Genomic DNA, 72,089 nt, shown 5'->3' with positions numbered 1-72,089 from the left:
GGGGTTTTAAAAGTAGAGTTTTAAAAGAAAATTTGAGAAAAATACTTAGAAGTTCAGAGCAAACATAGATCTGAAATAGATGATGAGAAAGGCTTTGAAAACCTACGATCTAAGAAGGAGAGTCAAGAGTCTGACTCGAATAGTCATGGCTGGCCGGAGAAAAAGTTGGAGACGACCGGAGAACAGTCATTAACTACAATCGAACAAGCCTAGACCAATCTCTTTCGAGATCTAGCCTCGAGACCATAATAATCGAGCACGTAGAAGCCATGGGAGGTGGATATAGGTCTCCGATGACTTTGGGAACCATAGATTTGGGGAGGTATTAGGGTTGTAGTTGATGGTAGGGTTTTAGAGGATTTGAGAGAGAGTTGAGAGAGAAGGGGATTCAGAGGCCGTGAAATTTGGAAATGAGGCTAGGGTTAGGGGTTGTTTGAATTAAAAAGTCAAGGATGGTTGTTGGTCGTTGATCTGAATGATCAACGGCCTGGATCAAAACAGATGAGTGGGCGGGTTATGAAGATGGGTTTGGGTCGGATTAAATCAGAATTGGGTCGGGGGTTCAAATGGTTTCAATTGAATTCAATTGGGGTAAGAATTGGGCTATTATCCAAATGAAATTGGCTAACATTTAAATAGCCAATTTTCCTTATTTAATTTACAAAAAATAATCAATTAATTTTTGAAAATAAATTAAAGGTACCAAAATTATTTATAGCACATAATTAACTGTTTAAAAATACCATACCTAATTTTTATGAATATAAACGTAGTTAATCTTAAAAGAGGCTAATGTTGTAATTATATACAATTTAACTTTAAAAATACTAAATGACTTTGTAAAAATATACAAAAATTATATTACCTATATTTTAGCATAAATATGAGAATCGAATAAATGAATCACCAAAATAATAATTTTGGGAGTAATTATTGGGTTTTTATGGATAAAATAGGGCAATAAATCGATTTAAAAATCTTTAAAAATTAAGGAAAAATAATAAAACATTTGGACATACTTATATATGCATACATATGCTATTTTGAAAGTATTTTGTATATTAAAATATACAAAAAAAAATTGGGTATCAATAGTTGCCCCTCTTTACCCGGGAAGGATGAAAGAGTTATCGAGTAAAGATATGATGGCTAATTTTGACCGAACAAAATGGTTCAAGGAGGTTTAGGCCGTGCCCTGGCTTCCGAGCTACCTACATATCCCTGGTCTTACAGGAATCAGGCCATATGTAGTTCTACATCCGTCGGCGGAGTATGTCGATGGAGACTTTTCAAGAACGGACGCAATATCTAGTGTCGGGTGTGTGGTAGGTTTGTGGAAATGTTTAGTTTTGATATGTCTATGGGAACTGGAGCGGAACCGCTCCTGTCGAGATGGCTTGCTTGCCAGCTTACCTGCGAATAAGCAATACAAGCATATATTGTGCATAAATTTAAACATGATGCAATTTCACGTCGGACCATGAGGATTGTCTTCGAACAATTAGAATGACGTCCTTAGACCATGATGTCCTGGGCCATGAACCGTGTAATAAAGTATTTGTGGGCCATGAAATAATGCTCTCGGGCTATGAGGATGATGCCTCCGAACCATGATCCCTTTGAATAATGATATGCAAAAGATTAAAAGGGGTCCTCAGGCCATGACATGGTGTTCTCGGGCTATGAAAATGGTGTCTCCGAACAATGACGCCTTTGGATAATTTGGTGATCTTTCAGCCATGCAAATGTAGAGCTGGCGATCTTTCAGCCATGCAAATGTAGAGGTGGCGATCTTTCAGCCATGCAAATGTAGAGGTGGCGATCTTTCAGCCCATGCAAATGAAGAGGTGGCGATCTTTCAGCCATGCAGAATGTAGAGGTGGCGATCTTTCAGCCATGCAAATGTAGAGGTGGCGATCTTTCAGCCATGCAGAATGAAGAGGTGGCGATCTTTCAGCAATGCAAATATAGAGGTGGTGATCTTTCAGCCATGCAAATGTAGTGCTGGCAATCTTTCAGCCATGCAAATGTAGAGGTGGCGATCTTTTAGCCATGCAAATGTAGAGGTGGCAATCTTTCAGCCATGCAAATGTAGAGGTGGCGATCTTTCAGCCAGGAAAATGTAGAGGTGGCGATCTTTCAGCCATGCAAATGTAGAGGTGGCGATCTTTCAGCCATGCAAAATGAAGAGGTGGCAATCTTTCAGCCATGCAAAATGAAGATAAGGAGGCGATCTTTCAGCCATGCAAATGTAGATGGAGATAGTGTTTAGTCTCGGAAGGTAGAATGGTAGCCTCATGCAATGCAGAAAATGCAGATGGAGACGGCGTTTAGTCTCGAAAGGCAGAATGGTAGCCTTATGCAAGAAATAAAGTAGCAAACAGTAACAGAGCTTTCTTAGCTGATAGTAGGTTGCGATATTGTGACTGGTGGGGACATTGTGCCACACGGAATATCATAGGTGTGCGTGGATAGAAAATGTTGGTAAGTGTAATAATTCTGAGAATTGTACTCCTGAATAGTGTTTGTCTCGTGAGTGTATAGCATGTCTGATGCTTCCGTAATCTAAATGCCTGCATCCAAAGAAAAACTGTGAGTTTTGTAAAGGGGGAGGTTAGTTCGTATCCTTGTTGGCTCTGCTTGATCTGCTCGGCTTTGATCTAGTGATAGTATGTATCATTGGGGTAGCTTTGCTAAATAGGGAAATTTCAGTACTAAACATGCATGATTTTGTATAAGTATATAATTAAGAAACAACTTTTAGATGAACTGACGACTGTGACGTCGTTCAAGACATTGCAACCTCCCTTGCTACGGAATTTTAAGGGTCCTCCTCAAAATTCTACCCTAGTTTAATGGGTTGATGTTTCTGATTGTTGCTTGCGATGATTGGCTTAAATCACTTCGGAATTTTGAGGGTCCTTCTCAAAATTCTGCCCCAGTTTCCAATTGCGGGGGGAAATGAAAATTTTATTGAATTGTGACGGAACCCATAGGGCTGCCTACGTATCCCCTCTTAAACGGGAATCAGGTCAGGCATAGTTCAATTTACATCATATAGCAAACCATAAAGATTACACATAGTAATGTTTGACTGCATCTGAGTTGATAGGCTTTGGCTAGACTTCTCCATCCATTTCTGCGGGTATGAGGGCTCCTCCTGTCAGAACCCAGTGAACCATGTATGGACCTTGCTAGTTGGGAGAAAACTTCCCCTTGGCCTCGTCTTGATGCAGAAAAAATTTCTTTAACACTAGCTGCCCCGGTGTGAATTGTCTTGGTTTGACTTTCTTATTGAAGGCTCTGGATATTCTGTTTTGATAGAGTTGACCATGGCAAACTGCATTCATTCTCTTTCCGTCTATAAGAGCTAGTTGTTCATAACGAATTTTTACCCATTCTGCGTCGTCGAGCCCGGCTTCTTGTATGATACTTAGAGAAGGGATTTCTACCTCAGCGGGAATGACAGCCTCTGTACTATAAACCAGCATATAGGGGGTTGCCCCGATTGATGTACGGACTGTGGTGCGATACCCTAATAGAGCAAATGATAACTTCTCATTCCACTGTTTGTGCTTCTCTATCATTTTCCTCTGAAATCAATGTCCGTTTGTTGTGTTGTCTCATTGCATGTCACAGTCATTGGTTTATCAAGATAAGTAATAGTAATGTTGTATAAGTAAAGTAATGAGAGAAAACGATAATGAGTGTTAATTTATAAGAAAAGTCAAAATGCTTTGATAAATTGCATAACTGTTTTGAACATTTGAAGATCTTATTGCGGGAATTGAAAGAATGCGAAAAGAAAATCATTTAGTAAATAAAACAGCGCATGATGCTTGTTTAGCCTTGCTACCCCGAGGCTCGCCGGGCTCTGGTTGTCCTGATGGTCCAGTTATTGTGGCGTGTCCCTCTACTCACAGTCTGAATGGAAGGGCCTTCCTCCCCCTCCTCCTCGAGAACAACACAACAGTCTATGTTATTGTCTTCTAGGAACAAGTTCTTCACTGCTGTCAGTGCTTCCTCTTCTTCTGACCCATAGATAACATCGGCCGGTTGGAAAGTCTGCTCTAAATGTGGTATTGGCTACTCTAGCGGATAGTAAGGATCGCGCCATGGTGGCGACCAATTGTTGAATTCTTCCCAAGTGTACTCGTATCCCAGACCAAAAGTGGTTCCGTATTTCTTGAGTTTTATGGGCTTAGCGATTCCTTGGAGATTCTTTCCGAGTCCTTTGCCAGGTTCGTACCCACCCCAATTCAGTATACTCTCGATCTTGTTATCCCACCATTTGTCTTTGTCAATAGCATTTACCTGTTTGATGTGATGGTAAGTCTCTCCACCTAGCTTCCTTCTTCCCTCGATTGACGGAATGGTCTGACGACTGTATATAGGGTTGCTACTATCCCCATGAATGATCATCTCCCGGTGATTCCATTCAAATTTTACCGCCTTATGTAGTGTTCATGCTACGATCCCAGCAGCATGAATCCATGGTTGTCCCAATAGCAGATTGTAAGATGTTGGCACGTCTATCACTTGGAAATCAACATCGAACAAAGTTGGCCCCATTTGTAAACACAGACTAATTTCCCCAATAGTGACCTCTAGAACCGTCGAAGACTTTCACATTGATGGCTTCGTCCTTTATTTCATGCAGTCCATTGCCCAACTTCTTGAGTGTTACCAGCGGACAAATGTTGAGACTAGAACCCCCGTCGATCAAGATCCTGGTGATAAAGTAGTCTTCGCATTGCACAGTGATGTGCAGTGCTTTGTTGTGTCCCAACCCTTCAGGCGGTAGCTCATCCTCATGAAAAGTAATTTTGTGACTTTCTAATACCTGTCCGACCATGTTGGCCATTTCCCTGCCAGTGATGTTGCTTGGCACGTACGCTTCACTTAGCACCCTCAATAGAGTGTTCTTGTGTGCCTCACAATTTTGTAGCAAAGGAAGGATGGAAATTTGCGCCAGTATTTTGTTCAACTGGTCGATGGCAGAGTATTCTTTGGCCTGTATCTTTCTCCAAAGATTGTCTAGACCTGTCTCAATGATGGGTGACTGGTTAGAGGCTTGCTTGCTTGACCCAGCTAGGTGTTCCGGGGTATAGACCCTACCAGTTCTCGTCATACCTTGTACGGCAATAGTTTCCTCGAACCTAACCTTGCCTTTCCTCCTTGCCTCGGCTATATAGTCCCACGATATAGCCTTTTGTATAGAATGGTGTCATGGTCGACATCGCCATTGGGATTGGCGTGGGTATCTTTACTTTAACCGGAGCGTGTACCTTGGGCGGTAAAACTGCAACTTTGAATGGTGTAGGTGCATTTGCTGGAGACACGAATTTGACCTCAATTGGCGCTAGTGTCTTTGTAGATGGTGTTGTTTCAAACTCAAGTAGCACGGACATATTTACCTCAGTGTCCCCAGAGGGCTGCATATGGACTACAATTGGATTAAGAGTAACTATTGGCATCTTTGGGTCATCACCCTTTGCGATTAACCCGATTGATCCCTCGGGATACCAATCAACCTCTATTTCAATCATGTAAACACCTCTACCCTTGTGGTCTGGAAGAGGATTATTGCGGACATTTGAAGTGGGTTCCTTCACCACAATAATCTTGTTGTCAATCAAAGCCTGGATCTTATCCTTCAAAGAACGACATTCGTCGATGGTGTGTCCTTTCATGTCGGAATGGTATGCATAGAATTTGTTTGGGTTAACCTACTGAGAGGGGTTCTCAGGGGTTGAAGTAGGGATGGGGGTACCATGACCAGCAGCTTTGAGTCTCTCATACAACTGGTCAATAGGTTCAGTAATGGCTGTGTATTGTTTAGAAGGTCTGCGGCCAAAATTTGGTCGAGGTCTAGGGAAGTTTTGGCGTGTGGGAGGTGATTGGTAGTGGGATGGTTGAGTATTGTAGGATTGGTAAACATGTGCGGGTTGGGAATATCTGGGTGAAGTAGACTAATATCTGGGAGGCGGAGGTGATTGATAAGTGGGTGGTGCAGTTTGGTAGGAGGGTGAGGGTGCTTGGTAGTTCGGAGTAAGCTGATATGTGAGTGGAGGAGTTGGGTAACTTTGGTATTTGAGTGGAGATTTGGTTCTCTGTGTAACCATTACGGCTCCTACGTCCCTTTTCTTGGACACACCACCAGACTGTAAGGCCTTATTGGTAGCTTGCAAGGCCTCGAAGTTCGTAACCATACCACTTTTGATGCCTTCTTTGATCCTTTCACCCAGCTTGATAATGTCAAAATATTTATGGCTCTCAATCAACATTATCCTTTCATAATACTACGGTCCTGAGCCTGGACAAAGAATTTATTCATATGTTCCTCCTCTAAGGCAGGTCTGACCTTAGCAGCTTCGTACCTCCAGCGAGTAGCATACTCACGAAATGTTTTTGTGGGATTCTTCTTTAGATTCTGAATGTATAACACATCCGGCGCATTCTCCGTGTTGAACCTGAACCTGTCTATAAAGTCAGACGCCATGCCTACCCAGCTTGACCATTTTTTTGGATCTTGGCTAAAGCATCTCCTTTCAGGCTCCTCATGAAAATTTTCATGCGGATTCTTTTGTCTTTCCCTACTCCAACTAGCTTGTCATAGTACGTTCTCAAATGGACCCTTGGATCGCCTGTACCATCAAACATCTCAAACTTCGGAGGTGTGTACCCCTCGGGCAGTTCAACATTGGGCTGTATGCAAAGATCTTCATAGTTCAGCCACTCAATCCCCTTGCTTCTTTCAACGCCTTAAATCCGACTAGTCAATTTCTTAAGTTCCTCAGCCAGGTTCCTGATGAGCGAGTCTTTATCATCAGACTCGGGTGTGTTTGAGATGGGTTGGGTGGAATGTGGCATAGTCTCCACATAGATGGGGGTGTTATGGTGGGTGTGGAAGTGGTCATTTGTGGAGTTTTGGGGTTCTGGGATGAGCAGCGGGGTGTTGTTTGAGGTATGGCAGGTGTTGCAGTGGTGGTGAGGAGCGGGATGGTTTTGTTGCTTTGGTGTGTTCTGTGGAGGTGTAGGGTTCTGAGCGTTTGGGAAATTGATATCTAGAGTGGTGAGGGAAAATGACAAATTTGCCAGATTCCGGACCTGATCAAGTTCTTCTTGAAATTTCAGCAGTTTTTGTTCAAGTTGGGATGCATTTTCCTTAGGGACTAGAGTACCATGACCATGAGTGACCTCTATCCGTTCAGTTGAGTTTTCCTTCCTGGCGTTGTTCAAATCTTCCATCTTCCCTTTGTTCTTGTTTTTGATAGGACTAAGAGGAGGACTGGGTGGAGGGCCCCTGGATCTTGTGGAATAAGATGATGTTTCCAGAGTACACGAACTAACCTTTGGGGAGGGGAATAATAAAAACAAAGATAAAAATAAAAACAAAAGGTAACCAAGTTAGTGAAGATTATAATAGGGTTGCAATATTTTAACACATAGTGCAAGAATGTAAATCGTGTCCTAATTTGGGGACCTCTTTATGCCCGAGGTGGGACTAGCGACAAATTGATTTGGAGAACTTAGAATGCTAAATGCCTCATTTTATTGATAAAAAGTAGACGAACCCCAAATCGACACTAAATAACAGGAAATAAAAGTCACTAATGGCCATTGGCCTTATTACATTTCATAAAAAGAAAAACTCCTATCTACTTGGTCCTAGAAGGACCTTCCCCAGATTCGACATCCTTGGCTCCGTCGAACAGCTTTCCTAACTCGCGAAGTCCCAGCAACAGGTAGGCTCTGGCTAGATGTCCGCCCTCGTTCCCTTCAGCATTTTGGCAGTCTTCGACCCTCTTGAGAAACTTTCTTTCCAATTCCACAAAGTCTCGCTCCAAGTATCCTAGTCACTTGTTGGCACTAACAGCCATGTCCTTCCATTCCTTAATTTATTTCTGGTTGGCTTCTTATATCTCACGGTGCTCGCTTTCGCACTCCAGGATCCTCTTGTGCAGTTGGTTGTATTTGACATGTGTCTCGGCCCTTTCATCTATGATCCTGTGGCCCCTAGCAAACCCTAGCTGGCCCAGACCATCGTGATTATCTTCCAACCAGCCTGAATAGTAGGGATCACAACCAACATGGTATCTGTCTGGCTTGATGGTATCTCTCCCCATGATGATCTTGCAGTGCCACATATGTTGAGCGTGGCACTTATAAGGATTATCATCAGCCTGGAAGTCAGCCCGGAAATGACTCATCTTGTCGACCCTAGGTATAAACTGCTTCCTACCAGCTTGCCTCATAATCGGGAGAGGGATCTAAGGGTATGTTTCTCTCATACCAATCAATATCAGAAATGGTGCATCCCTGGATCGGGCGATGAATTCCTCGGTCGGAAACCACTCGAACATCCATTATACCTGACCCTCGGTTAGATTATCAAGCAGCTCTACCCATCCCCTGGTGTCTTCCAGTTGAGCAAACACGTTGGGCATGTAATTCATTCACCTCGGATGATGGAAGGCTATATGATCATCCCAGTCCCTTCTCTAAATCTCTTGTCGATATTCACCCCTTTGGAGATGCTCCATGAGCCAGAGCTAAAGTAGCAAATTGTAGCCTTCGAAGTGTTTGGCTCCCTGTTGACACTTCTCTAGGGCTCGGTATATTTCTGTAATGATCATGGGCACAATGCTGAATGGTTGCCCGTCAATTCCTTCCATTAAGGTCTTAGTTACCATAGCCAGTCTGGTGTGGATTCTTACTTTCTTCACTGGAAACACAATCAATCCCAGGAAATAAAACATTAATACAAAGACCCTACAGTGAATATGCCCTAATGATGTGATGGTGAACTCATCAGGATAGGTACGGTAGGATTTGCTGTGACTGTACCTCTCATACAAATAGTCAAAAGGGGTATATGATTCTTTTAGACATGTCAGTTCTGGATTCTTCTTCAGACCCATCATTTTGAGGAAACCCCTGCCCTTGCGGTTCTCAGGCATTAACAAGCCCGGAGTTTCCCATGTTATATCGGCCAATCCTCTTATCTCTTCTAGCAAGGGTGTCATTACAATGTCCCCGAAGCGGAATACGGACCTCTCATAATCCCAGAACAGAGTAGCAGCTTCTATTATCTTGTTGTTGGGTTGGATTTCCCGGAGAGAAGGTAGGTTTCCCAAATATTTCCGAACAAGAGTTTGATCACTAGAGTGAATATCCTCCCACCAGCTTAGCAATTTTGGGTGGATGTTGGTACCATGCCAAATCTGGGGACTTCTTGCCTCATATTTCTGCAAGACAAATAAGGTTAGGCACTTACCCCCAAACTCGGCTATTTAATATCAACAATTGGCATAAAGCATTTAGTTCTCCAAATAAATGCACAGAACATGATGACATCCGTTTGGGTTTAGGGAAACCCAGTGGACTTTGGACAAGGCTATCTTAAAGAGTCATTATGCGGACAACATAACTGACTCGGCTAGGTTTGACCATGATACATGCACAGTTTAAACAGAGTAAGGTTTCCATGGGGTTTTAGACTAGTACCCTTGAGCGGACAACTCAAGGGTGAAAGGCACGGAACCGTCGACTACACCGTTGATCGACTGGTTTTACCGCAAATACGTCTTTTCTCGATTTAGGGGTGATAATATCGGAAGAGCGCAACCACTCATTATAAGCGTTGCTATGGGATTTGTTTGGCATGAGTGGAATATGATGTTGAGCATGATTATGCAATAATTAAAAACATGTTGTCACGTATTTTCACGTTTAAGAAAGTAGTAAATACAATAGTTTCATAATTTTAAAGCAGTAGTAAAGGAAAGAAACAAAAAGACAAGTCAGTTTTGCAATCGAAAAGGGGAATTGAATGCTTAAAGGAATTAAACAAGTAATTGCACATAAATTCACAATAATAGTCTGAAATAGTAAAAGCCTAAAAGTCCCCAGCAGAGTCGCCATGCTGTTGCGCCCCCTTTTTCTCACGAAATCGGGTTTATGACATTTGGAAGGACAACTCGTTCCTTTTGGGAACTGGGTTTTTACATTTGAAGAGTCGCCACCGAATGATTAAGGTGCATTAGGACACCAATAAAGATTCAATTCTAAGTTTGTTTGGGTAACTAGAGATTGGGTAAGGGCTTGAAATTATCCCAAGGGGAAGGTGTTAGGCACCCCTCAAGATCCACTAGTGTGGTTCCCGGCCAGATAGTTATTGTGAATTTGGGGTGCAATTAACATATAAGAAGATAAGGCTCAAATAAGAGGGGATTTCAATGCACAATAGTTTGAAAGTAAACAAAGTTTGAAAGAGTAATTAAAAGAGCTGATTTTAAATAAGGAGTTACAATGCTTCAAAAAAGAAGGGAGAAATAAATAAAGGGGGTCCTAGGTTTACAAAAAATATGGATCACATCAATGCAATACCCGGTAATCACTCCTCAAAAGAGGGGTTACACATGGCATTAGCGCACCGGTCATCATATCTATATCTACTCTTCCCACCCCATTAAGGTATTACAGCATGGATTGATCTCGATTACTATTGCATGCTATTACCCGTCCCATTCATATCAGTCCCTGAGGCACTTAGGACTACTATTCCTAAAGGGAGGGGATATTAGGCTGATTGGTTTTAAAGGATAAAAATCTAAGGCGACATACAAAAACAGATAATATGGCATATAAAGGGGAAGCATGTAAACAGACAAAAGGCTCATATATACCTCCTCAAAACAAAAGCACATAACTAGCATGACTTGCACATACTTTTTAGGTCTGATTTAAAGCACATAAATACGAGGAAAGTTAATTGTTGAGGCAGATTAGTTTATTACATAACTCAGATAAGAAGTCTTAATCAGGTCTGCCTGTTGGTTGTAACAATTAACAAAGGCGGATTCAATTTTACAGTTATTACTCTAAATCATGCCTAAGTGTTTAGACGGGGTCCTATAGGCATGATATCTACTTAATTCAGAAGGTGGTGAAACAGTGATAACTCAAAACGTACTGCTTGAAATCCTATAGGCATGCTTGCTAAACCTTGTTGAAACTAAGGGAACTATTAAACAGAGGTTCAGAATAGACGAATTTAAATTAGACTAGTTCCAAATTTTGCAGATGATGGTATCTACTATTACTGACTCTAATCCACATGGTCATGATATCTAACATAGAATGTGAATGGAACGACTCAAATTTATTTAAGAACCCCCATAGGCATGATTTCTATGCGTTACTGATTTCAGCATGCTACTAGGTTATAACCAATTGGGCCCTAAAAAACATGATATCTAAACGGTGACAGATGTGTAGAATTTTAGATAATCCGTATAGGCAGGTTATCTGGATGTGATGTTGAACAAGTAAGTCCTATAGACATGGTTTCTAAATGTAATGTGAATATGCAGAATTGGAGCAGTCCTATAGGCATGTTTTCTAAATACGATTTGAACAAGTAGAGAAGCAATCCTATAGGCATGTTTTCTACCCTTGAGCATGCATAATTTCCCAACCCTTTTTTTCACTAGCCAGCCCTAAATATTCATTACAAATTATTACAAACCAGGAATAATAAATTACATCAGAAAAAGTACAAAGAAAAGCTACAACCACAGGAAGCCTGATTCTTGACTTCCTCTCTGAGTTATGAGATAAACCAACTCAAAATACCATTGATCCAAAGCCTTTCTCAGCCTTGAGTGTGTCAGAGTTCCCTAAGGGCCTCAATAGGACTCCGGGCAGTGCTCACACCCAAGTTTCATAACCAGAATAGGGACAAGTGCAGTGTGGAAATGCCAGCCCTCATGTGTCCAAATTCAGAGGAAGCTCATGGGTCCCAAGGTAAGGCTCATATGAGGGGGAAGAACTTAAGTCTAAGAAGAGAGTGAAAAGTGCAAAAACAAAGTTCTAAGAACTGAGGGAATAAAGGAGAGGGAAAGGGTGAGGGGAGTCAGCCATTAACATTTCAAAGAATTGATAACTTCACACAAAGGGGCAGGGGATTGGGAATCCTTTGCAATGGGGCCTATATATTTAGGCATGGGTTAATTTTGGGCATGCACAGCAATAGGGAGTGTTGTCATGCTTGTAAATCAACCAGAACACACAACATATAAGGGTAACATGGAGGTTATGATCCTATGAGGATCGAGTTTGGGTCATGCTCAGCAATATTCAATATTGTCATGCCCCAAACTAACCACAAGTATTAATCAAATTGGGGTAGGGATTTGGGATTCATAATACATTGATTCAGAATAGGATAAAGGAAATTACAGCATGCTAAATAATGGTACTGAATTAAATACAAGCAGTAGGCAGACAAGAATGCAAAATTAGTAAGTAAGCATGTTGTTGTTGGTGCTGAAAAACTTAATTAGAACATACCAGTCAAAGAAGCAAAGTGCAGTAAAGAAAAGTAGCAGGACTTCAAAATATAGCCTTAACTTTCAGCCGGCTAAACAGGCAGTAGCACAAGTAATAGTAAAGCAAGAGAGAGTGTTTGAGTGTAAGTGTGAGTTCAGAACTAAAAGTGTTCGTGTTTTTAAAAGAGAAGAAGTAACGGGTATTTATAGTTTTTTGAAAATGAGTAAAAAAGAGGTAATAAGCTACAAACATGGAAACAACCATGATTCATAATCAATTATACAAGTGATTGCCCTTAATTAAGGGCTCACTTGCTTAACGGGCAGTGACAGGTTCGAAATAAGGAAAGCAATCAATTAAAAAGCAGGCTGAAAGTTTCCATAAAAGAAGTAGTAAAATAACAAGTAAGCAATTTGAGTCTAGGTACAGAGATACTCTAATTTTGGAAAGGATTCAGCAAGGCAAAACAGGAAAGAAATCAATTAACCTTAATAGGCGAGTGAAATCAGAATCTCACAAAAGAAAAGTTTAAACTTAGTCACGAGTTTGAAAATTAGTCAAAGAAGGAGACTCAGCTTATAAATAGGGTGCATAAACATTATACATGCGAGGCTAGGCATGTTGGCAAGAAGAAATAGAACACAACAGTAGCACAAAGATTCAGTAGATAGCAACATTCGAAGCATGACAATCCAGTAGGTCAAGTAGTGAAGATAACATGGAATATCAAAAGCATGCAAAGGTCTCACAGTAGCAGGTAAGGAAAACCCCTTTAGAAAATTAGGGTTTCGAGCATATTTGAGTTTTAGAAAAGATAGAAACCCAGCAATCAGAAGAATCACACAAAAGGAGCAAAAGATTTTGAAATAAAGAACTTCAAATCGAGTCATGCACTTAAACGAACAGTCTCAGACCCAAAACCCTGGGATTTTCAACAATATGAGAGTTTTTAAAAGAGAATAAGCAAACAAATCGGACAAAACTCAGGCAAACAAACATTCGTTTAGTAAATAGTTAAAAGAAATTGGGGGTTTTAACATGCAAACTCAGGTAGAAGAACGATATAAGCAAACATATCCAAACATGTCAAAGAATCAGAGAAACATTTTGAAATAACTTAACAGAAACCCCAATCGGAAAGATAAGGGGTTTTGAAAGTAGAGTTTTAAAAGAAAATTTGAGAAAAACACTTAGAAGTTCAGAGCAAACATTGATCTGAAACAGATCTAAAAGGAAATCGAAGGAACCTTAAAGGATAAGGTTTCAAAAGAACCCCAAATGATGAGAAAGGCTTTGAAAACCAACGATCTAAGCAGGAGAGTCAAGAGTCTGACTCGAATAGCCATGGTTGGCCGGAGAAAAAGTCGGAGACGACCGGAGAACAGTCATGAACTGCAATCGAACAAACCTGGACCAAGCTCTTTCGAGATCTAGCCTCAAGACCATAATAATCGAGCACGTAGAAGCCATGGGAGGTGAATATAGGTCTCCGATGACTTTGGGAACCATAGATTTGGGGAGGTGTTAGGGTTGTAGTTGATGGCAGCGGCTAGGGTTTGAGAGAATTTGAGAGAGAGTTGAGAGAAAAGGGGATTCAGAAGTGGCGGAATTTGGAAATGAGGCTAGGGTTAGGGGTCGTTTGAATTAAAAAAGGCAAGGATGGTTGTTGGTCGTTGATCTGAATGATCAACGGCCTGGATCAAAACGGGCGAGTGGGCGGGTTATGAAGATGGGTTTGGGTCAGATTAAATCGTAATTGGGTCGGGGGTTCAAATGGTTTCAATTAAGTTCAATTGGGGTCAAAATTGGGCCATAATCGAAATGAAATTGGGCTAACATTTAAATAGCCAATTTTCCCTATTTAATTTACAAAAAATAATAAATTAATTTTTGGAAATAAATTAAAGGTACAAAAATGATTTATGGCACATAATTAACTATTTAAAAATGTCAGACCTAATTTTTATGAATATAAACGTAATTAATCTTAAAAGAGGCTAATGTTGTAATTATATACAATTTAACTTTAAAAATACTAAATGACTTTGTAAAAATATACAAAAATTATATTACCTATATTTTAGCATAAATATGATAATCCAATAAATGAATCACCAAAATGATAAATTTGGGAGTAATTATTGTATTTTTATGGATAAAATAGGGCAATAAATCGATTTAAAAATTAAGGAAAAATACTAAACGTTTGGACATATTTATATATGCATACATATTCTATTTTGAAAGTATTTTGTATAATAAAATATACAGAAAAAAATTGGGTATCAACAATATAAATTATCCAACTATAAGTCGGGGTCGAATCCACATAGAGTTATACAGGGTGTTAGGAGTATATACTTGAAGAAAGCGAATAGATTAATTAAATTTGCACTTCCACAAAGAATTTTGATTTCTACTTCTACTATTACTCTAATAATTATAAGCTAAGGAAAATAAACTAGAAATGAACGATTGTTTTTGGTGTTTTCCAAATAAGTAAAAAACCTAGGGATGTGACCATAACCTAGGTGTTCGCCTAATGGGATAAAGACGTTAATACTTATTTTTTTGATTGGGGTATATTATAGCTATCAGCTCAACATTACCCACTCAATACCTCTCGGTCAAAGAGTGAATTTGCTCAATTTGGCTTTCTCAAGCCCAAATGGGTATCAAACAAAATGGTTGATATGAGCTCAAGTCGGGTTCTTACTATCTCTAGTTTGAACCCTTAATTGGGCTAATCGAACTCTCAATTAGCCTAATTCCTTGTTAGCCAAGTTATCCTAGATTAGGTCCATCTTTCTCAAGTAGAGACTAAGTCAAAAAGGCATGAATCCATGTTTGCTACCATTAATTCTAAAATTGAAGCATGAACTAAGTTAAATAATCAACACCAATCATAAACAAACATTAAATTAAATACCCATAAGATTTACACACTAGGGTTGGGTGACAACCCTAGTAAGAATTTAGCTGCTCATAATGGGAATTGAAGAAAATAAAGAAGAAAAGCTAATTATACTCATAATCAAAGATTAAAATGATAAAATATAATTTTTAAACACTAAAATAGTCACAAACTTCCTAAAATGGCAAAAGGTAACAGCTACAGCAGCTTTAAGCTTCGAAACTTGAACTAAAATTGTGAAACTGGTCTATTTGTAGTAGGCCAAAATTCGTTGACAAAAATGCCCCCCGAGAGTTTCTGCGATCGCACAATTCCGTGTGCGGTCCGCAGGTTTCTTCAATTGGAAGGGGATGGGATTGTGAAGCCACACATTTCTACGGCCGCACAATGTTTGTGCGGTCCAAACTTCAGCAAGGCATCAAGACTTGGTCTTCTGCACACTCTCTGAACTTGGAATTATTTGTTAGTGCACACCCTATTTTGGGGTTGCACAATTCATGTGTGGTCCGCACATTTGTCAAAATCCTGTTGGGTTTTTTAGCTTGGATTACGGCCGCAGATCAAATTCTGCGGTCCGCACTTTCTTCTATGGCCGCAAAAAACCTTCTGCGGACCTCACTTCTTTGCTTCTGCACCCTTTATTACATTGTGATTCGGAACACTCCTTTTTGAGTCGGATTTCATCATGGGAGATCAAACTTCCAACATTCCTGCAATTTGCATAATTTCATTAGTTTCGGGAACATAAATCAATACTTTCGAACTAAAACAAAAGCAAAAAGGTGATAATAAGTAGTCAAAATCCCCACTTATCAGGATGCTGCACTTATGTATGGTCGCATAAACTCTTCATCCCTCTTCTTCAAGTCTTCCCTCAGATCCCGCACATCACTTCCCTCACTAAGCCAACTTTGGAGATCCCGGTATTTACCGTGGTACTCCGTATATTTCCCTCTCAACTTCACAAAAATATATTTATGCCTTTTCTTCCTCCGGACGCTCTTGATTTCCATAACAACCATCTACAAATCAAAGGGAAAACGTTAGAACTTAAAACAAGCTAAGGCATTAGAAAAAGGTCGGACAATAATACTTACCTTGAGAGAAAGGCCGGGAATGCTCTTCGACAGAGCACTGTCATTTATCTCCTTGAGGGTCTTACCCTCAACATCGGAACAGAGAGGACCAAGGGCAGGGACTACCTCCTCGGTGTTCACAAGCAAATCATGATCCATTGGGATTGTGATGGTCCTCGAACCTCCCTTCAGCCTCACCTCGAGCTGGGTGAGCCCCTCATCAATCATTCTCAAGTCATCCAAGTCAATATCGGATCTCTACTAGTCACCATCCTCGGCAAAAGTCTTCCCCTACCACTAGTAGGCGAATAGACGTCAATGGCCGCTCGAGAAGTTGAAACCTCCTTTTGCCACGGAAGTGCGTGGCTGCCATCAACAGCCACCTCTGTGATCTCTCCCCTTCGGAATGTAAGGGAACACCTACACCAACTTCAACCCGTCTCGGGTCCTCGAGGCTCGGCTTAATATTATCATTAACAAAAATTATCGTCGTCTCACGGAACATAACACTTTCTTTCGCGTCGTAAACGGTCGAAGAAACTCCGCCATACATCTCCAAGGACCTCCATGTTTTAGGTTGAAGATCCTCGTCACTAGGAAAATGTTCGACGTCCTGTCAACAAGCAAAAATAAAGGAGGAGCGGAGGTCGCAATGGCCGGAATAGGGACAGAGGCAGAAGTAGCGGCAACTGGAATTATTACAAAGGCAAAAGTGGTAATAGTTGGGACAAGGGCGCAGATTGAAGGCGTAGTGGCCCACCTCTTCCGGAATGAGGGTATGGGAGCCATCGACCCCTCTAACCGAACCTAGAGAAACATTAAGAAGGAAGGGATTAGTATAAAGGACGGACATAGACCACAAAAATATAGCGTCGATGATAGGGAAGAGATTACCTGTCGAGGGGAGAGCCGGCCTAAATTTTTGGAAAACAAATCGACCACCACGTATCCCCTCCGTATAGGGAAGGATCTGTCTGACCCAGTCGGTAATATGTGCCACCAACTGGAGAGGTCATATAGTAGCTGCAAAAAAAAAAGAGCTGATTGACCAACCCACAGCAAAAAAAATGTTTAAAAAAACACAAACAACATGAGCACTTACGGGGTGTGGTTCTGGGCCTCAGGGAAGTCGGCGTCAACAGACACTACGACCTCGGTCCTAATGAAGAAATAATCAAGCCAGAAGTGCCGACTACCCTTGTCGTCCATCCTCACCACCAAGCATTTCCTCCCACGATGGTGAAGATTCAAAAATGTCCCTCGATAGAAATGGTGAGGCGAAAAGGGTGCACCAAGTGGCGTACCATGATCTCGACCTCGGCCATTCGACGAACTTTGCCAACATTCTGACCACCTTGAAGACGTAGGGGGCAAGATGCACGGGGCACATGATAATCGTAAAGGGCACAGAATCTGGGATGATGGACCCGCACTTCATCATCACCCGCAGGGGCCAACTCCACGTGAACAGGAAGGTCGAACTTAGCTTTAAATTCAACTAAACATTTGGCCGTCATTGTAGATCGAAACCTCTCAGTCACCACTTTCAGTGCCTAATGGAAATCGGGTTTGGCATCGGGGTACCGATGTATAATCTCCTCCACAGTAGGGAAGGTTTCCTCCTCAGCAACGACTGCAACATCTTCCTTTGATTAGGGAATATGACGTCCAAAGGGATAGAGTGATATTCCATATTGGCATCACATGAGAGGTTCGACATTGTTATAAAGGAAAATGAAGAAGTAGAGAAAACAACATAAAGGCGGTAAAATCTTACGAAGGAGGCAAAGAAATTTTGCTTGAGAAGTAGAAAGAGTGTAAAAACTTCAAACTCAACAAGTCCTCCCCTATTTATAAGGTTTGGGGCACTAGAATCGAAACGGCTGGTCATGATTAGCACAAAGATCGAAATGGCAGAACCAATCAAGGGTCACACGAGAATTAATGTAATGCATCGAGAATCAGCGTTCCAGCAAATCACCCGAGAAAATCAAAGGTTTGAAATATGCGCCCAACAGAAAGCCACGTCACCAACGACCTACAAAGATTATGACCCATATTATCTGTTCCACAAGCTCGACCAGGAACGACATTATCCGCTCATTGAGCTCGCCTGCGAGGACGACCTCAACGAGCGGAGAGATTATGACCCATATTATCTGCTCGACAAGCTCGACCAGGAACGACATTATCCACTCATTGAGCTCGCCTGCGAGGACGACCTTAACGAGTGGAGGGACTAACTGTATAGGCCAAAATTAACTTAGTTATGTTTAGACCATATCAACATTAATAGGTCCTTCAAGAGCTTCCGTGTATCCTCAGTATGACTTCTAAAAGAGGCGAAATCAAGGTCGAAGTGATCTACCAAGAGACGAAGGACTTGGTCGAGGAGTCATCACAGGTCAAGGCCGAGGACGAGCACTCTTCTTAAAAAGGAATAATAACGGCTAGTTTTAGATAAGACTTTAGAGGGAATATTCCTATGAATATTCTCTGAATCTATACTATTAGAGTTTTTAGACATATGTTCCCTTATATATAAAAAGAGACAGAATGATGGGGGACATAAGATATTCACTTGTAAAAGAACATATTGACTTTCTATGTAGAACCTTGCTTTATTGTACACATACAAAATATACTTTTCTCTTAAGCTTCTTGCCTAACACGATCCAAGAACAATCTGAATATTCAAAGGCTCATCAATTATTCATCATTATCATAAAGAATATCCACGGATCTCACCTTTTTCGGGTGACACACATATTCTTATTTATTTAAATGTCATTTATTGTTATTTATTATTATTTAATGCTAACCCTTTCCTTTTTGGGTAATTGAATATTGCTAGTTTTATCAACATTTATTGCTACTTAGATAACATACGTACTATATTACTACAAAATCAGTTAATATACCTTTGGGATATTAATATTGGCTAAGATTGATTATATTTTATTAAATCTAATTGTCTAAATCCATATCCAAATTTTGGGTCAAACAATGTATATGGATCTTTAAAAATAGACTAAACCGACCTAATCGAACCATACCATACTAATTATTAAGTTTCCTTTGACAAATCCGTAGGTTTTATTATGTAAATTTATAACAATACCAAATAATTAGGTAAGTTTTTAATTTATTAAAGTAAACGAATATTACCAAGCCGTACCGAATAAATTTTTGTATGAAAATATATTTGATATTTAAGTTCAAAAATAACAAAGTATTAAATTATTTTCCTTAAGCTCTGGGATTATTGGAAATGGCCACAAGCCAATAGGTAATTAACACCTACAGTCCAAACTTCCAAGCCTATTTTGTTATTCCTATTGAAACTAATAAATTAGTTCCAATATCTTGAGTAGTAAGCCGCAAGGTATTTCAGCAATCTTGAGTAGCAAGCTCATGATGTTAGATATCTCTTCTCTAGTATGATTTAGATTTTTTCTTGTTAGATACTTAATCTTCTAATAGACTCTATTCTTGAGTTTCAACTTGATTAATATCTTATCATTCATTTAATTTATAATGTTTTTGTCTTTGTTTATTTTGTTTAAGCTGCTGTTGAATAGTGGGATGGACCTCACATTTATTCTGGCCATCTTTCAAATTTACTTGTTTCATCACCTTTTAAACGTAAAAATGTCTAGAGAGTTCTGCCATGCAAAGTATGCATTTTATTGCGTCTAACTTTTATTATTGACTCTTACATGACGCTTTATTGTATCAATACAGAAGAGAAACCGAAATGACTGGGATGGTTTTGAAAAAATATAATTTTTGTTAGACAAAATAAAGTAACCGAAAAATTGTACGATATAAATTTTATAAAATAACCGACAGAATCAAACCATTAACATCCCCTACCATGGGGGCAAGCGAGGGGAACACTTGTCAAATTTGAAGTTCTGCCATGAGGTAATCGCGAACAAAAATCCAAAATTATCTATTTTTGAAGACTATTTGTACACTTTACCCCAAAGTTAAGTGCATGAGATGATGAGAATGTGCTTTTTTCCTGTTATTTATTAATTCTCCCCCGAGTGTGTAAATTGCCGTCTCCGTCATCTGTAATAATTCCTTATTTCTCTTATTTTCCTTTCTTTCTTTTCTTTGTTTGTCAGAAGTAATTATAATTTGTTTCCTTTACCTTTCTAATTCAATGTTATGTTTAATGTCTTACCTAAACTTCAAAAAATTATAAAGATCAGATAGATAACCGTATTTACATGGAACAGGAAAGGTGCCTAATTCTAATTTCAACCTTGCTATTGTACTGCTCAGTGTTATACTGGAAAACATTCAAAAAAATTTTGCAACGCCTTGGTTTGAGATTAGAGACAAACACCAACGGCCAAGACACTCAATTAGAAATTAGAATACTCCCTAAATCGCAGTACACTAACAAGGTTGCCCCCTCCGTGATAGCAAAGTTGTAATGTTCTGAGAACAGCTCGGTGCACAAGGCATCCAGCGGCACGTAGGGTACAGGGAAGGGTCGCACCACAAAGGGTGTGATATAGACAATCTAACCTAATGCAAGTATTAGTGACTGCTTCCACGGCTCGAACCCGTGACCTATAGGTTAGACGAAGACAACTTTACCGTTGCTCCAAGATTCCCCTTCTAAAGTTGTAATGTTCTATGGACAAAATATGATCGATAATTTTCCTGCACCTTATCCTTTCCTCCGGTTATAATTAAACAAGCGCTTGCCCTGTGCAGCAAGTCTCTATTGGGATGTATTCCCAAACATGCTGATTAATCACATTTTCTTACATTCTAACAAATACAATTATACAAATAAAGCTGTGATATTACAGCCACTCATGCTCCCTCTGATCCAAGCTCTGTCGAGCTCCATATACAAACCTCTAAATCTAGCTGCCCAGATGAACCCAGATGAGCAAAAGGAATCAGAAGGAAATCCATTGGAGGTAAACCTTCAATCCTACCTGGAAGACTACGAGTGAATGATTTCAATCTCAGAGAGCTGCTTCCTCTTTCTGATACAACATCATACAAGAAGCATTCCTTTGATGAGCTTGGACCAATACAAGTAATCACAATCGTATGCCCTATACTTTGTGTTCCCTTAGTAAGAAGAAAGAGGACCCCATCCTTTGCTGCTTGTAAAACAAGGAAAGTTTCTTTCTTGCTCAACGAGACACGCAATGGGCAATCATACTTGAAGCGTCTCCCAGAATCCCAGTGCTTACTGGTAAAATGTATTGAGAGTAAATTGGGGGAATCAACAACATTACAGTTCTGGAGAGGGCACGGGCATGGTGCATAGGGGCAGGCCTCCTCATGATCTCTTTTATTTGTGTAATCAACAGTTTCTGTGCATCCATAGTTCATATTTGCACAAGGTACTGGGCCTGAATCAGCAACTACATTAACCTCCGCACAGACGTCATTCCTCTGGATGCTATATGTGTGCGCATGTTCCTGAAGATCGGCAAATCCATTTTGATCAACAATGTCAAGAGAATATTTCAAATAACGTATATCATGCAAACTGATTTTAGTGAAAAAGCAAGAGAGACCAAGAGAGAGAGATGACTGTGAAAGCCTCTTAGGCTCAGAGATCCTCAAAAGTAAATTTACCCTAACTCGTTACCAAGTTCCCGGAAATATGAGCATATAAAAACATAACACCACCATTCATTATCAGGCTCTGAAGAAAAAGAAATTCCATGATTTTGTCGTCCCTAACTCGTTACCACCAGCCAATGGGGCACGATTCGAAACAAGGTGGATGATGGGACCACCCCTCTACCCTACTCCACTTAAATTCCATGATTTTGTCGTCCCTCAGGGATTTCTCGGAGGATCCCCTTTATCCTTCCCACTTAAATTGCAGGCTTTTGTCTCCAGTAAGGTTCGAACTCGTGACGTGCGTCTAACCCATACATCATGCGTTCGAGCTTTTACCACTAGATCAAAGCCCTGGGGGCTGAAAACTGTAAATGTCTAGATCTATAAAGGGCTCTGAGATTTGAAACATGATATTACAACATTGAAGTTCTTATCGAAAAAGATAATACAACGTCAAACCGTCTTAATCTAACCATGAAATATAGTAGCAGAAAAGACAACTTTCGCACTTCCACATAGACATCAATAAAATCATTCTGGAAATATCCCACATACAGCAGCAATTAGTTTATTGCTGCCAAGATGAAATCCACATGTATGTGGGTATAGCAAAATTATTTGTTGGTTTTGGATCTCCTATTCATCATTACTCTCATTAGTAATTCAATCTATGAGTTGAGCAAGACACCAGCTAAATATCTAACGACAACTCATTATCATCTAAGTTGCTCGGACGAGGGTGCGGGTGTCCGACACGGGTGCGAATCTAGAGGTCAGATCCTTCGAAATGTAAATTCTAAGATACGAAGATACGGATCCTAGTACAGCTACGGGTGCGGGGATCCGACAAAAAATAATTCGAGAAAATAAAATATAAAATATCTCTAAATTATGAGAAATTTTGTGGAATACTTACGTATAGCTTGTAAAGTGTGGATTTTTTTTAATTCTCAAGTTGAAGATAAGTAAAGGATTGATTTCCTAGATAAGGTATGCTATTCTCTTTAAATTTACCCTAATTTTGATTCTGATTTCGGGAATCAAATTGTATCTCGTCTCGAAATTTTCCATCTGTCGTGGTCAAAGTACCCAAAATTGTTTAACCAGATCCGGTACGGATCCCATTCCCACACCAATACTAGTGTCGTGTCAACACGGTGCGACACCTAAGCTGCCGTGCCGGAGCAACTTAGATTATCATTGCCTCTGGGTCATCGAAGTAAGTCCTGTGCCAATACAATAATAGCAAACATGCTCATTCTTGGTCTCAGTTTAGAGTAAAATGTTTTAATTAGTAAGTTTCATAAAAAATGTTTTAATTAGTAGAAACAAGAATTAGATGGCAGATCACCTGTTCTATGAAGGTATCCTCATCTTCTTGATCTTCCATGTCCTGCCAAGTAGATAAAAAAATATTAGGGTGGAAAGAAGCCACATCATGGCAACCTGGAGTTGAGGCCCAAGGTATACCAGCCTCCCTTCATCCAACCCCCACAAAAATAAGGAAGAAAGGAAAAAAGCTTTTGTGGGAACGCTGATGTAAGCATAAACCTTGCATTCTTTTGATAACCTTCTCTTTGTCTATCAGCTTTACGTTGATCTTATTTCTTAACGTACTTTCTTTTCTCCTGTCATTCCGCAGAGTAATTAATTTGATTTGTTAATTGTTAAGAAGATGAGAGACTTAGCTAGCGTTTGGCCATAGATTCCCATATTTGTTTTGAAAAATCTGATTTGGCTGAAGTTTGGTTTGAAGATGAAAATGTGTTAGGACATATGTTTTCAAAACATATTTCCCAAATTTATTTTGGAAAAACACGTGTATTATGAGGAATTTGGCCCAAAATCAGCTAAATAGGTGGTTTTGGGATTTGGGATTTTGCCAAAATATAGGCAAAATTTATGGCCAAACATATGTTTGTCAAATAAAACCCAAGTTTATTTTGGCAAAATCTATGGCCAAACGGGTCCTTAGTATTTAGCTGTTATTTCCATTGTTAAACTGTATTTGAATAGGCCAACAGTCACTGAGAAATAAGGCTGCCAAACCTAGGCAGCTATCAGCCCAACTAGAGATTTCAAACAAATCTAGCATCATAATTAGTCAAAACTAGAGGCCGGGAATACAAGATGTTACTTATGAAGTTCCTATATATGCAAGCTACCATATAAATGAATCTATCAGGACACAAGAGCTCATACCAGGAATTTCCCAGGACTTAAGACTATAAGCCTAACTGGTTACTTGAACAAGAGAACAACAAATTACTCAACCATATCCCCTCCTATACGGCTATACCTGTGCATGAGAAAGCTCTTGTACTTGTTCCACTGCTCTCAATGGCATACAATCAGTTTGGGCTTTGTATCCAAATGACCCCATCCCAAGTCCTCTCTCCTTGCACACTACCTGCATGAGAGAATTAAGTGGAATAATACGAGAACGTGTTTGTTTAAGAAATCAGACAATTGGAATGTACCTCCCCTGAGCCATAACCACCAAGTTCCTTCTCTTGCTTTTCTCTCTCACTAATCTCCTCCTCACCCCACGAAAATAAGCAAGGAAAAGCTACAGGGGCCGATTCATACGCTGCTCCAACAGCAACACTCTCATAGTAAAATAGCTGAAAACAAATGAAAGAGTCAGTTAACCACTAAATAAATCAGATATAGGCATCTCACGTCATTCACAATTACCTGGAGGAACAAAAGACAGCCCCCAACTGCCCGTTGCTTCCCTTGACGAAAGCGAGATATCTCCCGTACTAGCCGGTCAAGCAAGAACTTGCCCCAGTTATACTGATGGAGTACATCCATATTTGTCAAAAAGTGGAGGAAAGAGGGGCTTACGTCCAGCCTTGCAGTTGGGCACACGAGAGTGCCCATTACATAAAGCACAAATGACCTTTTGAAATCCTCCCCAGCTTCCGGAGCTGCAAGTCGTTCCTCCAGAAGACGGACAGAAATCCCACGATTGGTCGCATTGTATTTCTTACGCAATTCTAGAATTAATTCGTCAGACCCTGAGTTCACCACATCTTTCCCACTAGCAGGCAAGCCCATTACAAGTTCCACATCTCTTGGAGTTAAAGGTATCCTCTCACCACAGATTTCCAAGCTGCGTCTTACAGTATTGAACCTTTCCAATAGCCAAAGACACAAGCTTCTTCGAAGAGTTCGACATCTGAGGCCAAGGATGCTACCAAAGCCCATGCTCTTTACGGCCTCCTTCTGGTCCGGCGTGAGCCGTTGCAAGACATTTAGCAAGCGGCCCGGGGAGCACCTCGTAACTAGTTTGGTCTGCATGAGTAAGCCATCAGCATAAGTTAAACATAAAGAAGCCAACAACAATATCCAGCGCTCTTTGCATTACGAGCTCCCTCATCAAAGAAAGAAAAGCCTGGAAGAGGGGGGGTTGACCTGTCTTCTTGGCTTAGGAGGGCGGGCTGGTGTCGAGCTCAGGTACTTATCCCACACTTCACGGGCACGAGTAGTGTACTTTGCCTTTTCTTCAGGACCCATCAGCTTCCATGCATCTGAGGCTGCCTTTGTGGCCTAAAAAGTAATGCTCTCACATTAACATGTTCGTGTGTAACAGAGAGGTATACAATGATGCATCTGATAGTGAAAATATAAACATAGATTCTTACAGCTTTCAGGCCTGAAGATTCAGGATGTGTAGCACTATACTCTTTAATAAAGTCACGGCTGAAAACAACATTTTCGATGTTAGCAGAAAATAGTATTTCAAAAGCAGCGGAAAAATAGATAAACAACTCATAATGGATAAGGTATCTACTCATATGAACATGTTACCTGAAGTGCACCCAAGAACAGGCAGGACGAGGATTGGCAACTTGCTTTTTCTTCTTTTTTCTGCTCCCTTCAGGTTCACCAATATCCTGCTCCTTCCTCTTTCCCATTGCATAATCTCTTTCACCAGGCAGCTTAAAATTACAGACGGAAAAATTTAGATATCTATAATACCAATTCACCCTTAAAAAGAACAAGAAAACATGTATGTTAAATCTTCATCAGGACAAGAATGTTAGACGAGTCAAATCAGGAAGATGATAGCAAAGCACATAGATTCAGAAAACTTGAACTCTTTTGACTGTACAGCAAATGAACAAATTCACCACTTCTAAAAAATGCAACCATTATATGCAATGCTGCCCCAAACTACAGCATCAGCTGAAAACATGACTGCACGTTAGACTGCAGTATATGCATACAGATTCAGCAATGTCAGTTTCTTCATACTGTCAATTTCATTAAAAAACAGTGCATCCCATTTTGCGAATGACATGCTATTAGGCCATGTAATGGAGTAAAATATGATGATAGTCCAATACAAAACAGCTCACCAGGGCTGATTCCTGCAATTTGACAGTATATTGTCATTACTTTAAAGACAAGTTCACTTGGACAATTCAAGTGAAATTACCTCATTCTTCTCCAGCTAGTACTCAAAACAAAGCATTCCACTGATTTTGGTGTTGCATGCTAAAGTTGAACAGCTATTTAACACAGACATCACACACACTCTCTCTATACACACCAACAAACTCACACACACCATCACACACACAGAGGAACAGATGGAAACAGACAGAAAGCCAAATGTGTGTGAGTGCGTGTGTGTTTGTGTGTGTTAAATAGCTGTTCGCTTTAGCATGCAATAGAAAAATCACACAAAAAGAGAGAAACTGATAGAGCCAAATGATCAAAAATGATGAATAACAAGTGGATGCTACACTTCGACGAAAACAATGAAACAAAATTCATAGCAACAACACAATGAGGTATAAAACAAAAAATTAAAAAGCAAAATGAAAATGGAAGTGAAATTGAGAATTGAAACCATTGTAATTGTGTGGTGAGGAGGAGAGGTTTCGTTGTTGAGATCAGGTGGAGAAGCCTCAACCTCGACCATGTCGATTTATAGGGAAATCCGAACAACGGATACTAGGGTTCCGGCAGCTATTGAGTGAAGACAGAAGTTGATCGTCGACGAGAGGGGCAAGTTCGTCGGCGTACGGGAATTCAGGCGTTCAGCAATTTTTTGTGCTGATTAGGGTTGTACCTTTAGGTTCTCTGCGTAATTGCTTATTTTTAGTTTCTTTTTTCTTTTTTTACTCGGGAAGAGGAAGGGTACAACCGGGGCACCGGCTTAGCCTGTTTCTTTTTTAAAGAACGGATTAGAGTTTTATGTTTTTATTTTTATTTTTTTTCTTCTGCACTTATTACTCTTTCTATCTCTCATATACATTTGGATAATTAAATTCTGTTACATTATTTATAGTGCTCTTTTTCAGTTAAAAGTACTTGAGGATATTCGTTGTTATTAGAATAAAATGAACATATGAAATGGATAGTAGCATAGCTTGACAGATTAAGTTAAATCTATTATTTTAATGTATATGTGAAATTAGGGGTGTACAAAGGGAATCGATAAACCGCACCAACCCGATATTCGAGTCAAACCGAGAAAAGAAACCCGACTATGGTTTGGTTTGATTTTGTTTGGTGTTGAGAAAAAAAACCGACCATTATTGGTTTGGTTTGGTTTTAACTAAAGAAAGTCAAACCGAAACCAAACCAACCCGACATTACATATATAGATATTTTAGATATATTTAATATATAAATATATTTATTGTGATGTAATGTATAAATATTTCTTAAAAAATTCTTAATCTTATCTTTTAAGGTATTATTTCAAGGTTGGACTTAGAACTTTTAAATGTTAATTCCAATAAGTTTTATAGCCATTAACATTAGTAAATTAAATAATGCTAACAAAAGCCCAAACAAAAATTAAATCAATACTAATGCTAACAAAAGACATTCAATTCAATACTACGAACGTGAATGTATTGAATATCTATTTTTCGTTTTGCAATAATTTAGATAAAAATGCATAACCTATTTTTATTTTTTCTTGTTTAGTCACGTAATTAATACTCCCTTATTAGTCTACTTATTTTAGCATGACTTAGTACTTTTAGATTATGTTTATTTTTATTATGGATTTTTAATTAGCAATATTTATATTACACAATTTTATTGTCTATTGTTTAATATTTTAGGATAATGTCATGACACATCTCATATTTTGTATTATTTTCTTGGAAAATACTTTATATAGTTGTATCTTACTAGGATTAAAGAAATATTTTGAGAACAATTTATATGTTTTGTTCTACGAAGATTTTACCGAAAAAACCCGAATAATCCGAAAATCCGAGAAAACCCAAGAAAACCCGAGAGTGAAAAACCCAAATTTTATTGGTTTGGTTTGGTTTGGTTATTAGATTTAATAACTCGACACAATTGATTTGATTTGGTAATTGTAAAATACGAACCAACCTGACCTATGTACACCCCTATGTGAAATCACTAAAAATTTAATAAATTTTAACTTTTGAACCTATTATTTTAAATACACAAATGAGTTATGTATTAAGAACATTAGCACTAAAACCATTGAGTTTAAATTTAATCTCGCCTTTGACAGTAAATATAAATTATTCATATTATAGACAAAATTCAATTCGGGATGGAGATAAGACGTGCTATTTGTACATCATGCCTCTTTACAATTTTAAATTTAAAAAAAACGAAGTTTTTAGATCTTTTAATCTCTCATGTGTATAAAAAGAGATAGGTCATAAGAGTGACTAAATGATCGTAGTCAAATAAAATATTGTTGAGCTCCCAAAGTAGTACAGTAGGGGAGTATTCTTTCACAATAAGGACTTTAATCTTATGTGATTAATAAGAATATTTCACCGAAACTACATCCCCTTCTCCTTTTTTGTTTTTTTATTAGTACTAGTATTATTTTTTAAAACATATTTGACATTGTATTGCATTGTCCTTTCACTTGTGGGTCCCCCTCATCAAGAACAATGATCAATGCCATTAGAGTAATTTTTTACTAGTGTACTTGTTTTTTGTTTTTTTTGTAGAATCAAATGAGAACCTCCTCTTCTCCCTTTGTCCAACTGCTAATGGTTTAAATATTCTCTTAATTACAATTAGGGATGGCAAACGAACGGGTCGAAAGTGATTAATGAAAAATGAAAAACGGATAAATTATCCGACCCGACCAATATTTAATAGGAATAAAAAATGAATTAACCGGCAAATAATATGAGTCAATGACGTCTTGAATATGATCGCTGGGTTAGTTGTTTTTATTGGAGTATAAGCAAGATGCAAATCAGAGCAACGCATAACAATGTACTATGAAGTAGAAGATGCCAGATATCAGGGACTACGAGAAACAAGGAGTTCAAATCTCAGCATAAACTTCAATGATATGCCCTATCTTCCTATTGTCTAAGGCTTTATTTACAGAGCTACTCGATAATTATGTTGGTGGGAGATAACAAGCACCCGATAAAATAATCGGGGTACGCCACAACACGGCCAAGACATCAAAATGGCATACAAGAGGGACAAATCTATCCCAAGTAACAAATATACCATACTCTAGCATTATGTGAAAGAGCCTCTCAAAAGAAGGGAGAAAGTTAAAACAAAACAACAAACGCAAATCCCACAAAATAGTAGCACAGACCCAATAACTCATGCCATAAAATGTCTGGAGAAGTTACAAGGCAATGTTACATTAACAGGCCAAGGCATAATAAAACATAAATGAATATAGTTCTTTTTCATCTAGGATAAAATTTTATCATGAAAATATGATACATCAACATCTGCAACTACTTTAAATAGCGGAGGCGTATTCAGCCCGTTTTATGAAGACATCCAGCTTCAACTTAGTACTGGAATCAACGACATCTATTGGGACCAGAAGGAACTTCTTCAGAGGAAGATTTTGTGAAAATTTTGGCATGCTCTCTGCAACAGATTCTAGTTTAAAAGAGCTCTCCCCATTCGTTACTACAAGCTCATAACGGAACCTTCTCTTTTCTGAGGTTGGTTCAATACAGATAATATTGACAGCACTTCCAAGACGGTAACTAATATGATTGATGATAAAAATTATACCTTGAGTCCTCTCTTGAAGATATTTGCAAGTATGATGATATTCTACATAAATGGGATGGTGAGCGTCATAAACGATTTGCTCCACCAAAGAACCATGTTTGACACGAAAATGAGCATATACCTTTGTTGAAGCAGCCGTAAAGTCGCAGCAAGGACATGTACAAGGGTCATAGGTGCATGCATTTTCATGGTCAGTTTTGTTACCATAACTCAGAATCTCCTTGCAACCATAGATCTTGTTCATGCATGAGACTTTCACAGATTCTAGAACCTTCTCAATAGCTCGACAACGGTTATATCCAATTGGCCAACAACATGATGGACACTTATTAGCAATCTTGATGCAGCAAGAGGCACATGCTATGTGCCCATTCTCACACTATATTTAAGGCCAGAAAGGGAAATGAAATGTCAGAAAATATTCTTAGTAAGCAATTTGGATATTTGCAGATGCCAGCTCTACTGTTAAACTTCAAGGTTTCTAAAAGTACACAGCTCTAGAAGTAGGGGGGGAAAGAAGCATTTTGTATTAGCAATTGATACAACCCAAGTCATGGTCTTAATTTGTTGCTAGGTTCAAAAGGCTCTATACATGCACTTAAACTTCAATAGTTAGCCTTTCCTGTTATAGCTTTTGTGACATCCCTAGAGCCATTGCCTTATTCTTGCTTAGTTCAAAAGGCTCGATAATTTCTTTTAGACAGGCTCATGCATTAAAAGTCCATAAGCTGTTGGATTAACCACAAATTGAACACCATAAGTTATATTCTACCTTAGACTAAAAACTGCGTATTGCTGTTCTGCAACTCTTAAACAAAACAGTCAGGAATTAACCACCCTGGCAGGGAAAAGGACATAGATTTCTGAGTCAGAATCTCAGTCCTTTGTATGCCTTTCATTGCAGTAACTACATTTAAAATCCGGTCTTATCAGTCAGCATAAGATAAGAGTTCTAAAAACAGGCCTAGGTACATTACTTCTATCACCATATATCTCCAACAAAAGAATACTAAACAGTTACAGACTTCAAACACTTTGCTTACTGGATTTCACAGTTTAGCTGCCTTGAATTTCTAAACAAGCACCAACGGATCCACATAATCTGTAAGAACTTAAGATAAACCAAGTTCTTAATCTTTTTCTTAAGAAATGCTGAAAGTGTAACCTGCTTTGACTGGACTTCTGTTATCAATAAGAGCTGATATTTCTAGAGTAAAAACTCCAGCACCGCCAAATCATTTGCAAGAACAGAGCTTCATGATAAAGTAACTTAACCCTAGACTTAAAAAAATAAACAATGTATCTGGGCTTGTATTGCAAGGGGTGATAGAGAGGCAAACATATTTCCATGGAGGAGAAACAACTTTTGAGCTAGCCGACATAAGTGATGTCTGCTCAAACAGATACATGCTAGTAGAAAGAGGAAGGAGACCAACTACCAGAATAAAGGTAGTTGAAGACAATCTGAGATGGCTTTGTGATGCTTTCAAGCATGTGCAGTAGGACAATAGAGCCTGTGCAGAAAATTGAGTAGAAAAGTGAAAATATACATAGTGATTCGTAACTTTAATATTTTTGGCAGATATGTCTGAAATCCTGGTGAGTGAGAACAGATCGGCCGTGATCATTCTGGAAATTGACACAAATGTGGGTTACTTGGATGGATTCCGCCAGTCGAGAGTTTTGGAAAAATCTACTGGGGAAAGGAATTGGGCAGAACAAACGCCTCCCATAAGACCTACAGAGAGGCAGCTACTATTCAAAAATAGCCGGAGAAGGAGATCAGAGTCTCCACAGTGGCGGGGATACTGCAGCGGAAAGAAAAGAGCACCTAGCAAAATGTTTGGCATGGCACTTAACGGCCACTTTGGTACGTTTCCCATATCCCACAGTGATTCAAAAGTGGTTTCAACGCCAAAGGAAGACCCCAACAGACATAAGTAATGGAGAATGCAACTTAGTTTATAACTATTTGAGATTCCATCAAAAGTTGAGGCTGTACACATTAAAGTAGAGGAATGGTTTCAGAAAGACAGAAGACTATCCCTAGAGAATGGTAGTTGCAACTAACAGAAACCTCCAACTCGAAGGGAGGACAAAACTTGGAGAATAGATGAATTAGAGCACCGCATCCTACTGTATTTCTGTTCAGATGAAATTCTGAGAGTGTTTTAAAGTTAGATGTGGTGGATTAGTCGGAATAAATGTGGAAAGAAGAAGAACCCCATTATTGACGGGCATGCACTTGTATTATCTAATCAGAGAGGAACCCGCTTGATAAGCTTGAAATCAAAGGCCAATTAGCCATGCGATGCAAAAGAATTTAACCTGCCACAGATACTGGTTGAACCTGCCTGCAGGTAGTCAGTAATCTACCTACTTTTAAGTGTGGTTTTATACTCCATCACATACCATTGCTTCCTCTAACTTGAAAGAAACAAAGACCTATACCGGCAAGTTAAACTCCAGGTTGAATGAAATTTCATAACTTTGAACTACATATATCCCACAAGATGACATAATCACTAAAGCAGTCATCCTTCTGTCAGCAATTCTCCCAACTAAACGTTTTCAAAAGGTTCAGTTTTTATATGCTTTGTCACTGTAATGCACTTTTTATTGTGCAATGCCTTTTCAGTGCAATACTATGTTAACCATTTCTCAAATAAGTTATTAAAACAGGTAACTTTTACACCTCTTTTAGAGCAATGAATCAACTGTGCCTCAATCCCAAATCAGTGAGGTCAGCTTATAAATCCCATTACAATTTCGCTCTACTAGTTTTTTTTTTACTTACTTTTCTACTAAAAATAGACATGGTCTGGTCTGCCTCTTTTTGAGAGAAGATTTTATACCCCCACCTGCCTATGAAGAACGTCAAGTCTATCGGGAAAGGATATGTTGGTAAGACCAGCAGTTTTGTCCAGAACCGGGCATGCCTTTATTCAAATTTAATTCCAACAAAAACAACAACAACAACAAACCCAGTATATACCACATAGTGGGGTCTGGGAGGGTAAGTGTATACGCAGCCTTACCCCTACTGTATGGAGATAGAGAGGTTAATTCCAAAAAATAAAATAGAAAAACTTTGAGCACTCTACTTTCATAAACCCCTTAACACTTAATAATTAAAGGAATACCTTGGAACTAGATTCTCTTTGTACGCTATCTATGCTAATCGTCTTAGTTTCCTTCAATTAAATCAATAAGCTTTTGATTGATTCAGGGTGGCGCAAGGCTTTCTTCGTGAAAAAGCTCGTCCTTGTCAATTTAGAACTGTCTTTCATTCTGTTTTTACTTATTTTTTAAAAATCTCTCATTTTGATTGGCTTTAGTGGTTTGCAACCACTTCTAAGTAGGCGAAATGTACAAATAGTAGCGGAGAACGAGCCGAATTTAGCAATGAAAGTGAAAAGTAAGCAAAAAATTCTGAGAAAATCCATTTCCTTCCCAAACATTTTAGGGCAAATTAAGAATTCTCTAGATCTCACAATTATCATATATATACAGAAATATATCATATATACACAGAAATAAAGGACGATAGTAATGGATAAGGTAAAGAAGAGAGACCTGAAAGACAGGAGTACTGAGAGGTTCAAGGCAGATGGGGCAATCCAACACATCCGGATCCGACAACGTCACAGAAATCGACCCGTTTACTCTCGAACCCTCCAAATCACGATCCGGATTCAATACTGCCACAGCATCAGCAGACCTATTTAAAAAAGGATCTGGAATTCCCTCGGATTCGGGTTCCGATTCCGGGTTCCAATCCTCCTCTTCTTCTTCTCGCTCTTCATCAGTTACAAAATCCTCCTCTTCATAAATATCCTCCTCCTCTTCCTCCTCTTCTTCTTCTTCAATAGCCGTTTCTTCAATTTCACAACGGCGTTCTGGTTCTTGTTGTTCTTGTTGACGATTAACGGCGGTACAGGAGAAAGTGCCGCCGTAAGTTCGCCGTTTCTTGGGAACGGGTCGGCTACTGGGTCCTTCTTCGTTATTATCATCTTCTTCTCTTCCCAATGAAAATCTCACCATTTTTTCTTCTCCTTCTTCTGACCTAATTTGGCAAGAAGATAATGCCCTATGGTTCACTCGTTTCATTTTGTTTCTTTTGAGGAGAAACGAGTTAACTCAGCTCTACTCGCTCACTCGGTTTTCTATTTTTTATTGTTAATTTCTCCCAGTTATATTTAGGGATCTTATATTTATACCTAGCTTTTTTACTATATAAAAGGAAATTTTTTATTTTTGCTTTGTTAAACATGGAAACAAAATCGAATTGGGAAATGTGAAATTTGAAATTTGAAATTTGAATGCTGCACCGGGATTTACTGCAAAAGACTTGTTCGTTACAATCTCTCTCTTTTTTTCAAGTATTTTTAGATACGTTTAACTATATAAAAAATTACTATATTTTGTAGTAGTACTCACTCTTTATTTAATCTTTGTTAATAGCTCTTTTGGTGCCTTAATTATTAAAAATTCTAATTTTATTCTTGTGATATTTGACTACATATATTTAACCTTCAATTACTTGAAATGTACACTTTTAATTCCTTTGCTTATGAAAATTCACAATTTTTTTTCTAGAAATATTGATTTTTCCACCATTTAATTGCGCATGTGTTATGTTAAGTTTGTACTATTACTCTATATTTGAGGGAAACATACTTGTAAAATAGTCTAAATATAATATATTTCCTACATAAAAGGACCAAAAGAACGTACATTAATCAATTGAAGGTTGAATGTGTTGAGTCATGTTTAACAATGACCAAAATTAAACTTTATCAGTAATTGAGGGACACAAATGCTATTCACAAATAAATAGGTACATTTAATCTCCATAAATCAAGAAATCAACATCCATTAAAGTAAATTTAATTTCGTTGATTCTGGTCAGAATCCCATCATTCTTTTTGGAGAGGAGGAGAGAATAACATATCAAGAAAATTGCGTAATTAAAAGCGCCTTTATAAAAAGTCACCAAGACTGTGATATTGTATTTTCTTACTCATGTTTATGTTATTTTTAAGTTGCAAAAGAACGTTGAGCGAAATGCATCACGATTGTTGTGAATTGCTACATTTTACATTTTTATGACATCTTTAGAAAATAAATAACAAATCCGAGACATTCTTATTTTGCTAGTTATGAACAAAATCTTGTAGATCCCTGTAGAATACTTTGCATTGCCTGTTCTAAGGATATCATCTTCACTTGGAATGGTTAAGTAGTTGTGCAAGTGATATAAATCTTGTCCAAATAAGTTATGCTGTGTTACCTAACATATAGGTACTGAGTAACTCTATTGTGATCGTGCTTCGACTATTGTGTTGATATCTGCTACCTTCCACCAATATAAGTACCAAATAACTCTATTACCAAGGCTTATACAGATAAAAAAACAAATAGTAAAATTTTGTTTTTACTGGAAATTAAACTCTGGTCTCCAATGATTTTCATCCTACTACTTCATTGACCAATTCTAGCACTAGCATAACAATCTCAAACATAGTGAGGAATAGCCTTTCAAAAGAAGGGACAAAGTAAAAATAATAGCACGAATGCAGATTTTTTTTTCTGCACAAAAAGAGATATTATATAATGGTTATTCATACATCAACAAGTTTGGGATTACTCTACAATACTATACTTCATCCCCTTCTTGTCTATTACATATTGCTTCATCACAAAAGGGTGAGGAGATTCATGATAGATAGCATCCAAAAAGTTGAGCCATATGCTCGCATTTGCTAGACAATCTGCTAATGCAGATCTCCAAATAGCAGCATCGACAACATAACTTGCATCAACAGACCAACTACAGAGTAAAACATGAACGAAAAGTTCTTCAGCCAGATAAGATTTCATCATAATAATATGTACATCAATATCTACTACTCCTTTCTTAAACAGTGCTACCTCAGAAGATGTATTCACGCTCTATGAAGACCTCCAACTTCAACTGAGCGACTTCTCTTTCTTCGAAAGAGAGAGTGGAATCAACCAAATCTCTTGGGAGCAGAAGATATTTTTTCAAAGGAAAATTTTCTGGCCATTTTGGGACGTTCTCTGCAATGGATCCTAGTTTAAAAGTGCTCTCCCCATCTGTTGCTACAAGCTCGTAACGGAACCTTCTAGTCTGCAAAGCTGGTCCAACACAGATAATGTTGACAGCACTACCAGGATGGTCTTGAGTAGAATGATTAATGATAAAAATAATTCCTTCTGTCTTTTCTTGAATAATTTGGTAAGTTTGATTTTTTTCAATATAAATGGGATGGACAGTGTTGAAAAAGATGTGCTCTGCCAAAGAACCATGTTTGTCACGAAAATGTGCATATAACTTTGTAGAAGGATCCACAAAGTCACAGCCATCGTAAGGACATGAACAAGGCGCATAGATGCATGCATTTTCATGGGCAGTTTTGTTACCATAACTCCGAATCTCCTTGCAACCAAACCTCTTGTTCACGCATGAGACTTTCACAGAGTCTAGAACCTTTTCAATAACTCGACAACGGATATATCCAATTGGACAACAACATGATGGACACTTATTAGCAATCTTGAAGCAACAAGAAGCACATGCTATGTGCCCATTCTCACACTGTTTAGCCCAGAAAGGAAAAAGAAATACGTCAGAGAACATATCTTCGTAGTAAGCAGTTCGAATGTTTGCAAATGCAATCCGAATTCACGTTGCCCACTGCTAAATTTTATGATCACTAAAAGTACACAGCTTTAGAAATAGGGAAAAAGAAAAATGCTCTTCGTATTAGCATTTGTTGTACATGGCCTTAACTTCTTGTTTGATTCAAAAAGCTCAATACATGCACTTAAACTTCAACATTTAGCCTCTCATATTATTAACAGTTGTTACATCCCTAAACTCATGATGTAAAGTTCTGGCTTAGTTCAAAAGGCTCAATAATTTCTTTTACACATGCTCAAAACAGTAAAAAGTTTGGTATACTGTTGCATCATAGCTACAAACTGATCACCACTATATATATATCGAAAAAAAAAAACCTATAGTATATCTGTTCTGCAACTCTTAGACAAAACAAATAGAATTAGCTATCCTGGCAGGGAAAAGTGAAGGCAAAAAAGACCTCAACCACACTTATAGGACTCTCCAATACTGTTAAAGAATGAGGGAAACAGTGAGCAAGTTGTAAGAGGAAATTTAACAAACACTTGCTAGGCAGAAAGTTCCTTAAGTTTAGTACTACAATGCATAATCAGTAGCGCAGCTAGTGATTTCAACTGAAGAGAGAAACTTCAGGCCAAACAACTCCAAAAACAATAGTAAAGGATAGGGTAAGAAGATACCTGAAAGACAGGAACGCTGAGAATTTCGACGCAAATGGGGCAATCCAACACATCTGGATCAGATAACGTCATGGCAAGTGACTTGTTTCCTCTTGAGTCCTGATCCAAATCAGGATCTGCGTTTCCTCTTGCCCCCTCCAACTTATCACGATCATTTGAGTCCGATAATATCTTGCCCCCTCCTTCTCCACCATTGTATTCCCATCTTCTCCTCCACCTCCAGAGAGTGGCGGCCGAAGTTCTCCGTTTTTTGGGAACGGGTCTTGTGGTCCAACTGCTTCCTTCTTCGTTACCATTTTCATCATCTCTTCCCGGTGAAGATTTTGCCATTTGCTCAAACTTTATTTTTCTTCTTCTTCTTCTTTTGTAATAGTTTTTGTAATAGTTGCTCGTCTGTACGATGAACTAGGGAACAAAGGCGGGAAGCTGAAGTTATTGTGACTCGCTAAGGTAAGTGAGAGGACAGCTCGGATCTGGACCAAGTGAGGTGCATAAAAGATGATGATTGCAAAGTTTCGAAGGGGATGACCAAATTAAGAGAGGTCTTTCATAAACTTCTAAATGAAAAATGGGATCATGATATTGTACTAGGTAAATTGAGGAATGCCGACAGTCCCCATGAATTAAGTTATTGTAGGGACATGGAGGTCGATGAGGTCACGGAGGCAATGTGTAAGATGAGAAGGGGCAGAGCTATCGGGCCAGACGAAATTCCGGTTAAACTTTGGAGGTGTGTGGGTATAGCAGGTTTGGAATGGCTTACTGGGTTATTTAATATTATATTCAAGACTAATAGGATGCCTGAAGAGTGGAGGTGGAGTACAATGGTTCCGTTGTATAAGAACAAAGGCGATATCCAGAGCTGTAACAACTATAGGGGGCGTAATACATACGGAGACACCTAAAGTTGGCACGATCTTTCACTTAGACACCTAAACTAAGCCTCTTTCCAATTACACACATTTCTTAGGCAATTCTCATACCAATTAGACACGTTTTTTGCTGGCTTATTAATTAACCAAGTGTTCTGCAATCTCTGTCTACGTGGCAAAAGTAACCATTATAAATCGTGTCACATCATTTTTTGTCCACCTCAGCTATATAGTGTTATTTCCACTAAAATACAAATAACTAGCCCTAAACAAACGATCTAAACGTATTACCACCATTCCTTTTACCATCGATGAAAACGAAGAAAGGTCCTACCACTGTTAAGCTTCTTCTTCTTTTGGTCAATGGTGTTGGAATCTAGTATTTCCACTGATTTATCACCGTATTTACAACGCTTCAAGGTCCAATCTCTCCTTATTTTCTATTGCTACAGCTAGGGCTTTTTATTTGTAAGTTATTGATAAAGCTAGGGTTTTTCTGGGGTTTTCCTTTGTGTTGGTCCCTTGTCGTCTTATGTAAGGGAACATTATGGAGGATGACTATATTTAACTCGCTTTCACCACAGGGGTACATTTATCGAGCAACCTATCCCAATATACAAAGGGGAATTAGATGCCTTTGTTGTTGCTATCGATAAAGACCATTTTAGTGTTGTCGAGTTGTCTGCTTATGCTAAAGATCTTGGGTATGCAGCTGTCAAAGGGTTTTATTGTCAAAAGGAAAAAGATGGTGATTTTATCAAAGTCTTTTCTGATTTTCAATTATATGAATTTGTGAAGGATTTAAAACATGGTGATATTTTGGATGTTTATTTGCGTCATGGGGTGAGTCATCCTGAAGTAGTCGAAGAAAATGTTGGTCTTTTATGTGGGGCAGAAGTATGTGGGGGTGGTAATGACCAATTTAAAGCTAGGGCAATTCCTGGGAGTAATACAAATACTGAAGAACCTATTGAGCCGTCTACTGACCCAACTCACAATGTTGTTGAACCACATATTGAGCCGCCTATTGAACCAACTTTGAATGATGCTGAACCAACTCACAATTTTTCTGAACCAACTGTAAATGTTGTTGATGGAGATGAACCACCAGACCATAATCTTAATGAAGGTGGAGTGCAATCAGATGTTGAGAGTAGTGAATCAGAAGAAGATGTTCTTCCTGAAGAAGATGATTCAGATGTTGATGATGAATTGAGATCTTTAAGGGCTGAAAGGAGGAGCAAGAAGCAGGGTAAGCAGAGGAAAAAACCAATTGCAATAGATGAGATACCACTAGGAGAAGCAGGTATTGAAAGGGGATTTGAGGATATTGGAAGAAACAAGACTTCAAGATATGTAGGTAAATTAGGTGGTGATGAGCAGTTTATTGATAGTTCAGAGGCTGATAGTGAAGATAGCACAGATGAGTTAGATCCTGAAGCTATTCCTGGTGTTGATATACCAGCAAGAAGGAGGAGTACAAAAGTTAGGTATGATCCTGATTGTAAAGTTGCTACATTTGAACTTGGGATGATTTTTGAGAATGCTATAGAGTTTCAGAAAGCATTAGCAAATTATGCAATTGAGCACAAGGTACAGATTAAATTGAGACCAAATGGACCGCATAGGGTGAGGGCTAAGTGTAAATCACAGAGATGCAAATGGGTGTGTTATACTTGTATTGATAGACATTCGGGTGATTTTAAAGTAAAGAACTACTACCCAGTACATAAATGTGATATTTCAAACAAGAATAAGTTGTGCACTTCAAAGTTTGTTGCAAAGAAATTCAGAGATGAAATAACTAAGCAGTCCCACATAATGATATGGGAAATACAGGAGTTGTGTAGGGACAAACTAGGATTGTATGTTGGCATGACAATTTGTTATAGGACTAAACTACGTGTTCTTAGAGAGTCCATGGGTGATTGGAATATGGAATTTTCAAGGTTATGTGATTATGCTGATATGATAAGACAGACCAATCCGGGTAGCTCATGTTGGGTAAGGATGGACAGTGAAACTGAGCCAGGAAAAAATCTCATTGTTTACTTTTATGTGTGCTTTGATGCATTGAAGAAAGGTTGGTTAGAAGGATGTAGAAGAATCATAGGTTTTGATGGTTGTTTCTTAAAGAGTGCTTGTAAATGTGAGTTTCTAGTTGCTGTTAGCAAGAATGGAAATCAACAAATGTTTCCTATAGCATGGGCATTTGTGGACCAGGAGACAAAACATAGCTGGAGTTTTTTCATCAACTACTTGAAAGATGATTTGCAATTGGGAACTAGAGAAGGATTGACTGTGATGACAGATATGCAAAAGGTAAGTATTATGTTATGTTGTCTCTTAAGTAGTCTATTAAGTAATTTTGGTATTTGTTGTTCATTAATGTGATATATTCAGTTGTTAAGTACTTAAGTATTCTGTTATTTTGTTAAGTAATTAAGTATTTTGCTGCTGTTAAGTAATTCTGCTGTTAAGTATTCTGCTATTGTAGTAATATGCTGCTGTAATTTGAATTAATTATTGTGTAGAGATTTGCTGCAGCTTTGAATGAAGATTTACCCAATGCTGAATTTAGGATATGTGTCAGGCATATTTGGTCTAATTGGCATAAGAAATAGAAAGGAGAGAAAAGGAGAAAACAGTTTTGGAGGTGCTCAAAATCTAGTTATGAAATTAAGTTTAAAGAGGAGCTTGAGAAAATGGACAAACTTGGTAAGGATATTTGTAGGGATTTGTTATATTATCCAAAAAAAGTCATGGGTTAGAGCTTATTTTGAAGTGCATTCCAAGTGTGATGTTGTTGAAAATAATATGTGTGAGACCTTTAATTCATGGATTTTAGCTTCTAGGCATAAATCAATTATAACTATGTTGGAGGAGATTAGAAGGAAAATAATGACTAGGCAAGTGAATATGTTGAAATTTGCTGATACTTGGATATCTGATATATCACCTATGGCAAGGCTATTGTTAGAGGATAGCAAAGAGCTTGCTAGAAAATGTATTGTCATTTGGAATGTTGATGTTGGATTTTGAGATTGGAGAAGAACTGCATAAGCATGTAGTTAATCTGACTAATAAGGTTTGCACTTGTAGAGCTTGGCAGTTGAGGGGTATTCCATGTCAACATGTTGTTCTTGCATACTATCACATAAACAAAGAACCTGAACAGGCGGTGGAGCATTGGTATAAGAGGGATACCTTCTTAAAAGCATACAAGTATTTCATCCAGCCTATGACAAATATGAAGATGTGGCCTGAAACCAACAATCCTAAGATAGAGCCTCCCAAACCTAAACCCATGCTTGGTAGACCTTAGAGGAATAGAAGAAAAGGCAAAGATGAACCAAAAAAGAAATATGAAAAGTTGTCCAAGTGTGGAGTGAAAAAGACATGTTCCAAGTGCCATCAACAAGGACATAACAAAAGATATTGTAAGGTAAATGTTTCTTGTCAAATATTTCATATTGCCATCACATGTTTCCTGTTGTTCATATGAATCTAGTATTCTGTTTCCATCACTGTTATGTGATCTGTTGCTCAATGTTATGTAGGCTGAAAATTGGATGCCTTCACAGCAAGGTAGCCAAAGCTCACAAGGTGCTAGCCAACCTGATGTAGCTGGAAGCTCAAGCCAACCTACAAACTCTGTGTTTTGATATAACAAGGGTTAGAAGGATTAATGAAGCTAGAATCTCAAGCCAACCAACACGAAGTTCAGCAGATTCGATCAGGCCTACTAAAAGAGGATTAGGTAGTCAACTTCCTCCAAAGGGTAAAGCAACTACCAGCCAAAAGAGAGGAAGGGGTGCAAGTAAAGAAGATGCTGAAAAAGGAGCACAAAAAGGTCCAAAAATATTGGATTTGGCATCTACACAGCTGCAAGTGGAACTCAAATACTAAATGTATATATTCATACATATTTCATCTATAATATGACTTAGAAATAACTTACTGATTGTGGTTCATTATTTGGCAAACTACATCCCGGAACATCAAGTCAACGAGTTATTGTAAGTGGTTCAACTTATAAGAGTGCAACTCCAATAGGAATTGACCTTGGTTTTAAGTCTAGAGGCTTGAGGTGGAAGGATCAAGATGCTGTCACAACTTCCTAGTTGCAGCAGATGAAGGCAAACTTCAGCAATAAGTAGTATCTTAGGAACTTATTTTGTCTATATGTTATGTAGCAGCAACCTATTATATTTTGGGATCTAGTTTTTGAAAGAACTAAACTTTAATGGTTGTATTCAGTCGTGTAATCTTACTGTTCTATTTTGGATATATGTTATGTAGCAACAACTTCAGCCTTATTTTGTTTGTTTTGGTAGAATAGTTACTCTATGTTCTGAATAATTAGTCTATATAGCAGCAACTTCAGTCTATATGTTCTGAATTTTGAAACTGCATCTTATGGTTCTATGCCTTGTACAGAAGTTGTATATTATAACACTTTCAAAATTCAACAGCTGGAGGATGGTGGAACAATACAGGGATAAGAAAAATAATCTCCACATGGTATTTATTGATCTACAGAAAGCGTATGACAAGGTTCCTAGGGAGGTCTTATGGAGCTTCTTAGAGGTTAAAGGGGTCCTGGTTGCCTACATTAGGATGATTAAAGACATGTATGATGGAGCTAAGACTCGGGTTAGGACAGTAGGAGGCGACTCCGAACATTTTCCAGTTGTTACGGGGTTGCACCAAGGGTCTGCGTTCAACCCTTTCCTATTTGCCCTGGTGATGGATGCACTAACTCATCATATTCAAGGAGAGGTGCCATAGTGCATGCTATTTGTTGATGACATAGTTCTAATTGATGAGACACGAGGCGGCGTCAACGAGAGGCTAGAAGTTTGGAGACATGCCCTTGAGTCTAAAGGTTTCAGGTTGAGCAGGACGAAGACGGAATACCTCGAGTGCAAATTTGGGGCCGAGCCGACAGAAGCGGGAGTGGAAGTGAGGCTTGACTCTCAAGTCATTGCTAAGAGGGGTAGTTTCAAGTACCTTGGGTCAGTTATTCAGGAGATCGACGAGGATGTCATACACCGTATAGGGGTGGGGTAGATGAAGTGGAGGTTAGCGTCGGGAGTCCTGTATGACAAGAAAGTGCCACCGTTACTAAAAAGGTAAGTTTTATAGAGCAGTGGTTAGGCCGACCATGTTGTGTGAGACCGAGTGTTGGCCGGTTAAGAACTCACACATCCAGAAGATGAAAGTAGCAGAGATGAGGATGTTGAGGTGGATGTGCGGGCATACAAGGATGGATAAGATTAGGAATGAAGATATTCGAGAGAAAATGGGCGTGACCCCCATGGAGGACAAGATGCGGGAAGCAAGACTCAGATGGTTCGGGCACATTCAGAGGAGAAGCACGGATGCACCGGTGAGGAGGTGTGAGCGACTGGCTGTGGTGGGCACGAGAAGAGGTAGAGGGAGACCTAATAAGTATTGGGGAGAGGTGATCAGGCAGGACATGGCGCGACTTAGGATTACTGAGGACATGGCCCTTGACAGGGAATTGTGGGGATCGAGCATTAAAGTTGTAGGTTAGGGAAAAATTGTGAATATTTCTACAGCGCACTAGAGTGAGATTAGCCAGTTAGGAGTTAGTCTTAGGATGCTACTGGTCAGCTACTGATGCAGGGATTTATCTGCTGGATATTATTATATCTTCCATCTTTTTCGTATTTCCTATATTTCTTATATTGCTGTTATTTTGTTATTCTATGTTATTTTATGTTATGTTATGTTATTTTATGTTATTTTATTATGAGTCTATTGATAGTACTAATATATCGTCTCTTGTTGCTTTCTTGAGCCGAGGGTCTCCTAGAAACAACCTTTTGCCCCTCGGGGTAGGGGTAAGGTCTTCGTACATAGTACCCTCCCCAGACCTCACTTATGGGATTATATTGGGCCATTGTTGTTGTTGTTGTTGTTGTTGTTGTTGTGTTGGTATAGAAATTTAGTAGGCGTTTGGACATAAGAACTGTAAAATTCCAAAAACAGCGGTAAAAAAAAATTCTAGTGAAAATGATATTTGAAATTTAGAGTTGTCTTTGGATATAAATTTCAGTTTGGATTGTTTTTGAAGTTTTATGAGTGATTTGAGTGAAAATTTTAAAAAATAACTTTTTGAAATTTTTCAGATTTTCGAAAATTTTCAAAATGTGTCTTCAAGTGAAAATTGAAAGTTTTATGAGCAAATGCTGATTTTGAAAAAAAGGAAATTTTTTTTTATGTCCAAACGGGCTCTAAATATCATCTTAATACTTTATTTGGTTAGCAAACTTGGTATAAGCTATCCGAAATTAAGATTAGTACCGAAATAACTTATATACCTTATAGGGATGGGGTAATTAGTGTCGGCATAACTTATACCTTCTTCTTTAAAATTATGAAATTGTCATTTTTAATATAACATACCAAATAATGAATAAAAAATAATATTAGGATAACTAATCACAGAATAACTAATTTCAGTGATTAGTTATCCTAATATAACTTATCCCAACATAAGCCGTAATTAGTGTCGGCATAACTTGTACTTTCTTCTTAAAAATTATGCAATTATTATTTTTAATATAACTAATCCCAATATAATTTATACCACGATAACTTATCCCATCATAAACCTTATTCAAATCAAACGACCCGTCAAAGGTCCATTTGTTCGAAGCAAGCTCTATAAGTCTAAACCGTAGTGATATAATGACGTCTACTTAAATAAATTAGTTTCTTTTTCTGAGTAGTCAAATCATTTCAAGGTTTCACAAAGTTTATTACTCTCTCTCCAAATAAAAGTCAGTTATTATGACCAAAGAAAGTATAGAGCTTGTTGTCAAATCATTTAAAGGTCCATTCACACACAGCTTATTTGTGCTTACATATAAACTTTGTGCTGACGAATGGATAAAAAGGAAAAATAATATTAATTTCTCCGTTTTATTTCATGTGAATTTATTTGATTAAGCAAAAAATTTAAGAAAAAATAAATACTTTTAAAATTTGTGATTCTAAACATATCAGAAAGAGTCCAAAATATTTGTGTGTTTATAAAAAAAAATTCATTTAAATTATTTCTAAATTTAAAAAGGAATTTTTTTTTAAATGGACCAAAAAAATAATAATTTCATATCAACTGGAAGGGAGGGAGCAAGAGGAGATAATGGAATTCCATGGACACTTGAAAATGTTCTATTATATGTCCGACTAAAAAGAAAGGATTATATATCAATTGTTGTAACATATCAATTGTTAATGTGAATGTTAGTCATATGGACAAGTGACTATTGTATTTACAAGTATCTAGCTAATTAGTGGTGAATTATGAATAAGTATTATTTAGGTGGCAACCTTTCTTGATTAAATATTTAATAAGTAATTACATACTATATATAACAGAATTTGAGACCTCTTCCATACCTATAAATAAGCCGTCATGACCCATGATGAAATATCATAAAAGATTGTAGGACTAGTATTCTCAACGTAGAATTATTCGGCCACTATCAATTTTCTTTGTCATTTTTTTTCTGTCATGAAACGAGTACGTAGTATTACTAAAAGAAACTCACTTGGTGGGTGCACTGGACACCAATTATAGCTGCGGATTATATACTATATTACTTAAGTAGAATCGCTAGAGGAGTGCGGAACCAAAATGTAGTTTATTTTTACTCAAAATATACAAATAAGTGTAAAAAAAAAAGTTACCAAACTATATATAATGCCACTAATAGTGGCGCTATACAGTAACGTTAACTGTACCGTTACTGTATAGCGCCACTATTAGTGGCGTTATACTGACAAACCTTACATAGCGCCATTAATATTGGCGCTATACGCCTTATTACCTGAACATATAGCGCCATTAATAGTGGCGCTATACTTCTTAATACAAATCCTCCATCTTCTTCTTCTTCTTTCCATCTCCCTCATTTTCATTTCTGGCCCCCCCCCCCCCACCACCGATTCTGCCCCCATTTTTAATTTTTTTTTTGGGTCCCCCGTCACATAAAAGTTTAATATTTGTGGTCCCACTGTCGAGTAGAGCTTCGTGTTATTGTGGATTCACTCTTCCGGAGTCAAAATTTCGATCTATCTACATTTCGAAAATTCTAAATCGAGGTATTTCGATTTATTTTAAGTTGAAACTTTTATAACAATGCATATTATTTGATTTGTATGTGTTCTATTTCGGTTTGTGTTTATTTTTTCCGAAACTAGCATGTTAAATTTTATCCGAATTTAATTTTAGTGTTGTATAAAAATATGTAAATTAGTCTAAAAAATGTGTTTGTTAATATCCTCATGTATATTTATGTGTTTTTATGCCGTTTAGTTTAGATTATTTTTTAGCGTAGTAAAATGTATACTTTTTTAGCGTAGTAAAACGTAGACCTTTTTAGCGTAGTAAAACGTAGACCCTTTTAGCGTAGTAAAATGTAGAGCCTTGTAGCGTAGTATTGTGTAGTAATTGTTTAATTATCTTATATTCTAGCATGAAACCAACCCATAATTATATATATATAATTCTTACAATTAATTTATTAAAAAATATGAATAAAAATTATAAAAAAACATAAAATTATTAATGATAGTTTGGTACTACTGGGCCTCAGAAAATCTAGCACGAAACCCATAATTATAATATATATATATATATATATATATATATATATATATATATATATATATATATTATTTTTACAATTTAGTTATTAAATAAATATGAATAAAAATTATTAAAAAAACATAAAATTATTAATGATAGTTTGGTACCACTGAGCTTCAGAAAATCTAGCACGAAACCCATAATTATAAAAATTATATATATATATATATATATATATATATATATATATATATATATATAATTTTTACAATTAAGTTATTAAAAAATATGAATAAAAATTATTAAAAAAACATAAAATTATTAATGATAGTTTGGTACTACTGGGCCTCAGAAAATCTAGCACAAAACCCATAATTATATATATATATATATATATATTATTTTTACAATTTAGTTATTAAATAAATATGAATAAAAATTATTAAAAAAACATAAAATTATTAATGATAGTTTGGTACCACTGAGCTTCAGAAAATCTAGCACGAAACCCATAATTATAAAAATTATATATATATATATATAATTTTTACAATTAATATATATATATATATATATATATATATATATATATAATTTTTACAATTAAGTTATTAAAAAATATGAATAAAAATTATTAAAAAAACATAAAATTATTAATGATAGTTTGGTACCACTGGGTCTCAGAAAATCTAGCACGAAACCCATAAGTATATATATAATTTTTACAATTAAATTGTTAAAAAATATGAATTTAAATTATAAAAAATACACATAAATTTTAATGATAGTTATTAAAAATTATGAATTTGCAGTTGACGACATGTATGCACCTATACATCCCGGCCCTCGGACGTCGGAGCTACTACCCCTACAGCCCCAGCATAGATCCGAGCATATATGGGGGGAGAGTTGCTTACGCAGACTTTTCGGGGCAGGAGAGTGGATTTATTGTGGGAGTTTTTGACTCCTCCCCGTTCTACATCCCCGTGTGGTCCATCACTGGAGGAGATGGGATTATATAGGATCATTAGCATTGGCCGGATACAGCTCGACTATGCTTTGATCACGACGTTGATTGAGCGGTGGCGACCGGAGACGCACACTTTCCATCTGCCCATCGGCGAAGCCACCATCACACTCCAGGACGTCGAGATTTTATATGGCCTGTCCACCGATGGCTTGCCAGTTTTACTGCCTGGGAACATGAGATATTTTAACCGGGCTTCATATATGGATATGCTGCACAGGCTCACGGGCTTCAGGTCCGAGGACCCAGATGTAGCAATTGGGAGCAGTCGTATGCAGTTGGTCCCCATTAGAGACCACTTGGTGCAGATCCACGATACTATCACCGACGACTCAGCGGAGGTGGATGTGGAGAAATATACGAGGCTGTTGTTGCTCCTTCTATTTGGGGGGGTCTTGTTCCCGAACACTTCGGGGAACCTAGTGAGCCTTCGTTTTCTACATCATATTGCGGACTTTGATGATACAGTCAGCTACAGCTGGGGTGGTGCTGTCCTATCTTTTTTGTACAGGCAGATGTGCCGGGCATCCATGGGCACACAGAGAGACGTTTATGGCTTTCTGCCACTTCTACAGGTGACAACTTATTCAAATAATTTGTCGTTTAGTTCCAATTCTACCTAGTTATAGTTAATCTTTACGTCAACTTTCTGTTTTAGGTTTGGGTGTGGGAGCGATTTCTGCAACTTTGGCCACCTCTACCACAGCTACTGGCTAATGTACATATTCCTGATCTCCCTCTAGCTTGTAGGTGGGTATTGCGTCGTAGACTTGCACGAGAGTATCATGGCCATCATAATCTCCCCTTCTGTAGGGATGTGTTGGATTTTCTAGAGGATGCACAGGTGAATATCTAACTAAACTTACCAATTATTTTTTAACTAGGTATTGCGCATACTAACGGTTTGTGTTATTATTTGATAGTTCATCTGGACGCCGTACAACGAATAGCTGATAGGTACCCTGCCAGCGTATTGCACGCACGGTCGCCATATTTGGAGGGCTTCCGTCCCTCTCACGTGCCTCGATATTGTTGAGCATCATGCCTCAGAGCGAGTATTTCGTCAGTTTGGATTTCCGCAGTCTATACCGACTCAGCCTGCATGAGATCCTTTACATTATGAGAGGGATGATAGGATGAGAGTGGATGACACATTTATTGAGTGGCTGACAGCGCGGTTGGGTATTTGGGACAGCCGAGGGGACTTGACCCCAGCTCCGCAACACTTTCCTATCGAAGTTTATATGGCATGGTACCGCACTGTTTCCCGACTTTTTATCGGGAACCCAGTTCATCAGGTAGATGGTCGGTACGTCTCATACGCCGGGAGACATGAGGCTCTGGTATGTTTTCTGTTATTATCAATTACATTAATAGTAATTTCTAGTCAAATACGTAGTTTATATTAAAAACTTTTGTGCAGGCGATTGGATTGCATACCGTATATCGTATGGGGCAGCAGATGCAGAGTTATGTCCACGACCCTGTGATCATGCAGGACTATAGTCGTCGCTTAATGGATGTGGCTGCCCAGACACTGCAGCGAGGCCGATCGGATCAGCGTTTGGCACACCAGCCAGATTATGTTGACCCAGCCACGTACCAGCGAGGTCGTGGTATGCCACGGGGTGGTGGCCGACGAGCTGCTGCTGCTCCACGACGACCTGCTGGTGTTGGACGACGTGGTCGTGGGTGGAGAGGAGGTCCCCAGCAAGGGGGCTTTGAGGCTCCTGCTGATGATGTTGCTGCTGATATGGGAGGTGGCATGCATGAGACCGACATGCCGTCTTACAGCCTTGGCATTTATGACACTCCAGGGACGTCGCAGGTGACCTCATCGGGTCAATTCTTGATCATGGGCTTGGATTTTCAAGGAGTGGAGTTGGGTAGATATTTCCCTGGCCCGTCTACCACTGATGAGTCTCGACCGATCCGAGATTTTGATAGTGGGCACTGACTGAGTTATGGCAGCTCATCACATGCGCAGATATGAGTTTATTAGTATTAATTTTATTACTGTTTTTACTATAACTTATTTATTTTGTTTTAACTTTATTAATTTACTTTTTTAGGCTTCATGCGATGCTGCGACAGATGACTACATTCAGGATCTAGACACGATTATGGTAAGACAATATAAATTTTTATGAATTGTTATGTAGTTTTCTATAATAAGTTTGATATTATTATGTAGCCTTCTACTGGACCTGACAGCACCACCAATACATGTCATCATGTGCCGCATCCGGCCATAAGGAGACGACTTGATGATGATGATCCTGATAGCGTACCCGGGCGGTAGGGGATGCGCCTCAGGCCAACGGCTACTTTGAGACACACCGGATGCGGGACACATTGATTCGGTCTTCCATATTTTTGTTTTTTTGGTGTAAATAATATTTTTGTATACATTAACAACAATATTTAGTCGAATATGACAATTACTTTTTTTTAGTTCTCATTTCGTTTTATAGTTTTTGGTATAGTAACACAACAACTTAAACTTAACTTCCACTTAAATTAAAATAAAATTTAGTACAACAAACAAGGAAAACATTACTACAACACAAACACAAACATAACAGGCCAACATAATAAAAATACATGACATATGAAAATGACACTAAACACATACACGTCAATGCTCCATCCTCAGTTGTCATTTATTCTTCGCTCCAACCACTTAAATCGTTCTTCCATTTGTTCTTTTTCTTCTTCTAACTCTTTCACTCTCGCCTTCACCTCCGCAAGTTCCCGTTTATATTTTTCGTTGCGTTCCTTGTGTGCTTCACAATTCCATTCTGCTCTCCATTTTTTATCTTCCACCTCCTTCAGTTTCTCCCTCATTTCTGTAATAATTCTATCTCCCTCCTTTTGTATTCTATGCTGGTATAACAACATATTATGAAATTCCTGTAATCTATCTCTGTAGCTTTCCTGATAACATGGTTCCTCAGCCCATTCATCAAATTCACAAGTAGGTTCGTCGGGTTGCTTGTACAACTTGTTCATACAGCACCAATAGCGGCGTCCAACGTTAGCACCTTCCCACCCACAATCCATTATGCATGGTTTTCCACATAAGCAAATTGGTGGACGACCAGGTTGAGCCATTTGTGAACTATTTGCTTATAATAAAAACCTTGCTTACTTTTAATGAAATATTTCTTGGGGGAAATTTTTAGCACACAAAATAACTACAATGACCCCATTATTTATAGGCTAAACAAGACACATATAGCGCCATATCTAATGGCGCTATATTAGATAGCGCCATATCTAATGGCGCCATATCATGATGTTGACGAGACGACTTTATGTCAGCCGGTCACACATATCTAATGGCGCCATATCATGATGTTTTCAGCTTTTTCAGTTCGACAAGACAAGACACACATAGCGCCATATAGTATATTAATTATATTAAATTATTATTTAAATAGGTAAAAAGGGAAAGTACAAATCATAATTAACAAACAAGAAAATATTATTTCATAAATACTTAAATCGTATACATAACAACTAATTATTACAACATGAACTCATGGGTAGTTAGGTACAATAGAAGAACACCCGCCCTGAGCTTGATTATTGTTGCCACCCAAAGGACATTTTCTACGGTCGTGTCCTGTTTGCGAGCATATACCACATTTGCGTGTATATACGATATCACTAACATCCATTTGGTTCCGTATACGCGTTCTCTTCTGCACCTGTCTTTTATGCAAATAGGACTTGTTACACACCATTTTAAATGGTTCTGGGGGCCAGTAATGCTCAGAACCCACTGGTTGCAACTGACCACTATATGTATTTAGTTATTTGGAAACACTATATTGTTGATCAATATAGTTGGTCTCCGCATAACCAACACGTTGAAAACACTTGATGGCATGTGAACAAGGCATGTGGTAGATTGACCATTTCCCACATGAGCATAACCTTGTGGATTCATTTACAGTATGTACATTATTACCCCGATTATTATGGATAGCGGTGCGAACTTCAAAAATACCTCGTTCGTTATCATATTGCAAAAAGGAATGCCAATGTGCTCGCCGTCTGTATTTCTCTAATCTCTTCATAGGCACTGGCATAAATTCAACACCCCTTTCCATCAATTCCGTTGCAGCTGCAGACCGTTGTACAAACCTCTCCGCCATCTGCTTGAACGACATACGCACCATGGCTGTGACGGGCAATCCTCTTGCCGACTTTAATAACCCGTTGAAGGATTCTGACACGTTTGTAGTAAGAATTCCCCAGCGTCTTCCACTATCTTCATGCAACGTCCACTTTTCAGGATCATGTCGCATTAACCAACGATATGTTGCATCGTCTTCTTGCCCGATAGAATCCATATGCCTCCGGAATTTATGTTGTTGGTGGTCTGTTGCTGCCATCCACATCAAATCATGTAGATCATTTTTGGGATGTGCCTTCTTGAAATTGGCCTTAAAGTGCCTCACACAGTAACGGTGGTATGCATAAGGTTCTTGCCAAGCAGGAAGGTTCTCCACAGAACTTAATATACCCCCGTGCCGATCAGATATTAGACAAATACCTGAACGATGTTTGACAACGTGCTCTTTCAAGTGGTTCAAAAACATTGTCCACGTCTCTGTGCTTTCATTTGCACAAATAGCAAAGGCTAGAGGAAATATCTGTCCATTAGCATCCACTGCCACGGCTATCAATAGCTTGATATCGTACTTTCCATAGACATGAGTTCCGTCTATGGATATTACGGGCCGGCAATACGGAAAACCATCAATTGCTGGCTTAAACGCCCAGAACACGTAATTGAATATATATTCTGGTTTACCCGGACTCCGCTCAAGCTTCCATTCAATAACTGTTCCGGGGTTAAAGTGCTGCAGTGCAGCCATGTAGCTAGGCAGATCTGCAAATGACTTATCCCAGTTACCATAGACTATTTCAAACGCTCTTTTGCGCCCAAGATATGCCTTTCTTTTAGTAATTGTGTGGCCATATTCCTGGTAGACTGCTGTAATGCACTCTTTGATTTTATACCTTATGGACGCTTCGATGTGCGGAATAAGTACAAGAGATATCAAGTCAATATCCAAGTTGAAGTGATTCCCGTTGAAAGTGTCCATTTCGCATGTGTGGGTGGGAATGTATTTACCCACTTTCCACATACCTGTTTTCTTCTTCGACGCACGCAACATCCAATTACATGGCCAAAACCACCTGCGGCAAATAGCCTTGTATACCGTCGGACTTGACTCCGATACCTGCATCTCACGACACTCTTTAACATTGTGCATTTTACAAGCCCTGCTTACGCGTGCTTTATCAGGAAAAAGCATCCCCTTTGCAAGCACCGTTGGTCTAGACTCATCCCATTGCTGTCCGGATTTCATCAAAATCCCTTGTGAGAGCTTCCACATCCGGCACGACTGGCAAGTTATCAATATAAGGAATCTCCCTTGAATGAAACGGCACTTCAGACTCGTTCACTTTTCGTCTATGGGGAGCTCTCTTCAAATCGGGTCCTTCCTCCTCGTCCTCTTCATCACCATCCTCACGAGCAAATGGTGTCTCGTCTCCCGATTCATCGGCATTGTTATCGTAATCGCTGTTCTCTTCCTCACTCTGTTCATCTGCCAAATCCTGATGTAATACGTCGTTTTCGGGCAATTGAGTGAGTACGGGTAGTTCAACTTGCTCGTTTTCACTACACATTTCAACAAAAATATAAGCTACTAAATTAATAAATGCTTTATATATGGCTATAGCTTTTCACTTACAAGTTGTAATGTGATGACATTCCATGATGGACGTTTTCAGTTAGGTGATGACTACCGGATGGGCCACTTGTAAAATTCATATCCGGCCGGTACCCCCTATTAAATAAATGAGCGTTAAAATTAATTCAATACGCAAAAATATACATAATTAACACAAATGAAAATTGAAGTTTACCACTCTTCTTGTGAATTATGGAAAGCAGGGTATAAATTATTTTCTCGCTGCTCATTCGCTGACAGTGATAAATTTAAATCAAGAAAAATTCTTTCATCTGGAACATGTCCGGCAAAAATTGATCCAGAATAACCACCCGATGACTGGGGGTTATCTCTACTACGCACAACCTCATTTTTTGGAACGTCTTCGACCTTCACGTACATCTCCAACATTGTGATTACAAGAAATTCCCGGCATTCATCCTGAGTCCTCAAGAAATCACTCAAAGTGTCATCATCGTCGATGTTAAACTCTGAATAAAAAGCAACCCCTTGCAGCGTAACAGAATACAGATATCTTCCGGTTACTTTGAGTATCACTGAACGTTTTCTCACACTCATTTTTTTGCATAACAACGATATCAATGTTTCGTACTCCATTGAAAGTGGCAATTTAACATTACACTTAGCAGGTAAACTGTAGCCCATAGAGTTATTCTCCATCACAACCTCACCCCACCAATATAATGATACTCTTATTCTACGTTCTTCAGACATAATGAAAAAATGCTGGAGAATTTAACAACAATAAAAACCAACAAGAGTTAAAAAAAATTTTTGAATGAAGTTGTGGCGATTCTACGATGTTTATATAGAAAATGGCTAGCCGGGTTATTTTTTTTTTGTATATAGCGCCACAAAAAGTGGCTTTATACGCATTTAAATTATTGAACCTAGAAATTATTGGTGGGGTCAGGTAATAAGGCATATAGCGCTACTATTAATGGCGCTATGTAAGGTTTGTCAGTATAACGCCACTAATAGTGGCGCTATACAGTAACGGTACAGTTAACGTTACTGTATAGCGCCACTATTAGTGGCGTTATATATAGTTTGGTAACTTTTTTTTACACTTATTTGAGTATTTTGAGTAAAAATAAACCACATTTTGGTTCCGAACTCTCGCTAGAGGGATTTGTACTAGAACTACTACATGCGATTATGCTAGGATCCTTAGGAGGATCATGACAAAAACTGGAAGTACTATAAAAACTAGAACTAGTATAAACAGAGTGTAGGGCAGGGGGACTGATGGGGGTTAGGGGTGCTTATAAAAATCCAAACCAAACCAACCAAAAAAAGGGGATACTTTTTGGTTTGGTTTGGTTCTGATTTTGAAATTTAAAAACCGATCAAATTTGATTTGATTTTGGTTTTAATTAAAAAAACTGAATTAACCGAATATAGGAGTAACTATTTTAAATTTATTATTACACCTATATATATGTATACTTTTATATAAGCTTTTAAAATTTTTATACTGCAGTAAATATTAATCGTTTGCACTTTTAGTACAGTTCTTTACCTTTATATTCTAGTTTAATTGGTAGTTTTCTTTTGTTAAGTATAAGAATCTATTTCATGTTAAAAATAATATATTTTTAATTGAGTCTTTAAATAATTCATCACTATTTGATTCAATTATCAACAATATATCTTGGTAAATAATAGATTACTCAAAGGACAATTGATTTGATAGTGTTACGTTAAAAATATGGTCGCCGAAATGTGTGTTTGGTAGTGTATGTCTTATATTTAAGAAAAAACCGACAAATAACCAAGAAAATCAAAAAACCGACATAAACCGAATAGAGAAAAACCCGACTTAATTGGTTTGGTTTCTTTTTAGGAAAAAATCGATCCAAACCGAACCATGAACACCCCTATTTTGGGTACATGAGGGGGAGGATGGGTTGAGTCCAGAAAACTATTGCTAACAAGTCTCGCCACTCCACTCTTGCTTGGTTAGCCATAATATTCTTAAAAACAAAAGGTGGTGCAGTATCAAAACGGCATGGTCTATTTCCATTGGGTAACTTAGAACCATATCTAGCCCGTTCATCAGCAATCATGTTTGCCTCCCTATAGGTATGGCAAACGATGGGATCACCCAGTTGTCGTCGTAACAACCTGCAATCATGAATCAAGTTAGTGTAATATGGGTTATTGTGTTGTAATAAGGCGATTACTTTTTTTTGGGTCAATATTAATTTCTAACGGTTGGTAACCATATTGTAACGAGAGGCGTAGGCTGTAGAGCAAGGCAACGAGTTCCGTCTGTATGATGTTTGCAAATGCAATATTACCGGAGAAACCTAGTTTCCCATCGCTAGTTGATGATCAGATAACCCCTCCTATGCCATTGACTCCTAGCTTCCTAGTGGCTACTTCATCAGTATTGAGTTTATAGAAGTTTTGAGTAGGAGGATGGAATTTTATATAGAGAGGCAGTGTAGGCTTGCGTCTTGGGTTTTGGTTTGTGAGAAAGTAAAATTCTGCCGCTCGTTGGATAATTTGAGAGTAGTTAAGAGGATTAGAGCGATTATTTAATATATTTTGATTGTGATTCAGCCAAATGCCCCGTAGGCTAAAAGGTATGAGAATATTATAGGGGTGATTATGATTTAGTTTAATAAGATGATGGAGGCATTTGAAAATGTGGAGGTTCTGATGTTATAAATTATGCATACAAATTGGGAGACTTAACTTTTCCCATAGTGGGCGGGTGTGGAGGAATTCAAAGAATATATATGATAAGGTTTCAGCTTGCATGGAGCAGTAATGGCATGGATCAGTATTAATAATGTTAAGATGTACCAGGTAGGCATTAGTTGGTAACCTTTGGTAACTACATAGCCATAGAAAGTATATTAATTTTGGGGGTAGATGGAGTTTCCATAACCAATTGTATGGACAGTTTTTCCCAGGCACCAGGGTGTTATAACAAGATTTAATAGTAAAGGTGCCCGAATTTTTAGCCCCCAAATAAGTGTATCTGGTGATGCTATGGAAAAGGGCAAGTAGATACTGAGTCTCCTATGAAGAATAGAAGCTGGTAGGTTAAAAGGGATATGGTCGAGATTCCACTAAGCATGTGCTATATAATTGCTCACAGTGGCTTGAAATTCTGATTGTGGTAGTGGTCCAATTAAAAAGGAGCATAAAAGTATTAATAGATATTCAGTGATCATGCCAAAAATTAATGTTTTGTCCATTAGTGATAATCCATTGGGACCCCAAGCTACAGTAGTTCTAGACTTGGTTGATGTTTTTCCAGATGAAGGAGTTTTTTTTGGATTTTAAATATATGAATAAAAGTACTGAAGCCCAAAGGGCAGACAGATTTTTGAATAGTCGCCAAGCTAAATTTGCTAATAGCGCTTTATTCTTGAGGGATAAATTTTGGATTCCAAGACCTCCATGGTTCTTGGGCATGGAGAGAGTGGCCCATTTGATAAAGTGGAGGCGCCTCTTTTGCGCATACGAACCCCATAGAAAGTATTTATAATAATGATCCAATAAATGTAGTATATATTGTGGAATGGAAATATATTGCATAGAATGGTTTGGGAGGGGATTGAGCATTGAACGTATAAGTGTAGTTCTCCCAGCCATGGTAAGGCAATGGGTTTTCCAACAGCAAGTCTAGATTTGAAAATATCTAGAAGGTATTGAAACTCTCGCTTGGTTGGCTTTTGAGTAAATATGGGAAAATCAAGATATCTTGTCACGATCCAAATTTCATTATAGGTCGTGATGGTGCCAATACCGTTGCTAAGTAAGCCAACCCGAAGATACTAGTGAGTTCTCATTTATTTTACCAAAACAATCCCAATATTTTTTTATCTTAAATTTAAAGCAAGTGGTAATTAGCAATTCATAATAATAGATATACAACCCAAAAGAATAGTCTACCAATGTGTGTACCAGGATAGTGTCACAAGTATTAGGGCAACTAGTAGAATATACAAAATAATGTAACTATCCTACTGCGTAAAACAAAATAGATAGTAATAACAAAAGAAGAGACTCCGGCATGCTGCTGAGTGGCTCAGAAGGGGCAGCTCACCGTGGAATCTCGGTCGAGTATCAGGAACGTGCACCGGACTGGTAGTTAGATGTACCTGCCTCATATCCTGTACATTTAAGTACAGAAGCATAGTATGAGTACATAAATAATATGTACTATCGTGCCCCCTTTTTTTCTCCGCATAGAAAGGTCCGGGTTCCGACGTTCATGGGGGTAATAACTTGTTTCCTTTTTGGTAATTGAGGTATTTGAAGAGTCGTCACCTAACGGATTATGGTGTGTTAGGGTACCTAGAGTGATTAACTCTTAGACTAGTTTGCATTACCAGAGATTTAGGGTAAGAGCTCAAAATAACCTTGAGGGGAAGGTGTTAGGCACCCTTCGCTGTCCACAACGGTGGGTCCCGGCCGAACTTATACTTATGTGAATTAGTCCTTTTAATAAATAAATAGTTTAAACACATACTTGCAAATAAAGGCATGTTTTGGCATTTTTAATCACATGTATGAGTTAAGTAATGAAACAAAGGGAAAAGACTTGAACAAGTGACACATATATAAAGGAAAGTAAACTTTATTTGAGTAATGGGAATTGGGAAGAGGGGTTCTAGGTTGGTTAGCCTATAGAATCACCCCATACAATGCTCAGTAATCACTCCTCAATGAGGGGCTACACGTGACATTAGCACGTAGTCATCATTTTCTTACTACCCAATTCCCTCCCCTTGGTCATAATCTAAAGCGTTCTAGCAACCTTGAAAGATATCCTATGCGTGCACTACCCGTCCCTTCCTCATGGCCTTGGAGGCATTTAGGATCTCTAGCTTTAGGTGGTTCTAGACCATCCTAAGGCATTTAAAGGAGAAAAGTCTAAGCGTCAATAAAAACAATTAGGACTGCATTTAAAGAGAACAATTATAGGCTCACATTCGCCTCCACAAACATAACAAGTAAATGCACGTCTCAAACAAGTTTCAAGTATTTAAGAGAAAACCCTAGAACATGATATCTAGGTGAGCAGAGATTATGCAGTATTGAATCAGAACCAAAGTGTCAAAGACCTATTCAGCTTGCCTACTGATTTTAGACCTGTTGAATGTGAGCAGTCTCAAATAACAAAGCGCAGTTTTGTAGTTGCTAGATTTTAATAGCCCTAGAGGCTTGCTTAAACGCATACCAGTGACGTCCTAAAAGCATGGTATCTATATTGATTAGGAATGCAGTAAAACAATAAAATGATTTTTAAACGACAACTTGAGATCCTATAGGCATGCTTTCTAGTAGCATTAATTTAAAGGCAGTGTTTGAAAACTTGTTAAAGAAACAGACAGATTAATTAATTAAGCCAATTCAGAATATATAAACACGAAAACTGATTTATTTAACTAAACTTGTTTAAGTTCTATAGGCATGATTTCTATTAGAGCTGATTTTAATTCCTATAGGCATGATATCTAATTATGTGGAAGTAAAGAAAACATAACAAACACATTTGAATCAACATGGACCCTATAGGTATGGTATCTACCCAATTTAGCCAATATATATAACTACCCTCTCCTTTTCACTAATCACCCCATTGTTTGTTTATAACTAATTATTATAGACCGATGAATCGAATAAAAACTACATAAATAGAACAGAAGTTAGTCTATAGGAAGCCTGCAATAGGCCTAAATCACTTCCAAGCCTCTAATAGCCTCAAATGCCCGAAGTTCCATAGCCAATTTCATGTCTAGGTGTGTCAGAGTTCCCTAAGGACCTCAAGGATTCCGGTCAACGCTCACACCTAGACCTTTTCTCAAACAATAACTAATTTAGGTGCAGTGTGGAAAGGCCAGCTCTGACATGCCAGAGTTCAGAGAGATCTCAAGGATCTCAAGGCAGTACATATATCAGAGGGGCAAAACCTAGTATTCTAAGAGTGAAGTGAGAGTGCTTGACATAGTTTTGAAAATAGTACAGAGATGACTTTAGAAGTAAAAAGGTTTTTAGAAACAGGAAATAGTTTGGCGGTAAAAGATAGTTTGAGAAGAGTACCAAAATAGCAGACAATCAATTGGTCATAAAACATCCAGATTCAGAAAACACTTAACAAATAGATCTCACATAGGGATAAAGGATTGAGGCACATAAGAGTCATATTGGGGTATATGGATAGGGTATAGAGGAAACATATAGTCAATCAGAATGCATAAACACTTAGGATCTTAGGGACTTTAGCAGGCTAGTCATGGACAATAAATAGTTAAGACATAAATCACAGTTGTAATACAAAAAACCTGACATGTCTTGAACAGGATTACACATACAATTTAGACATGCTAGGAAAAGAAGTAAGCAGGAAAGAGTACAGAATATAAAGCATACATCGAATAGGACATAGTTTAGACATGCTGAGCAAAGGAGTAAACAGGAATACAAGTTGAATTCATAACTGATGAACTAGTGCAGGAATGAAACACATATGGTCTGGATTTCAAAACTTAACTAGAGACATACCAGTTGAAGAAAAGAGTGCAGAATATAAAGTAGATGAAGTTCCAATATCTAGCCTTGGCTTTCAGCCGGCTAGACCAGTGAATATCACAAGTAGTAGAGGAGAAAAGAAAGCTTTAGAGTGTAAGTGTGCTTTTTGTGAACTAATGTTCTATTCTGAAGTGAGAATAGGAGAGTGCTTATGTAGTTATTCGAGGGTAGAGTCAATAAGGTAAAAGAATCAGAAATCAGCAATTAAGGGCAATCAGAAGCCAATCATATAAGGAGTTTAGAATAGACTCCTTTAATTAGGGGTAATTAGCCACACAGTAACAACAAGGGTTTAATTAAGGCAAAAAAGACTAAACCATACCAAATAAAGAATCAGTAAGAATTCCAAAGTTATAGGGCAATCATTTAAGGCAGAGACGACCAATTAAAGTTATAAACAAAGAAACAAATAAAGTCTATGCATACCAATCTTTAACGGAGTAATCAATCAGCTAGAATTTCAAAGTAATACTGATTTCTAGAAAGAATATATATCAGTTCCCATAAATGGAATATAAACTAAGTAAAATTTCACAGAAACATAGAACTTAGTCATAAAAAATTAGGTTATAACCCTAATAGGGCTCAGTTAGAGAGAAAATCACGAAAGAGTTAGCAAGTTTAGCAGATAAAATAAGGTAAGAAATGAATAGTCAGGATTCGACACATAATTTTAACAAAACAGATAGTTAAATCGATACTGATTCAAGGAGAAAGATATAGGTCTTAACATGAGTAGTCAAGATGAACACAAACATATAAAATCAGTGAAAAGTTGAATTAAAAATCTCAGTAGAGGCATGTTAGGGTAAGAAAACCACGAGACATTCAAATGGCTAAAGAGAAAACTCAAGAAACAAAGCAAGAATACAGTCGATATACCAGTACTCAGAAACCAAACGAAGACGTCAAAAAAATTAGGGCTTTCAGTACAAATGAGTTAAGGTTGTAGCACACTTACAAAATCAGTCAAAACACATGAGAAGCAGGAGACCAAACACTCAAAAATCATCGAACATTTTGTAAAAGAAATTTCCGGAAACCCTAGTTTAGAAAAAGAAGAAAATCACTTGAAAATCATACGATTCTTGTAAAGAATCTCAAGGTTGTTGTAAAACTCATATGAAACAAGTCCAAATCATCTCAGTTCTGTACAGATCTAAGAGGTTCAGAAGAAAGAAATTAGGGTTTCGAGGAGAACAACACAGAGATGAAGAAACATGCTTAGAAACCCATAGATCATAGTCAATATATGACGATCTTACTCGGAATCACACTGGAACAGCTTGAAACAGGCGAGAAAGGGACCATAGATGCAAGCCAACTGACCTTGGTCCCTTGAGTACCCTGGAGATGGCAATGCCAACGTGAGGGAGGCCATTAAAGGCCTGGTGAGAAATAATCATAGATAGCCATAGATGAGTGTTAGTGAGGTCCGATTAGGGTTAGGCTTGAGAGCGTTTGAGAGAAGAGAGGGATTTCAGGGCGGCAGATGGTGGAAATGAAAGGGTTTGGGGGGGGGGGGGGGTTTGATTTATTTTAGGTAAGGGATGTTTGTGGCCGTTGATCATATTTTAGGTAAGGGATGTTTGTGGCCATTGATCTTATGATCAACTGCCAAGATTAAAGGGTTGTGGGGCCGGATTGGGTCTTTAGGGTTTGGGCTGGGTAGATTTAATTTGAAATTGGGTTGGTATTGGATTGAAATAGGGCTAAAATTGAAATAAAAAATAGGTCAGGTTTTAAATAGCCACTTTTAATAAATACATAATTTATAAAAATGATAAATAGGTTCCAAAAAATATTTTCGTGTACTAAAATTATTTACAATAGTTATTTAACATTTTAAAAATATAAAACACCATTTTATGCATCAATAATGTAATTATACGTTAATATGGGCTATTATTGCAAAGATGTGCAATTTAGCCTAAAAATGTAAATGCAATTATAAAAAATGCACTAAAAAATATTTAAACAATTATGATGGCATAAATAATGAATTTAAATGACCAAATCATCACAAAAATAATTTGAAGGATAATTAGTGGATATTTAAAGAGAAGAAATAAATTGATTTGGAGCTTTTAAAAATTATAGAAAAATTATAAAAATGCTTATGCATGCTTATAAATGCATATGTGCTATTTTAAAAGTATATATATGTATTAAAAATATATGAGAAAAAATTGGGTATCAACAGCTGTCCCTCTTTACCCGGAAAGGATGAAAGAGTTTTCGGGTAAAGAAATAATTGCCAAGTTTGATCGGACGGGATGTTTTGAAGGACAGAGGCCAGACTCCGGCCTTTGAGCTGCCTACATATCCCTGGTTTTACAAGAATCAGGCCATGTATAGTTCTGGATTCATTGGCGGAATATACCGATGAAGTCATCGCTAGAACGGACACGAAATGCAAGAGCAGTTATAGTGAGAGGTTAAGTTTGAGATAGTTTGAAAGAACTGGAGCGAGACCACTCCTGCTAGGATAGTGGTTGCTTGTTGTTCACCTGCAGATGAAAAGATGCTACCGACATGTATTTGTGCGAAAACTTAAACATGATGCAAATTCCCTTTGGACCATGAGAGTTGTCTTTGGACGGTCAAGGATGACATCCTCGGACCATGATGTCCTGGGCCATGAATTGCTTAGTAAGGGATTCGCAAGCCATGAAATGATGTTCTTGTGCCATGAAGATGGTGCCTCCGAACTATGACGCCTTTGTATAATGATATGCAAATTTAAGGGATCCTCAGGTGACATGGTGTCTTCCGGCTATGAGGATGATGCCTTTTAGACTATGACGCCCTTGGATAGATTGGCGATATTTCAGCCCATGATATGCAATAATATGACGTTAACAAGAAAAGGTTTAGTCTTGTGAAATAGAGGGTGTCGGCGCCCCCTTTTTCCTCCGCGGAGAGAGAGAAGTTCGGGTTTCGACATTCATGGGGGGTAATAACTCATTTCCTTTTGGTAATTTGGGTTTTTGAAGAGTCGCCACCTAACGGATTATGGTGCGTTAGGGCACCTAGAGTAATTAACTCCTTAGACTAGTTTGCATTACCAGAGAATTAGGGTAAGGGCTCAAAATAACCTTGAGGGGAAGGTGTTTGGCACCCCTCTTGGTCCACAATGGTGGGTCCCGACCAACTTATACTATGAATTAGTCCTTTTATCAAATAAATGATTTAAACACATACTTGCAAATAAAGGCATGTTTTGGACATTGTATAACTCAAGTAATGAGATAAAAAAGGAAAAGATTTGAACAAGTTGCAAACATATAAAAAAGTAAAGTTTAAACATCGGGAATTGGGAAAGAGGGGTCCTGGGTTGGTTAGCCTACATGATCACCCCACACAATGCCCGGTAAGCACTCCTCAATGAGGGGCTACTCGTGACATTAGCGCGTTGTCATTATATCCTTACTACCTAATTTCCTCCCCTTGGTCATAGCCTAAAGTGCTCTAGCAACCTTGAAAATGCCCTATGTGTGCACTACCCGTCCCTTTCTTGTGGCCCTGGAGGTATTTAGGACCTCTAACTAGGGTAGTTCTAGAACTTCCTTAGGTTTTAAAGGATAAAAGTCTAAGCGTCAATCAAGAACAATTAGGACTGCATTTAAAGAGAACAAATTATCGGCTCACAGTCACCTCCACAAATATAATAAGTAAATGCACGTCTTCAAACAACAGTCAGGTATTTAAGAGAAAATCCTAGAACATGATATCTAGATGAGCAGAAATTATGCTTTATTGAATTAGGACAAAGTGTCAAAAACCTATTTAGCTTGCCTACTGATTTAGACCTGTTAAAATCTGAGCAGTTTTAAAATAACAAAGCATAGTTTTATAGTTGTAGGGTTTAAATCGCCCTAGAGGCTTGCATAAATGCATAACAATGACCTCCTAAAAGCATGTCATCTATATTGACTAGGAATGCAGTAAAACATGGAACAATTTTTAAAACGGACAACTTGAGATCCTATAGACATGTTTTCTAGAGGTATTAATTTAAGAAAACATTTGAAAACTCATTTAAAGAAACAGATAGTTAATTAAACCAATTTACACATGAATTAACTGATTTTCTTAACTAAACTGATTTTAAGTTCTATAGGCATGATTTCTGTTAGAGCTGATTTTAATCCCTATAGGCATGATATCTAGTTATTAAAGCTGACTCTTGAACTTATATGCATGATATCTAAGAAGACGACTGTGAATACATGCTGTAACAAAACTGAGCCTCAATTATTTTACACTCTATAGGCATGATATCTAATTATAAGGCTAGTTTTAACTATATAGGCATGATATCTAATTATAAAACTATTTAGATCCTATAGCTATGGTTTCTAATATTGTGGAAGTAAAACAAACATAGCAAATGCATTAACACAATCCTATAGGCATGGTATCTACCCGATTTACCCAACATATATAACTACCCACCCTTTTTTACTAATCACCCCAATGTTGTTTACAAATAATTATTACAGACTAGCTGAATAAATTACATAAACACATAAAGAAAAAAGAAGAAGTTAACTATAGGGAGCCTGAAGCAGGACCAAATGACAATTTCGTGTCTAGGTGTGTCAGAGTTCCCTAAGGACCTCAAGGATCCCGGACAACGCTCACACCTAGACTTTCATAACAGGGATTGAGTCAGTGCAATGTGGAATAGCCATCCTTAGTGTGCCAGAGTTCCAAGGTATCTCAAAAGGATCCCAAGGCAGTACACATACTGGAGAGGCAGACCCTAGTGACTTAGGAGTAAAGTGAGAGTGCTGGACAGAGTTTTGAAATGGTTTTGATATGAAAAATTGTGTTGGAAAGGGCTCAATTAAGTAAAGAAGTTTTATGAAAAATAGGAATTGATTAGTAATAAAACAGTTTTGAAAAAAAAACAGCGTGAACTTGTGAGAAATCAGTAAAACGTTTAAATAACACCATTCAGACACAGATTTCACTTAGGGAGTATGGGAATTGGGGACACATAGAACATATTAATGTAACAACAAGAGCACATAATTTTTTTCTGAGTTCTTTATATGATTTAGGAGTCAATCACACAACTATAGTACATATATAGAACAAACAGTTGAGAACATAGTTATACTAGGTAGAGTTGAACATAGAGTCAGAAGTACTTAGGGGGTAGTAAATAACATAGCAAAGTAGATTACTATCAAGAACTGGGTAAACAAATAGACAGACAATCAAACATACATACATGGAGTAGAATCAGATTGAGACATGCTAGAGAAAGCAATAGACAAGTCATCAGACATGTTAATCATAAGTTGAATGGGTAGAACTCATATATGCTAAGTGAAACCAGGATTTAAGCATGCTAGTTACATATCGAAAATCCAAGTGATAGACAGGAATACGACCGGAAATTAGTAAACTAAAGCAGTAAGAGAACACATAGAGTTTTGAACTTGTAATTAAATCAGGATATGCCAGTTAAGGAGAGCAGACACAAAGTATAGAGCAGTGTAGTGCAATAACTAGCCTTGGCTTACAACCAGCTAGTTCATTGGAAGTAGCAAGTAACAAAAAAGAGCAGAAAGCTTTGGGTATAAGAGAGAGTTTATGAACTAGTCATTCTAGCGAGAATAGAAGAGAGTATATATAATAGTTGAGAGCTAGGTGAATAAGGTAAGAATCAATTGTTCAGTAATTGGAGAGTCACAGAATCAATCCCGAATTAAATAAGTAAAGTCTTTCCTTAATTAAGGGAGTAATTTACTAATGGTAAAGAGCAGGTAGCTAATAAGGAAAAACATCAAACAACTGAAGTATAGAGTAGGTAATTAGGGGTAAATACACAAAAGGTTCAATTAAGTGGTAAGGATTAATAATAACACGGTCAATCACAGAATAAGGTAAGAAATAATTTAAAGGTTGTAAAAATAGGGAAAATAACCGGAAATCAGTATAGGAGTATCAACACAGTGAATCAGGGATTCAAAAAATCGGAATAGTGCTGATTTTAAGGGAAAAAACTTCTATGAATAAGCATACAAGTCGATTATAAACAGAAAGAATCAATTTTGGAACCTTAATGGGACATATTAGGGTAAAATCACCAAATATTCAAATTAATCAAAGTAGTATTCAAGAAAATCAAACACAACAAAATCATATAGCAAATAAACAAGGACGAACTCAGAATCCAAACATAGTGTTGAAAAATTAGGGGTTTCAACATAACTACTTAGGGTTAAAGGGAAACTTAACAAATCGATTTAAACACATAAGAATTAGAGAATAAACACTTAAAAATCAGAAATCGTTTTGAAGAAACAGATTTCAGAAACCCAAGTTAGGAAAATCGAAGAGATACTTTGAAAACTAGAAGGCTTCTCATAAAAACAAGTAAAAACAGTTCGATTCTTCTCAGATCTGTTATGGATCTAAAAAGTTTAGGGAATGAGATTAGAGTTTCGAGAAAAAATAATCCAGAAATGAAAATACTGGCTTAGATACCATAGGTTTAGCCAAAAATAGGGTGATCTTACTCAAATCGATCCATAACGGCCAGAGATTGGTAAGGACAAGCCCGAGGTATGAGGGGATTGACCCCTAGTGCCTTGAGGACCTCAAAGATGGCTAAAAGATCCCGGCATAGGAGAGCCGTTACGGCAGGGGGAGGGTGGTAATCCACCATAGTCGACGATAGGCAAGCAACGACGAGGGAAATTAGGGTTAGGGCAGAGAGGATTTGGAGAGGAGAGCATTAGGTGGCGATGGGGATGGTGAGTAAATGAGAGGGTTTTGAGGAGGGGGGGGGAGGGTTCATTAGGTTTATTTAAGGAAGGGGAAACCTGGACCGTTGATCAAAACGATCAACGGCCAGGATTTTTCCGGGTATTGGGTTGGGGCAGATGGGTATTGGGTAATTTAATTGAAATTGGGCTGGTAATTGGGTTAGTATTAAAGTTGATATTGAAATAAAAATAGGCTAGGTTTTAAATAGCCACTTTTAATCCTATATAATTTTTAAAATAATAAATGATTTCCAAAAAAATATTTTAGTGTACCAAAATGATTTAAAATAGTTGTTTATCATTTTAAAAAAATATAAAAGATCATTTTATGCAGCAATAATATAATTATGTATTAGTAGGGCTATTACTGTAAAGATATGCAATTTAGCTTAAAAATGCAAATGCAATTATAAAAAATGCACTAAAATATTTAAACAATATTTTGGCATAAATAAAGAATTTAGATGACTAAATCACCACAAAAATAATTTGAAGGATAATTATTGGAAATTTTATAAATATGAAGGGAAGAAATAAATCAATTTGGAGCTTTTAAAAATTATAGAAAAAATTATAAAAATGCTTATGCATGCTTATAACTGCATATGTGCTATTTTGAAAGTTTATATATATTAAAAATATTTGAGAAAAAATTGGGTATCAACAGAGGGCAAAGCTTAGCTCGATTGAAAAGCAAATAGATAGTGCTAGAAATAGAGCAATATTTGTGCAAAGAGGGACAATGCTTAGTCCCATGCAAATGCAGAGGTAGGGATTAGCCTCATGCAGATATGGAGGCAAAGATTAGCCTTATGCAAGAATGGAGGCAAGGATTAGCCTCATGCAGATAGGGAGGTAAGGATTAGCCTCATGCAGATATGGAGGCAGGGATTAGCCTCATGCAAATTTGGAGGCAAGGATTAGCCTTATGCAAGCATGGAGGTAAGGATTAGCAAATAGGAGGCAAGGATTATCCTCATGCAATGTGGAGGCAAGGATTAGCCTCAGACAGATAGGGAGGCAGGGATTAGCCTCATGCAAGTATGGAGGCAAGGATTAGCCTCATGCGAATGCAGAGGCAGGGATTGACCTCATGCAGATATGGAGGCAGGGATTAGCCTCATGCAGATATGGAGGCAGGGATTAGCCTCATGCAAGTAGGGAGGCAAGGATTAGCCTCATGCAGATATGGAGGCAGGGATTAGCTTTATGCAAATAGGGAGGCAAGGATTAGCCTCATGTAGGTGGAGGCAAGGATTAGCCTCATGCAAGTGAAGAGGCAGGGATTAGCCTCATACGAATATGGAGGCAGGGATAAGCCTCATGCAGATATGGAGGTAGGGATTAGCCTCATGAGGCAGGGATTAACCTGCTGCAAATAGGGAGGCAGGGATTAGCCTCATGCAGATATAGAGGCATGGATTAACCTCATGCAAGTAGGGAGGCAAGGATTAGCCTCATATAGATATGGAGGCAGGGATTAGCCTCATGCAGATAGGAAGGAAAGGATTAGCCTCATGTAGGCAGAGGCAAGGATTAGCCTCATGCAAGTGGGGAAGCAGGGATTAGCCTCATACAAATATGGAGGTAAGGATTAGCCTCATGCAAAAAGCAAATAGCAAACAAAAGTAGAATGTTCCTTAGCTGGGACTAAGTTCAGTGTATGGTGGCCCGTTTGGTAGTGATTTTGCTTCGTGTATATATATTTGCAGACGCTATTGCTATGTCAGATATCCCTGCATTCAGAGAAAAATTGTAAGTTTTGTGAGGGGAGGTTGGTTTGTGCTTTCGTCCTCTAGCCTTGCTTTGCTCCGCTCTGGAGGCCTTTTCGAGTTTCCCTGGGTAACACCTGATTGTCAAGGAAATAAAGTTTTCGAAAATATACAATTATTGATAAAAATAGAGTCATTTTAGAAACATATTGATATATCAAGTGCGTTTTAGATGAACTAGTGACTGTAACACATTTCTGAGACATTGCAGCTTCTTGTGTTAGAATTTTGAGGGTCCTCCTCAAAATGCTGCCCCCGTTTGGTGGATGATCTTTTGACCATTTGCAGATAATAGGCCTTGCTGAACCTTATTCGGAATTTTGAGATTCTAAACAAGTTTATTAACCGATTTCTGACTGTCTGGCATATGCTGGCATTGGCTAGACTTGCTTCGGAATTTTTTGAAGGTCCTCCTCAAAATTCTTCCCCAATTTCTGATCTTGGTGGAAATGGAAATTTTATTATGATATGACTGAACCCATAAGGCTGCCTATGTATCCCCTCTTAAATGGGAATTAGGTCAAGCGAAGCTCAATTACATCAGATGAGGAAATGTAAATAATCTAAGCATGATATCTCTTGATTGCATCTGAATTGATTGGTTTTGGCCAGATTTCTCCATCCATCTCTGCAAGTATGAGCGCCCCTCCTGTCAGTACCCTGTGAACCATGTACGGACCTTGCCAATTGGGAGAGAATTTCCCTTTGGGTTCATCTTGATGTGGGAAGATCTTCTTAAACACCAGCTGTCCTGGTGCAAAATGCCTTGGTTTGACCCTTTTGTTGAAAGCTCTGGATATTCTGTTCTGATAAAGTTGGCCGTGACATACTGCGTTCATCCTCTTTCCTTAGATAAGGGCCAATTGTTCGTAGCGGCTCCTTATCCACTCTGCATAACTGAGTTCAGCTTCTTGTATGATTCTAAAAGAAGGAATCTCTACCTCGACTGGAATGACAGCTTCAGTACCGTAGACCAACATATAGGGAGTTGCCCCAGTTGATGTGCGAACTGTGGTGCGGTATCCCAACAAAGTGAAGGGTAGCTCTCGTGCCATTGTTTGTGGTGTTCTACTATCTTCCTTAGTATCTTCTTGATGTTTTTGTTGACGGCCTCTACGACTCCATTCATCTGAGGTCTATAGGCTGTGGAATTCTTGTGCTTGATTTTGAAAGTTTCACACATGGCTTTCATTAGATCATTGTTGAGATTGTCGGCATTATTAGTGATAATGGACTCAGGAACTCCGAATCGGCAAACAATACGATCTTTGACAAAATCTGCAACGACTTTCTTGGTGACAGCTTTGTAAGATGCAGCCTCTACCCATTTTGTGAAGTAGTCAATGGCTACCAGAATAAACATGTGCCCATTTGAAGCAGTGGGCTCAATCGGACCGATGCCATCCATTCCCCAGGCGGCGAATGGCCAAGGTGAGCTTGTTGCATTGAGCTCGTTTGGTGGTACTTTTATCATATCGGCATGTACTTGACATAGGAAGCATTTACGGACATACTGGATGCAATCCGTCTCCATGGTTATCCAAAAGTAACCGGCCCTAAGTATCTTCTTAGCCAAGACAAAACAATTCATGTGCAGACCACAGGTCCCAGCATGTACGTCCTCAAGCAATTTAGAAGCTTCTTTTGCGTCGACACATCTTAGAAATCCCAAATCAGGAGTTCTTCTATACAGATTTCCTCCGATATGGAAGAAATGATTGGACAATCTCCGAAGTGTGCATTTTTTAGTGTGGTTAGCATGCTCTGGATATTCTCCCTTCGCAAAATACTCCTTGATGTCATGGAACCAAGGTTTTCCATCTATTTATTTTTCAATGTGGGCACGATACACTTAGCTAATTATGAATCCTCACTGGGATGGGATCAATGCTGTATCATAGATAAAAAGGTGGCCAATGCATTAGCAAACTCATTCTGAATTCTGGGTACGTGTCGCAACTCTATCTTCGTGAACCTCTTTCTCAATTCCTGCACATGGTGCAGATATGGAAATATCTTGGAATTCTTGGTGGCCCACTCTCCTTGCACTTAGTGCACAAGCAAATCTGAATCACCGATTACCAACAGCTCCTGAATATTCATGTCGTCTGCCATGTTGAGTCCTAGTATGCAGGCTTCATACTCTGCCATGTTGTTGGTGCAAGAAATCAGAGTTTAGCAGATACCAGATAATGTTGACCGGTTTCTGATACCAAAACTGCTCCAATGCCCACTCCTTTGAAATTTGTAGCTCCATCAAAGAACATTCTCCAACCGTCGTACTCTCCTACGAATGACACCTCTTCATCAGGAAAATATGTTTTCAAGGGCTCGTATTATCCTCCTACCAGATTTTAGCAAGATGATCTGCCAATGCTTGTCCTTTGACTACCTTTTAAGTTACGTAGACGATATCAAACTCACTCAATAGTATCTGCCACTTGGGCAACTTTCTAGTCGGCATGGGCTTCTAAAATATATACTTCAAAGGGTCCATCCTAGATATGAGGTATGTAGTATAGGCACAAAACTAATGCCTCAATTTCTGGGCCGTCCAGGTCAAAGCACAGCAAGTGCATTCTAGCAGAGAGTACCATGCTTCGTAAGGTGTAAACTTCTTAATCAAGTAGTATATGGCTTGCTCCTTTCTTCCTGTCTCATCATGTTGTCCCGAAACACATCCAAAGGCTCCATCCAATATAGATAGATAGAGTAGCAAAGGTTGTTCTGGTTTCGGTGGGACCAGAACTGGTGGTGTGGACCGGTACTCCTTGATCTTGTCAAAAGCTTTCTGACAATCATCAGTCCAACTTGTCTCGGCATCTTTCCTCAGTATGTTGAAGATGGGTTCACATATGACTGTGGATGTACTATGAAGCGACTGATATAATTGAGACGTCCTTGGAAGCTTGTCACGTCCTTTTTGCTCCTAGGTGGTAGTAACTCCTGAATAGCTTTGACTTTAGATGGATCGATCTCGATCCCTCGATGACTAACACTGAATCCCAGTAACTTTCCTACGGGAACCCCGAATGCACATTTTGCGTGGTTCAGTTCCAAGTTGTACCTCTTTAGCCTGTCAAAGAACTTTCTCAAGTCTGCTATGTGATATGCGGTCCTCTTAGATTTGATAATGACGTCGTCCACATACCCCTCTATTTCCTTGTGTATCATATCATGGAAGATGGTTGTCATGGCTCTTATGTAGGTAGCACCAGCATTCTTTAGACCAAATGGCATCATCTTGTAGCAGTATACCCCCAAGGTGTGGTAAAATCTATTTTCTCCGTGTCTTCGTTATTCATCCAGATCTAGTGATAACCCGCGAAGCAATTTACAAAAGAGTGGAGTTCATGCTTGGCGCAGTTGT

General features: G+C 38.2%; 2 protein-coding genes across 3 annotated transcripts; both read right to left on the bottom strand.

Moving 5' to 3' along the window:
* Positions 1-20,991: 20,991 nt before the first annotated feature.
* On the bottom strand, positions 20,992-27,043 carry LOC107825822 (uncharacterized). 2 transcript variants are annotated; one of them, XM_016652737.2, is made up of 9 exons: positions 26,801-27,043; positions 25,753-25,883; positions 25,587-25,644; positions 25,357-25,491; positions 24,634-25,236; positions 24,417-24,560; positions 24,236-24,346; positions 23,288-23,329; positions 20,992-21,786 (listed from the first exon to the last, which is right to left on the bottom strand). In XM_016652737.2, the coding sequence occupies exons 1-9, from the start codon at positions 26,870-26,872 to the stop codon at positions 21,163-21,165; spliced, it is 1,920 nt and encodes a 639-aa protein (XP_016508223.2). In that variant the 5' UTR covers positions 26,873-27,043; the 3' UTR covers positions 20,992-21,162. The 2 variants fall into 2 exon arrangements, with proteins under 2 accessions (XP_016508223.2, XP_016508224.2); XM_016652738.2 differs by lacking the exon at positions 20,992-21,786 and adding an exon at positions 22,951-23,162.
* Positions 27,044-29,511: 2,468 nt separating this feature from the next.
* Positions 29,512-37,815, bottom strand: LOC107825820 (uncharacterized). Its single transcript, XM_075241743.1, has 5 exons — positions 37,309-37,815; positions 35,898-36,583; positions 35,650-35,794; positions 33,538-34,101; positions 29,512-30,340 (listed from the first exon to the last, which is right to left on the bottom strand). Exons 1-5 carry the CDS (start codon positions 37,636-37,638, stop codon positions 29,678-29,680), a joined length of 2,388 nt encoding a protein of 795 aa, XP_075097844.1. The 5' UTR covers positions 37,639-37,815; the 3' UTR covers positions 29,512-29,677.
* Between the last annotated feature and the right edge of the window lie 34,274 nt (positions 37,816-72,089).

The sequence above is a fragment of the Nicotiana tabacum genome, chromosome 21 (assembly GCF_000715075.1).
Source record: "Nicotiana tabacum cultivar K326 chromosome 21, ASM71507v2, whole genome shotgun sequence".
Taxonomy (NCBI): domain Eukaryota; kingdom Viridiplantae; phylum Streptophyta; class Magnoliopsida; order Solanales; family Solanaceae; genus Nicotiana; species Nicotiana tabacum.
The sequence above is the reverse complement of the archived record's forward strand: the minus strand, read 5'-3'. Positions and strand labels throughout refer to the sequence as shown.

Coding starts and splice junctions, on each gene's coding strand:
- LOC107825822 (XM_016652737.2), bottom strand. CDS start 26,872: ATGGTCGAGGTTGAGGCTTCTCCACCTGATCTCAACAACGAAACCTCT. Junction 25,237..25,356: donor CTCCTAAGCCAAGAAGACAG/GTCAACCCCCCC, acceptor TTACTCATGCAG/ACCAAACTAGTTACGAGGTG. Junction 23,330..24,235: donor AAGAGCTTTCTCATGCACAG/GTATAGCCGTAT, acceptor TCTACTTGGCAG/GACATGGAAGATCAAGAAGA.
- LOC107825820 (XM_075241743.1), bottom strand. CDS start 37,638: ATGGCAAAATCTTCACCGGGAAGAGATGATGAAAATGGTAACGAAGAA. Junction 35,795..35,897: donor GAGCGTGAATACATCTTCTG/AGGTAGCACTGT, acceptor TTTACTCTGTAG/TTGGTCTGTTGATGCAAGTT. Junction 34,102..35,649: donor CTTTTGTGATGAAGCAATAT/GTAATAGACAAG, acceptor GAGTAGAGCTGA/GTTAACTCGTTTCTCCTCAA.